General features: G+C 37.2%; 2 protein-coding genes across 2 annotated transcripts; both read left to right on the top strand.

Moving 5' to 3' along the window:
• The first annotated feature begins 46096 nt into the window (after positions 1–46096).
• Positions 46097–48412, top strand: LOC110876390 (protein FAR1-RELATED SEQUENCE 5). The gene is made up of 4 exons (XM_022124563.2): positions 46097–46683; positions 46855–46935; positions 47451–48252; positions 48328–48412. The coding sequence occupies exons 1-4, from the start codon at positions 46485–46487 to the stop codon at positions 48410–48412; spliced, it is 1167 nt and encodes a 388-aa protein (XP_021980255.1). The 5' UTR covers positions 46097–46484.
• Positions 48413–48417: 5 nt separating this feature from the next.
• On the top strand, positions 48418–49812 carry LOC110876389 (protein FAR1-RELATED SEQUENCE 5). The gene is made up of 3 exons (XM_022124562.2): positions 48418–48587; positions 48672–49241; positions 49339–49812. The coding sequence occupies exons 1-3, from the start codon at positions 48504–48506 to the stop codon at positions 49810–49812; spliced, it is 1128 nt and encodes a 375-aa protein (XP_021980254.1). The 5' UTR covers positions 48418–48503.
• Positions 49813–72089: the final 22277 nt, after the last annotated feature.

Raw genomic sequence — 72089 nt, 5'->3', positions numbered from 1 at the left:
TACCGACAGTTGCCGGGAAGGCAACGAGGTTATTAGTTGATAGCGCTATTAGGTTTGGCACCCTCACACCGTCTCAGGGAGGTCGGGCGTGAACTAATTTCCTTAAAGCATGACCAATGTTTTGATAGAGACATTGGGGTTGGGCAAATACATCTTGTAGCCATTTCGGTAATCGAGTTAATAACAACATCAAATCAAATTGTTAAACTGTTTTATACATGTATCTGGTAAACTGAACTCAGTAACAAAACTTTGAACTCACCAGCGTTGTCTGACACACTTGTTTGCATGCTTGTAGGTCGTTTGATATTTTGCATTGGGGCTTGCTGTCTGGAGTAGCTGGAGTGGTCATGGGTCGACTGGATGGATTTATGTTATTGATTTCTTGATACAATACTTGGGTTTTGAAAGTGTTTAATTTTGCTTCCGCTGAATACTTTGGTTTTCACTTAGACTTGTTGATGGTATTTTACTAATAATCAAGGATTTTATTTTGAAACTTGTGCGCGTTCAATGTAATTAGTGGCTCGTTATTGGTATGTCGCATGCCTAACAGGGACATTCCCTAGGTGGTATTTTGGGGGTGTGACAGTTTGGTATCAGAGCCACTGGTTATAGTGAACTTGGTTTTAAAAACGTTTTTATAAAACCAGACTATAACCGAACAGATCCGAAATCGACCATGACACTCAGCTCCAGACTGCAAGGTTCGTCTCTCGTATACTCATTGTACTGCATAACTAGTGAACACTTACAGATGATATTGCATATGATTGCATGTTTAGCACCATAGTATGAGTTCATGTATTACTTGCCTGTGTTATTTCCCTAAACATTCATGACTCACGTTTCGTGATGCTCTTTGTTTGCTACTCGAGTTGGAGGAACCATTTGACATGAGTTAAGAGGAACTGAGATGAGCATGCAAATCGCAGTATTATTGTGGGTGCACACACAATAATAATGTGGGGTGCATGTCAGTCCCAGTGAGACTTAACAAGTGAAAAAGGGGTTCCGTCCCGTTAATTGATTAATGTGAAACATAACAATCTATAGGAGTCATAGCAGTGATTGTCTCCTACTCGAACGTGATCTTTTCACTCCTCTCAGAATCCTTACGAACCTCGATGTTATCGAGTATCACCTGAACACCCATCTGAATGCCTAGCAAACTGGATAGAATGTTAGGTGCTTGTACGGACATCCCTGAGTTGGATGTCGCAGCGTCGAATGTTTGGTCGATACCCTTCTCACTCGTCTTCTTTGGTTGGAACTCAGTATATTGGCTCCTTAGATTCCGAAGTGCGATCACTTCTGTAACACTCTAGCAACATACCGTGTATTACCCCAGTCGACTTGCAAGAACAATGGACAAGATGATAAGCGTAGTATCTCACTGACCCCAGTATTAGAACGACCCTGGTTACCAGCAACGAACACCAGCAAATTGACTTCAATCGAATCCTTAACCCTAGCCAGCGACTCATGGGAGTCAACTCCTACGAATTAATCAGGACATAAGCGATAACAAATGACTATAGAGTGGAATGTGCAACTTCCCACGTAGTGAGTAGTGCCTTAGTACGTGACACGGAATGTGAAAGATATACCCTGTTGGTGAAATGTCACAGGACCCCATTACAAGCAGCGACATTAAGGGCAACAATCATGGTGACATTGAGGCGCTCGTAATCGTAGCTTACATTATGAAAACGAAGGTGCCTACGACATGGATTGGCCGTTCTTAAATCAAGACGACACACAACCAAGGGAACGACGACAGTACTGGAAATTCTCGTAACGAAAACAACAAACACTGGCAACGATGCTCATGGAAGGGCATTTAGGAATGGCGTGGGCGATGCCAGGATAATAGCAACATGGTAGCTAGTATGGGTAGCAAACCGCTTCGTCTCTGTTCTGTTTAACCCTGACGCTTCTTGAAGCCGAACCTGTTGTGGAATAGACTGAGGGCAAGACAATCGAAACCACATAGGTTTTTTTGGGATGCAAACTCGACCTTGTGGGACAAGTGTTCAACATCGGCCTTCCTTCTACTACCCCTGATGGTTACAATGCAATAGTTAGTATGGATTGGTAATTCAGAAATCGCACAGACATACCTTGTGAGGAGAAAATTTTGTGTGGAGAATCGTTATTCGTTCTAAAGCAACAGAGTGGTGCAAAGGTTAGCGACATTTCAACTATGAAGGACCAAAAGTGTCTACGGAGGGATCACCCCACTACGTTAGCAACCGTTACTGATGCTGAGGCTAAGGAAAAGAGGATCGAGGATCCACCAATTGTTCGTGATTCCTCTCAGTGTGCTACCCGAGGAGCTTTCAGACTTACTTCCACCACAGTTAGGCAGAATCTCAGTTTAATCTCGCGACAGGGGCAACCCTAATTACTTGTGCTACATACCGTCTTGCACCAGGAGGGTTGCAAGGACTATCTACAGGAACTGTTGGACAGGAGTTTTATTGGACATAGTTTTTGTTCGCTTTAGGGAGCCCCAGCTGTATTCGGGAAGATAAAGCCTTTTCGTATGTGTACTGATTATCCAGAACTCAGCAAGGTGACAATCAAGAACTGTTTGCCTCGACCATGTATTGACGGAAGACCAAGAAGAGAATGTTCCTGAAACGGCATATCGAACGCAATACTGCCATTGCGACTTTGTACACCATGACCATTGAGTTAATCAACACAGCAGCAGCTTTATGGACCACATGAATCGACCGTATTTTGGATAACGTTCTGGATCATTTCCAAGAGGAAGGAACATCATGGGCGGTATTTGTATCTTATTTTAGAGCTCCTGAGGGAGGAGCCACTCCGCGTGAAGTCTTGTTAAAGGTAACTTCTGGATTCGAGAGATACCTTTTTGGTCATATGATCAACGAAGTGGGAATACACGTGGATCTCGCTAAAGACCTATTTCATTAGATATTGTTCGGCACCAAAGATCCCTTCGAGGATGCAGCAATTTCTTGGTCACAGTAGACTCTATCGCAGGTTCACCATAGGATTTTCGAAGATCGCGTAGCTTAAATCTCTTTAGCACAGTAGGGTGCTGTGTTCGTGAAAGACAAAACAGGAGGACGTCTTTGCAACTTTCGAATCCCAACTCTGCAATGTTTACACACCGATGCAACACAAGAAAGTGATAACTTACGTAATGGACTTACAGGAAGAACTGCACGAGTCACGACCTGCGGTGGAAGCCGTAGTCTTTGGATTTAAATGGGAGGCATTACTTGGACGGTACCAAATGCACCACTTAGACCGATCACAAGGGCCTCCCGTGTACCCTTGTTTCAAAGGAGCTAAGCATGTGTTGGTAACACTGGGTGGAACTTTTGAATGAATACGACCGTGAAACCTAGACGTGCACGAGCTTTGCAGCTCGCTATCGACTTTAACATACCTAATCAGACTCACCTTGTTCAAATTGAAGAACTGAAGGAAGAGAGTTCTCAAGATTGACCCATGCGGGGCATGGGGAAGCAACCTTTGGCAGGTCGGACGATATTTGCTACTTCATGGGACGAATATGGACTTCACTATACAGCAACCATAGGGAACTGGTGCAGGCGAATCACACGGGCCTCGATATCCTACTCACCTGAGTTTTGATAGGATGTATTAAAACCTGAAGACCATGTACGGGTGACCGGGCCTGAAGGCCCACATAGCCACGCATGGGAACGATGTTTGACATGTGGGAAAGTCAAGGTGGGATATTAGCAACCAGAAACACATGTATGGAAATGAGAACAGACTGCCATGGATTTTGTCACTAGTCTACTTACAACTTGAAACAGAAACATTATCACCTGGGTGATCATTGTTGGACTCAAGTTACCAGCACACTTTCTTGCAATCAAGAAAACAACTGACGAGTCTTCACAACTTGCGAATGTTCCTCTAAGAGAGGCGGCTTATAGGCACGAGGTGCCAACTCCTATTACCTCCAATTTTGAGCTATACCTGATTTATGACAAGCGATACACAACACCCTTGGCTCACGTCTAGACATGAGCATTACTTATCATTATAGGACGAACGGTTTGAGTAAACAACCCCCCCCCCCCCGACGCTCGAAGACATGCTGCGAGCATGTGTGAGATTAACTTGGTGAAAATTTATAGTATTCAGACAGCTCTGTTTGGGGCATTGCTTGGATGATAATGCCAATCTCTTCATGGATTGAGGTGGATGACCACCTAAACGCGGGTCCAGGACTTTTACTCGAAACTCTTGGGAAGATTGCTTGGATCGGAAGTTGTTTGGCGGCATCGAGTGACCATCAGGAAAGCTGATAAACTTGGGAAACGCTGGAAGATCGCTGTAGGCGATCGTATCGTGTTGAAAGTCTCACCCTGGGAGGGTGTGGAATGCTTTGGAAGCATGGCGAGCTTAACTGACGTCACGATGGACCATTCAACAGTCTGGGAAGAATCGGTAGCGTATCCTACAAACTAGAGTTACCCGACGAATCGGGTAACGTACATGATGTCATTTATGTTTCGGATCTAGGGCAGTGGTTGTCTGATGAAACACGTGTGATACCTTTACTAGAGGAATTTATCGAACACATGGACCAGGAAGTCAAGGTTCGTTAACATAGTCGTATCACGATTGTGAGAATTCGTTGGAACTCAAGACGTGGACCGGAGTTCACGTGGGAACGCAAAGATCAGATGAAGCTTTAGTACCCTCAATTGTTCAGGCAGTTGGATCAGCTTTTGCTGTCATTGGCGAATTTCGGGACGAAATTCCCTTTCAAGCTGGGGATGATGTGGTACCCGAGGAAAATCCACAGTCATCCTAAATTAACACCTTGCCGTTTTGGATTGCTTATCAAATTTCGGGACGAAATTTCTTTCAAGTTGGGGATGATGTGACAACCTGAGATTTCAACTCCTTCTTCAACATCGATATCTTGTTTTTCTTGATATCGTTCCCACCTTCAGCTTTCAACTTTAATGCTTCCCAAATTGACTTAGACGTTTCACCATGCTGAAGTAGTGAAAATATATCCTCTCTGACATATTGTTGAAGTAAAGTTATCATTCTTAATTCACTTGTGTCACACCCTGTCTTTTGCGGAAGCGTATGATGTGTGACTAGCTTGTTATCATTGCATTCGATCATAATAAACAACTACATGATTTAAAACGATGTTCATCCATTCGGAAAATTTTGAGGATCACAAACACTTGTCATTTAAGTTTTAAAACACAACCTTCATCTAGGTTACAATTCAACAAAAGTGGATGACATCTAAACTTGTAGTCTACTTCTAGTTACAACACTTGCGCCCAAGATCCATCCTGTCACCTGAAATACATGTAATTTTGGAAAACATCAACATAAAGTTGAGCGACTCGACTGTGTCGATTAACCTCGACTGTGTCAATGCCCCTTCGCAGCGTCAAGAGAAGTTTAGGATAAACCACGTGCCAAGAGCAGCACCAGTGTCGAATAATGTCTTACCGACTAACTTCGTCCGTAAAGCATGAGCTCCGGACGTAACTGCAAGAGCTACCAGACAGAGGAAGTTAAGGACATGACGCCTTTAGTTAGGGATATGAGGAGAAAGTTGGCAGTTCCATTTTGCGTAAATTCCTGAGAATTGAGAATCAGAATCCTTTGCCAACGACTGGCAACATAAACAGACAAAATCATAAGATCCTAGTTGCCACCCAAGGATCAACTTGAGGACAGGATGTCCATGACTGTGTATACCAGAAGGAAGTGTCCCTGAAATGACCTTTAGGACTCGCTTTGGAAGTTACGAGTTCCTTGTCGTACCATTTGGCCTAACACATGCATCGACAATATTCATGGACCTCATGAAATCGAACGTGTAAGCCATACCTAGATAAGCCATATACTTATTGACTACATTCTCATATGGCCAATGACCAAGGAAGGTCGTGAGCAACAACTGCAATTTACCTTGCAACTCTTAGAGAAAGAACAGTTAAGCGCTATGATGATGAAAAGCGGATTTCGAATTCGCGAAGTGAGAACTTTCAGATCCATGATGGATAAGAACGAGATTCATGCCAACCCTGCAACCAAGAGCTAAGGAGCTAGAGTTGCAATTATGTGACGCCTCTCGACAAAGTCTCGATTGTACAACGATGCAACAAGACCACGACATTACATACGTGGCACATTGATTAAGGAATCATGAGAAGAACCCTTGAGATAGGTACAGTCATTGCGCGCAGCAAACTGGGCGTTATTACCTGAAAGAAAACGTTGCACGATCTTTACTGATCGCAAGGGATTGCAGCACACCGATGATCGTAAGAACTCGAATATGAACTGAGCTGTTGAACGATGCAGACTGTATGAACAAGATGCGTGCTTGTGTGATAAACTTTGATAAAAAGTTGGAACACTCACTTACCCTTAGTAGAGTCTTCCTACAACAGTATTTATCACGCCGCCGTCTAAACCGCTTTGTGTAAAGCTTTAGATGGAACGTAATGAGTCAATTCCCGTTGTGTTGAACGGAGACCGGGAATAATGGATCAACTGGCCGAGATGGTCCAGGAAAAATCTAGAGGCAAGGTCGTTCATATATGCGATTATATCAAGACAGCCCGCAGAACACAGAAAGATTACGCCGATGAGAGGCAGAAATCGTAAGAATTTGAGACAAGAAGCACGACTAAATTGAGAGCCGCGCCTAGAAAGGGCGTAGTGTGAATTGGAAAACGAAAAGATTGAATCCCCGGTGTAGGGATCAGAACCATTGTTCACAAGATGAAGCTTCCAGAAAAAGATCAGTAGTGATCGCGACACATTCATGTGTCTAGTCTTTAGAGGAGTCTGACGCAAGGAACAGTCATAGTTCCCACAAATAAGATTCACGTCAATGATATACTATACAACCTGTTGAGGTTTCGGACCAAGAGTCCACAAAATGCAGAAAAGACATGATTGATTTACTTGAGCATGATAAAATACATGACATGAGAACACAAAGACGTGTTTCAAATATAAGTGACCATATTGGTTTCACAACTCCCCTGCGACCGATGGCATCGCTTGAATTTCGGGACGAAATTCTTTTAACGTGGGGAGACTGTGACAACCGTCACTTTTCCGTACATTCCGTACACTAAATGAACAGTGATCTGTGCCTTAATGAACATACATGATCTAGTTTACAAGAGAAATAAGTTTCTGAATTCCATACAAGTGAATTCATGTACGTTTTATACTACAAAATATTGCTTTATGCAAAAACGAGAGCGTTGCGTCAAAAATATTAGTAAACTCACCGGTAAGACACACTGTGTCAACGGAACTGCAGAAAGCAGTCAGACAATAAAATTGGAGCCTAGGTGTAGGTCCAATAACAAGAATACATTAAAACCCAAGAGTACATACAAGGGTTTAATATATATGCTATATGAAAGCAAAAATAAGCACTAAAAAGCACCCGAAACACACTTTAAGAGCAGAACTAATTGCGACAAAACTGCGAAACGAACGTTGATGGCTGCCCGGATAATATTTAATCCCACAAATATTCTGTTATGATTAAAATTTTATTTTAATCAGGTTCGTGTTGAAAAATAAATTAAAACGCTTAAAAACGTTATTTTTCAAGTTTAAGCACGTACCGTGTGTTCCTACGCGACACAGTGCTTACACTGCAAAACGCAGACAACGCAGAAAACCTAAGAATATTCCAGGAATATGCTAGGAATATGCTAAGAATATTCCAGGAATATGCTAGGAATATGCTAGGAATATTCCAAGAATATGCTAGGAATGTGCTAAGAATATTCCAGGAATATGCTAGGAATATGCTAGGAATATTCCAAGAATATGCTAGGAATATGCTAAGAATATTCCAAAGAATATGCTAGGAATATGCTAGGAATATTCCAGGAATATGCCAGGAATATGCCAGGAATATGCTAGGAATATTCCAGGAATATACCAGGAATATGCTAGGAATATTCTAGGAATATGCCAGGAATATGCTAGGAATATGCCATATGGAATGTCTATAAATACCTTGAGATGGCACACTAGACAATTCACCACCCAACACCGCAAAACTACTCTCTCCTCTCCCTCAAAAACTTTCGTCCGAACACCCCTTGATCATCCATCATATTTTTCGATTTTGTTCTTCACATTCCAACATCATACAAGTGTCAAGTGTCACGCATAAGAAGGCTTGGTGCACTCGGAGCTCGAAGGACCTCTTTCTCTAGCTTTTATCCACCACATTCGCGTCTAGATACTTCCCTAGCCTCGAGCTAGTGGTATGTTGCTTAAAACACATTCTTGAGCTATTTTGAAGTGGTTAATGTGATGTGTAATGATTAAAACTCGAAATCTTACAAAATGGTGCATTAAAGTCTACTAAAAACATGAAAAATGATGGTTAAAAGCTCACTAGTTGTGTAAATGTTGTAGTAATTGAAATTTGTGATTATTTAGGCCCGATCTACGTTGTGGTAGCTCGGATCATCATTTAACCCTGTTTGGTTAAGATCATGGATCTTGACATAAGCTTGTTTGAAATGGTGCAAGGGTTAAAAGGTGAAACTCTACCACACAAGAAACATGAACTTGTGTAAAAGTATTTTTACTTATGAAATAGTGTCTAAAACTAGCCGATCTATGTGTCCACAAGTGGTATTTTCAAAAGACCAAGCGTCAAAAGAAATCACATGTTCTAATCCGGATCTTACACAAACAAAAGTGATTTTTTGTGATCAAACAAGTGTGCGAACACTAGTGTAACAAAAGTTTTAACAAAGAAATAATTTTCGTAAAAACCGACTAGAAGTTGTGGAACTTCATATTCTTTAAAAATAAAGTTTTTTTTTTTTAAGAAATTAAACTTATTTTTAAAGATAACAAGACTTACTAAATGTGCTAGTAAATTACTACACATTTTTGTAAATATGCAAGTTCATGAAATGGGGAAAATTAGTGATTGTTGTTGATGATTATTGTTGATAATTGTTGTTGATGATTATTGTTGATAATTGTTGTTGATGATTATTGTTGATAATTGTTGTTGATGATTGTTGACGATTTAAAAGAAAATAAACACATGTTTTGAAAACATGGGAAACCTCCATTTTTAGGGGAAACTCTGTCAAAATTTTTATAAATTTTGACACTTAGAAAAATATAAGTTTTTGAAGAACTTATTCCCTAAAAATGTATTTAAAGGTATTACCAAGGTTTCCCTAATTTTTGGTGATAAGAAATGAGGATTTCTTCAAAAATAAAAGTGGATATAAATATGTATATTTTGAGAGAAAAATATATATTATTTTATCACCAACTTTTGTGCTAAGTGTATATAGTATGTGTTATACGTGCTAGCGTATTGAGACGTAAAGATACACTAAATACTCATGAGGAGTATAAACATGAAAATACACATACAACATGTTTAGACACATACAAGAGGATATATTTATGAAAATATATTACTTGGACAAAATACATAATTCGGGTGCAAAATACAAGATACGTATATTTATTTTTGAGAAAATGATATAAAACAAATAGTTAAAAATTAAATATTTTTAACACAAGAACACAAATACAAAAGATAGTGACTTGCACTTGTGCGATACAAGTCTAGTGACTAACGTTAATAAAACGCGTTTAGGTCACGACGCTAGATAAGCAACTCCGGTGAAGTTTACGACGCAGGAACGCAAAGTTGTGAGTTCATGCTCCCCCTTTTCTTTAACTGTTTTTGGTTTTATAACTCTCGGGGGTGAAATACATGTTACAAATATTATAATTTTTTTACAAGTAGTAAAAATACAAGAAGCACTCTTGGTGAGAACGAGTACCGAGTGCAATACGAATCGAGAATACAAAAATACGAGAAGCACACTTGGTGAGAACGAGAACCAAGTATGATGTGCTTTAAGAAATGCCTAGAAATTACTAGATCATGTGAGCATAGACTTAATACTAAAAATGCCATAAAGTCTTGGTGAAAACTAGTACCAAGCCATTAAAAACATTCAGTAATTAGGGACGAGGGTTAGATCTAACGGGTACGGCCGAGCCCCACTCATGGTCCTTATGTGACCTCTTGAGTGCTTCGGTGTCCCAGTCGAGGTAAATCGACACAGTCGAGGTAAATCGACACAGTCGAGTGTAATCGACACAGTCAAGGGAAATTGACACAGTCGAGGTTAATCGACACAGTCGAGGGTAATCGACATAGTTAAAGGAGCCAACACTAATGCTCCATAAGTCCTCACATGCCTTAAAGGAGCCAACACTAATGCTCCATATGTCCTCACATGCCGAAATGTCTTTGTACAAACATTCAATTAGTACGTGGTGTACACAAGAAAACTTGATTTTTGCAAGAATACTTTATTTATACAAGATACATACCATGTTTTCATACTCGGTATGCAAAACGCATGAACTCGCTCAACTTTGCGTTCCTGCGTCGTAAACTTCACCGGAGTTGCTTATCTAGCGTCGTGACCTAAACGCGTTTTATTAACGTTAGTCACTAGACTTGTATCGCACAAGTGCAAGTCACTATCTTTTGTATTTGTGTTCTTGTGTTAAAAATATTTAATTTTTAACTATTTGTTTTATATCATTTTCTCAAAAATAAATATACGTATCTTGTATTTTGCACCCGAATTATGTATTTTGTCCAAGTAATATATTTTCATAAATATATCCTCTTGTATGTGTCTAAGCATGTTGTATGTGTATTTTCATGTTTATACTCCTCATGAGTATTTAGTGTATCTTTACGTCTCAATACGCTAGCACGTATAACACATACTATATACACTTAGCACAAAAGTTGGTGATAAAATAATATATATTTTTCTCTCAAAATATACATATTTATATCCACTTTTATTTTTGAAGAAATCCTCATTTCTTATCACCAAAAATTAGGGAAACCTTGGTAATACCTTTAAATACATTTTTAGGGAATAAGTTCTTCAAAAACTTATATTTTTCTAAGTGTCAAAATTTATAAAAATTTTGACAGAGTTTCCCCTAAAAATGGAGGTTTCCCATGTTTTCAAAACATGTGTTTATTTTCTTTTAAATCGTCAACAATCATCAACAACAATTATCAACAATAATCATCAACAACAATTATCAACAATAATCATCAACAACAATTATCAACAATAATCATCAACAACAATCACTAATTTTCCCCATTTCATGAACTTGCATATTTACAAAAATGTGTAGTAATTTACTAGCACATTTAGTAAGTCTTGTTATCTTTAAAAATAAGTTTAATTTCTTAAAAAAAAAACTTTATTTTTAAAGAATATGAAGTTCCACAACTTCTAGTCGGTTTTTACGAAAATTATTTCTTTGTTAAAACTTTTGTTACACTAGTGTTCGCACACTTGTTTGATCACAAAAAATCACTTTTGTTTGTGTAAGATCCGGATTAGAACATGTGATTTCTTTTGACGCTTGGTCTTTTGAAAATACCACTTGTGGACACATAGATCGGCTAGTTTTAGACACTATTTCATAAGTAAAAATACTTTTACACAAGTTCATGTTTCTTGTGTGGTAGAGTTTCACCTTTTAACCCTTGCACCATTTCAAACAAGCTTATGTCAAGATCCATGATCTTAACCAAACAGGGTTAAATGATGATCCGAGCTACCACAACGTAGATCGGGCCTAAATAATCACAAATTTCAATTACTACAACATTTACACAACTAGTGAGCTTTTAACCATCATTTTTCATGTTTTTAGTAGACTTTAATGCACCATTTTGTAAGATTTCGAGTTTTAATCATTACACATCACATTAACCACTTCAAAATAGCTCAAGAATGTGTTTTAAGAAACATACCACTAGCTCGAGGCTAGGGAAGTATCTAGACGCGAATGTGGTGGATAAAAGCTAGAGAAAGAGGTCCTTCGAGCTCCGAGTGCACCAAGCCTTCTTATGCGTGACACTTGACACTTGTATGATGTTGGAATGTGAAGAACAAAATCGAAAAATATGATGGATGATCAAGGGGTGTTCGGACGAAAGTTTTTGAGGGAGAGGAGAGAGTAGTTTTGCGGTGTTGGGTGGTGAATTGTCTAGTGTGCCATCTCAAGGTATTTATAGACATTCCATATGGCATATTCCTAGCATATTCCTGGCATATTCCTAGAATATTCCTAGCATATTCCTGGTATATTCCTGGAATATTCCTAGCATATTCCTGGCATATTCCTGGCATATTCCTGGAATATTCCTAGCATATTCCTAGCATATTCTTTGGAATATTCTTAGCATATTCCTAGCATATTCTTGGAATATTCCTAGCATATTCCTAGCATATTCCTGGAATATTCTTAGCACATTCCTAGCATATTCTTGGAATATTCCTAGCATATTCCTAGCATATTCCTGGAATATTCTTAGCATATTCCTAGCATATTCCTGGAATATTCTTAGGTTTTCTGCGTTGTCTGCGTTTTGCAGTGTAAGCACTGTGTCGCGTAGGAACACACGGTACGTGCTTAAACTTGAAAAATAACGTTTTTAAGCGTTTTAATTTATTTTTCAACACGAACCTGATTAAAATAAAATTTTAATCATAACAGAATATTTGTGGGATTAAATATTATCCGGGCAGCCATCAACGTTCGTTTCGCAGTTTTGTCGCAATTAGTTCTGCTCTTAAAGTGTGTTTCGGGTGCTTTTTAGTGCTTATTTTTGCTTTCATATAGCATATATATTAAACCCTTGTATGTACTCTTGGGTTTTAATGTATTCTTGTTATTGGACCTACACCTAGGCTCCAATTTTATTGTCTGACTGCTTTCTGCAGTTCCGTTGACACAGTGTGTCTTACCGGTGAGTTTACTAATATTTTTGACGCAACGCTCTCGTTTTTGCATAAAGCAATATTTTGTAGTATAAAACGTACATGAATTCACTTGTATGGAATTCAGAAACTTATTTCTCTTGTAAACTAGATCATGTATGTTCATTAAGGCACAGATCACTGTTCATTTAGTGTACGGAATGTACGGAAAAGTGACGGTTGTCACAACTTGAATGTTCCTTTTTATCAGCAGCTGTGAATTGTTTAAGTGTGTGACGGTGTAATTGTTCTAGAACTCGTGTCGAAGATTTGGGGACTCGTTCCAATGTTTTAATGAATACACGACCAAATGATGTCAACTTGTCAATGAATTTTAACTGAGCCGAATCACTTAAATAGACTGCTCAAAAGATTACATATGAATCGACAACAATTATTGCTTAACTGGACTTGAATGGGCCGATATACCAAATAATAGGCTTTGATTTTTAATGAACTCAATTGAACCTCAACAACACTGACCAACTATTAAATTAAAATGTTTAAAATCAATCACGTGATGACAGACTAGAGAAAAAAAATATTGTCAAAACATTAAACCTTTTGTCTACATATGAAATTGTTTTAACTTTTCATTAATTGCTATTGAATTCAATTGGACCTTAAAATCTCAATTCACGTGAGTTACTGATCATCCACTCTATGCATTAACTCTTCTTGAATACTTCACACTTTATTAGACCATATATGATTATCTTAAAGACCATAAAAAAAAACAATAAATGTTCTTATTAACTATTGGACCGATAACTCTTAAATGATTATTATATTGTGTGCACACTTATTTCTTTGTTTGGGTTTTAAAGCCCAGCACTCCCCAAGCTCTAAACCGAGCCCAATCCCGCATGAGGTATTTCACGCACATAATCTTGTGCACGACACCCATATTCTCGACACACACACACACAAGGCAACAACCCTAATTCCCTCTCGCGATCTATGGCAGCCCATCTCCCCTTTCTCGAAGTCTTTTCCCCTCGTTACAACGATCCAGCCATCATTCTATATTTTGGTTAGTTCCCTAACATATGTTTATGTTGTGTTTCCTTGTTGGATTAATGGCATAGGTTATGGTTTAAGTCTTGATGTGATATTACGTGTATTTTTGTGATGGTGATCATGGATAATACTAGTAATCGGTTGATCAGAGGATGAGTTAGAATAGTTGAGGTATTAATTATGATATATAATTGAAACATGATTCTTGGGCCGAGTAGGAGTGGGCCACACCCAAGAAGAGGATGTGTGGCACAAAACCAACATATTTGAGTCATGATCTGAGAAATTGTGTGTGTAGTAGAAATTGATGAATATGATTTGATAATGCATGATAGTGTGGCTTTAGATGATTCATTATGAAAATTGATGCAACAGTACATATGATGTGGTGTCCGTGAATTTTGTTAATATTGATAGTATTGGTTAGTTCATGTTAAGGATTTGATTAGTGTGGTAAGAATAAAAGCATGATAAATACTTGTTGCAATTAGCATAGTATTTACTGTTGATGATGATGATGATACATGTTAGAGTATGATGTGGTGTGCTCCTAAACTATATGAATTAGTAGTATTAGGGGTGGTGATTTGGGCATTACAGGTTAATCGGGCCACTCTAGCCAACAGATCATGCCTGCACTTAATATTGGGCCGCTCTCTAGTGGGCCACACATGTAATGAACTGTTTCATCTTTGTGAACTTGCATATTACTTGAACTAGAATGGAACTATTGATATGAGTTATTGTGAAACCCGAGCATGTGATGTGAACTTTACACGAGACCTGAATGATTGTACCTACTGTCAAGTATCAATGTGATACGTGACCTCTTGTTACAACTTGTATAATGATGTGTGGTTACGTATCCACTGCTTGTGTAATGTGAATGCGGAATACATGAATTCATGTGCATATAATCTAATTACCATTGGTAACTATGTTAGGAATTGCTTGACCAACTGTAAACGTAAACAAGTAACTAATCTTACCGAGCAAACCAAGGTGAGTTCACTGCTCTTTTCCAAGCATGCATCCCGGGAAGGGATATTGGGTAACGTTCCAGGGGGAATGCAGGTTATTGGGATGTTGGTTATTACTCAGTTTCTATCATATAAGACCTCTTACATCTACCGACAGTTGCCGGGAAGGCAACGAGGTTATTAGTTGATAGCGCTATTAGGTTTGGTACCCTCACACCGTCTCAGGGAGGTCGGGCGTGAACTAATTTCCTTAAAGCATGACCAGTGTTTTGATAGAGACATTGGGGTTGGGCAAATACATCTTGTAGCCATTTCGGTAATCGAGTTAATAACAACATCAAATCAAATTGTTAAACTGTTTTATACATGTATCTGGTAAACTGAACTCAGTAACAAAACTTTGAACTCACCAACGTTGTCTGACACACTTGTTTGCATGCTTGTAGGTCGTTTGATATTTTGCATTGGGGCTTGCTGTCTGGAGTAGCTGGAGTGGTCATGGGTCGACTGGATGGATTTATGTTATTGATTTCTTGATACAATACTTGGGTTTTGAAAGTGTTTAATTTTGCTTCCGCTGAATACTTTGGTTTTCACTTAGACTTGTTGATGGTATTTTACTAATAATCAAGGATTTTATTTTGAAACTTGTGCGCGTTCAATGTAATTAGTGGCTCGTTATTGGTATGTCGCATGCCTAACAGGGACATTCCCTAGGTGGTATTTTGGGGGTGTGACAGCGGCCTCCTATGTAGCACAGAAACGGGAACGAGACTGGGGTATGGGGACGAAACGGGTACGGAGAATGGCAAAACATAAAAATCCTAGATACGGGTACCACAAGGGTACACCAAAATAAAATATAAAAAAATAAAAATATATTACACAAAGTCCAAAATCATAAATCATCATTTGTCATTTTAACATATCTATTCAAAAGACAAACTTGCATTCACCAAAGCACTTTCAACTTACTAATTTTGAACATACTTATTTTTTTATTTTGTTTATCCTTCTACACTTCCATGCAAACCACAATACAAGTGTGTAACCCCATAAATTTTATACAACCACCACTTCTTTTTGTTGTAACACAAACCTGCAACTTCACCCTTTTCAATTAGAATTCACAACTCAACAGGAATTCACTTTTCCGATTTGCTAATCACAATAATAACAACTTTAAAATCAAACGTAACCAAACAATTCATTAGCCCTCAAACCATCAACCCGCAAAACTAAATCAATATCTTCGATTTCCTTTTCTTTCCTACACATCATCGAACAACATCATAATCAAACCACCACATGATAATTCAATCGTCGTTCAAAAATACGTTGCCGGTCAGTCAAAGTGGAAATCTCGTTCAAGTTTACATCGCAGGTCCATAACACATCTGTAATGCCCCTAAATTTAAAATCGTTAACCACTAAGAAAACCCTAATTAAGACACCCAAGTAATTCTGCACTAACCCTAAAATTTTCAGAATCATCAGAATCAGGATCAGGGCCCCTAAAACTCAGGGGGGGGGGGCAAAACCCTAGTTACGATTATCCTCATAACTGATGTGTGTAAAATGCAACATATAAATCACATCAATTAAGGCATAAAACTAACCCTTTTTAAGTACTAATGTTGGAAAAAGAGTGTTTTTGTCTTCCTTTTGCATTTTCAGGATTAAATGAGCTCAAAATCACAAAAGAAGCAAAAAGACAACTAATTCTAGCATGAATACAAGAAAAGGAACAAAAGTAGACTGCCCGGACCCTCAACGGCACCTCCCAAAGCAAAGGAGAAGAAACAGAGTCTGAACACGCCCCGTGTCCAGCGAACACGGGGGCGTGCCCAGGAAGCAGCAGAAAAGACAAACCAGTTGAAGCTTCCATCGCCCACCACGGGGCCGTGTCCAGCGGGCACGGGGGCGTGGTGAAAGTACAGCAGGCGCATTAATTGTAATTCGCAATTACAATTAATGAGGAGAGAGAGTGTCAGACGGGCACGGGGCCGTGTCCAGCGGACACGGGGCCGTGTCCAGCCTTCTGTCCAGCCTATAAATAGAGGAGCTTGGCTTCATTCTCTCTCATCCCTTGGCACACCACCTCTCTCACACTTCATCCACCACCCACCACCACCATAACACTATCATCCACCACCATCATCCATTGTCCATCATAGAGTGTGTGAGTCGTCTCGGGATCCAAGATTGATCGTAAGAGTTCTTGACAATCAAGGCCATGTTTGCCTAAGTCTCTTACATCACTTGGTGAAGACAAGTGTTGTCACACCCCAATTTTCCATGTGTCACCGGTGGGCCCGGTGGGGAGTATAGTGACGTAGTTGGCATCATCATAGACAAACAACACAATATATAAATGCACAGCGGAAGCAAAAGATAAATATATTACATTCCGAATATAAGTAATGTCAAAGTATTACAACGGAAGGTAAAGGATCCACAGGCGGATCAATAAAAGAAAACTGTTCAATAGGCTTTAGGCATCTAGAACTTGCAAGATTCCCTAGTGACGCCCCGAGCTCCCAGCCAATTACGCATAGTACCTGCCACTCAACCTTTTGGAAAATACGTCAGTTTACACTTGTAAATACAATTAACTGACTCATTTTGGAAAAAGAGTTTGAAAAGTGATACGTGTGCAAACGGCACAAAACATCTTGACACATTGATTAAAATGCACAGAGGCAAATTAATCTTTATACTTGGGACAATTTTATTAATAAAAATCTTGTATCCGATTTACATGGTTGTCCAACATTTAGGGCCGGTGATTATACAATACAAGCCGGACAAGATTAATCGACACACCACAAATATAATCTCACAAGAAGATACTCTCACGAGTGAGTATACGTTATACATATGCAACGGGAGGTGTTTTGCCTACACCTTGTGCTTACGTCGTGGCCATTCACTTTTTAAAATGAGCCAAGGATATCCAGGACACGGTCATTAACCCCCAATGTTATTTGTTATCAATCAACACAGATTAAAACGGGATTATGCAATTTAATCATCTCCGATTAAACAGTTTCTACACCCGACCAAGCGGTATTTTTATAATACCGTATCCCAAGCCCGTATAAGGGAAAATAAGTTAAAAGTATTTACCTGAGCTAGCTCCTGTCTTAAATAGCAAGAATAATAACTCAGCCGTATTCCTAAGTAAGCGTAGGTACAATTTACCAGAAAGCTCTAGTCTGGAACGATGGTATAAATAACCAATTAGACTGCTAACGGGTCTTTAATTAAGCCTAAGCTTAGACCGGTTAGTCTTAAAGAAATATACGGTTAAGACGCATGATTAAGCGAAAGACCGGATAGAATGTGATTTAGACCCGACAAGTTTGAATACTTGTATAATGTGGGTATACTAAATACATTCTAGATTTTGAGATAAAAATGATAACGTTTGACCCGTTTCGGTCAATTTACGCAAACTAGTTACGTAAACCGAACCGAACGCAAAAAGGGCGTTACGGGTAACCAAAAGAGTCATATGCAAGTTCCCTGAGATAATATGCTTTAAATATGATATAATATCTGCAAGTTATGTCCTATTATGCCCCGAATGTATTTAAACTCAATTTACGCCTCATAAGGGCATTTTGGTCATTTAAAAGATTATGAAAGAGTCAATTTGGTAATCTGAGTTACAGGTCTGATTTATACAGTAAATATACTTAATTTTCCATATTATAACAGTAGGGTATGACCCGTAGACAAAACTTATCATTTAAAATCAAACTATGCACCGTAGGGGTATTTTAGTAATTTCACAAGGGCTAAAAACGACAAAACTGGAAATCTGAGTTCAAAATCTTATACTTACTGTTATTATATGAAAATATGCTAAATACATCAGTAGGTATGAGTCTTATATGTTTAATATGAGTATAACGCTTACAATGCGCTAAAAACGCTAAAAATGCGATTTAGAGCCGTTTCCGGGTTTTTAAAAGAAAGCTGAGATTTTTATATTTCCAGAATGCCCAAAATAATTTATTTAACAAATAAAATCAGTAGAAAAAGGTTTGGGGTCAAAAGAATGTATAAAACTCATTTTATGGCTTAAACGGTCAAAACCGGCATTAACCGAATCGACTTAGCGACGTATGATCCGATCAGCCAAAAATTAAATAAAAATCTTCAAAAATCCCAGAATATTATATAACATCAGTGGGTAAAAAGTTTTATATCGAAAAGTGGCCTGAAATAGGTTATACGCTAAATGCACCGTTTATTTAACATAAAGATATAGTTTTACGCTATCGGCCATAACTCAAAATCTGGACCACCAACTGATCTCAAATTTTCGGTGCAAGTTTATAAATTAATAATAAAGATTTCTACTCTTTTACTTTTCCAAAAATCACGTTTTATATCAAAAAGGGCAAAATAGTCAACTTTTAAGCATAATCGGAAACACGCATATGAATCGGTTAAGCATAGACTCAAGATGTAAAAATTCCAGAAAGTTATACATAAATAAAAATGGTCAAAAATACACTCTAATACAGATCTCAAACATGCATGCACGGATCCGAATCGATAGTCTACGAAAAAGTCGTTTTATAAGACTTTCGGTTCCGATCCGAGTTTATACTAAAGATTGTCGAGTTGATTATGATAAAACACATTCTTATATTCATTATAAGTTATTTTTGATGATCAAACTGATTGCATGTCATCTACATTACCATTTATGCTATATTTCGCAAAAACGATTTCTGTTGACTTTTTAAGAACATCTTTGACTCGACAAATAGCATGCTTAGAGTGGGAATCAGAGAATACCCTTTTGAGGGTTTGTTCCCCACATAAATACCAACTTATAAGTGGTTTCAATTTGGGAAATGACAGAGCCAATTTCGTTTAATCGAAAAGTCAAACTTTATGAACAACGGTTTGACTCTTAACTAATAATCTATGCTAGAACGGATTTGAGGATGATATGAATGCTTACAAAGGTCCTAATGAAGCCTAGAAAACACTTGGAGGCTGCCTTGTCGATTAGATTGCTCCTGGAAAGCCTTGAGAGTTCTTGCAAGTTGTGGGTGTTCTTGTTACTATCACAAGTGCCTCAAAAAAATGGAGAAATGAGCTGATTTATAAAGGAAATCAGATGTTGTAAGGAGTCTACAGGTGCCTATACTTGCATGTCCATCCATTGGTGCATTTAGGAGGTGATCCCAGCTGTTTCCCACAAAAAAAATGGACTAAACAGCCCCTGATTCGCAAAAAGCTGCACCTGGGCTGCCAAACTTGGATTAAAAATGGCAGCTTTGGTCCCTGTCTTTGCACGCGAGGTTTCGGCTATTTATTTTGACTCGTAAACCCTCAAATCTGGTTTTTAAGTACCTTGGGACATTTACCAACATGGTAATGTCCTCGGATAACTTTGCGCTCACCCGAAAAGCCATGAAATTCGACGTTGACGCTTTTAACCCCTCAAGTACGGTTTTGGCCATAACTTTCTCATACGATAACGAAACTTCATGAAATTTTTACCACATATTCTAGTGAGTATATTTTAGCATCACAAAGCTTCGGGTCTGCCAAAAGTTCACTCAGAGGTATAAATTCAACATGTTGACACTTTTAGCCCCTATAGTTTGTAATTCCTCACTTTTGTGCAATTTCCGCTTCGTATGATCCATGATCCATCCGTTTAAGGTTATAAACATTATGTAGGGTTATTATAGAGTCTTATTATCCATTGTTGACACTTTGGACCCTTACGTTCCATAGTTTCCACCGTTTGTCAACTTTAGTCCCTCTAAAGTTTGTTTTTGCATATGCAAAGTCTATGACACATGTCAATACATCATTGGACGTAAATTTTCGAGGTGTTACAAGTGTTTAGTATAATACTTTTTATTTTTAATCTTTTGCACTTTTTATTTGGTTTTGTATTAATGACTTTAATAACTAGTTACTTATGTTGAAGGTGATCTTTCCTTATCGTTTGTCCGTGGTGTCTTGGCATTATTTTACTGTCTATATAAAATAAAAGATTTTCACCATTCATATCTCCACGGTCTATATGGAGGTATGTTGGCTACCTGGTCGGGGGTTAAGGGAACGGTTTGGTAAGGGTCTTGCCCTTGTTCAGCGTTTAGAGGTCCTGCTTGGGACCTGGGTCAAATTTAGTAGGATCTCCTTCAATGCCCATAGGTATTGGATGGCGGGGATCCAAACTCTTTGACCCCCCTCATAAGTTAACTACTATTAATACTATAACCCGGCTATTTAGGACTGTATCCCTGCTGACTCAGACTACTTAGCCGAGGGTAACGTCACCGCCAAAAGCGGGGCCTACCACAATTTGCATTAATAACTTAATTCATTATCTTTCAATAATCCGACCCTTTAGGATTGTATCCTTGCTGACTCAAACTACTGGGTTGAGGGTAACGTCGCCTTCAAAAGAGGGGCCTACTACAATAACTAAGATAATCTCTTAAACAAGTGCAAAAGTGCGAAAATAATCAAAGGTTATACTAATACACATGTCGGATCCAAGTGATTCATCTTGTCTATCTGTTCTTATTTTATTTTTATTTTCAGCATTTAGTTAGTTTTTATTTTTCTTAGTTTAAAACATTTTTCTAACCTTTTTGATTTGATTAGACGTTGAGGATAAACCGCTACTAAAAGCTCTTGTGTCCTTGGACGACCTCGGTATCTTACCAACACTATACTACGTCCACGATGGGTGCACTTTCCCATATGTGTGTTTAGTGTTAGTGAATATCGTGTTTTATAAATTTAAAACTTGGCTAAAAGTGTAAAAAGGGCTTAAATATATATAAAAAATATAACACACTTCACGCACATCAAGTTTTTGGCGCCGTTGCCGGGGACACAAGGATTTTAAGAAAGCTTAAAATCGACGGCCTAATCAGTTTTTCAAAACCTCTTTAAAAACGCGCGCATTTTTTCTGCATTTTAGTTTAGTTTGCATTTACAGTAGCCTGAACACGGGGCCGTGCTCACTGAACACGCCCCCGTGCTGCATATTTTTAGTTAGATACCCAGATACAGAGTCTGAACACGGGGCCGTGCTCACTGAACACGCCCCCGTGCTCAACGTGACCAGTAAATTTAATTAAAACGCCCAGATACAGACCCTGAACACGGGGCCGTGTTCACCCAACACGGGGCCGTGTCCAGCTTCTGTTTCAGTCTTATTTTTGTTTTCTGGTCCCGAGACTCAGTTGTGGTCTGTTGAGTGATTCTTATGGATCAATACTCAAGAGGTTACAACTACACCTATGATGAGGATGATTATAGGGGTAATTATTGCACTAATTGTCGTAACGCACGCTCGGTTCAATATAATAACTCATATCAACCATCCAATTCATACAACCATTATGAGGAGCCCAGGTACGAGCTATCAACTTCATACACATCCTATGAAGACCAAAGGTATGAACCTACTTCCTCATACTCATATTTTGATGAACCTAGGTATGAGCCTTCATACTCATACTTTGAAGATTCAAGATATGAGCCACCACCTTCATACTCTTATTATGAGGAACCATGGCGTGAACAACCCACCTCATATGAGTACTATGAAGAACAAAGTTTCGACCCTTATCCATCATAAACTTATAATGAAGAACAATGGTGTGAACCATCTACTTCATATGAGAATTATGAGGAACCAAGGATCAAACAACCGGATTCAAGCTTTGAGGATCCAAATTCTTTTTCTCTCACCGAAGTAACTAATAGGATATTGGAAAAACTTAAAACTATCGAACGTTATATAAAAGAATCTCGCGCAAGGGAAGAGGAATCCCGCGCAAGAGAAGAGCTAAAAAATGATAATAACGTAGAGATAGTTGAAAGTATAAAAATGGAAGAACAAGAAAGTGAAAAACCGACACGTGAGTTAAACAACGAAAATTGTGAGTCCGATAATGTTAAAATTCAAGAAGAGTCTAATTTTGAAGAAATTAACCTCTTGTCACCTACTTTCGAAAATCATTGTTTAATAACCCCTCATGCTAAGTTTTTAAAAGAGTTAAACACTAGTGCTAAAATCAAAGACTTAGTAAGTGTTAAGTTAACTAATGATCAAACCTCGCTAATAAAAGAAGATCCTTTTGAAATTAACATTACACCGGTTCCATGTTTCTTTCAAAATTCATTTATTAGCAATATCACCATCGATAAAGATCTTTGTGTTAACATAATGCCTAACTACATTTTTGAAAAATTGAGTGTTAGTGATTTTACTCCACTTCAAATACCCATTTTTCTATCCGATCGGAAAGTAATGAAATCAATCGGTGTAGTTGAAGATGTTTTGGTTCAAACAAATCAAATGGTAATCCCAACCGACTTCGTCATCCTAGATGACGCCCCCTTAGCCTTGGGAAAACCTTTTGTACAAACTCATAAAGCTTTGAAAACCGGAAATTCAACAATCTACCTCTTCAATTAGGGGCATTCAAAAGGAGCATAGATCTTGAGCGCTCAATGAAATATCCTTTTGGCAACAATGACCCCCTAATTGAAGATGAAGCTGAACCACCCGATACAACCAACGAAGAGGACCACTTTGTCGAGGAAGAGATAGCCATAGAACAAACCTTTAAGGTTCTTGATCTAGATGAGCCACAAAATAAGGTGTCTTCTAAAGACCCACCCATTGAGCTCAAAGAACTTCCTAAAGGTTTGGAATATGCTTTTCTAGGCAAAGAAGGTAGTTTACCCGTAATTATTTCATCTAAATTAAGTAATATAGAAAAAGAGAAATTAGTTAACCTACTTAAAAAACACAAAAACGCGATCGCTTGGAAGCTTGTAGATATTAAAGGAATAAGCCCTTCCATGTGCACGCACAAAATTTTAATGAATGATGACTACAAAACGGTAATTCAACCACAACGAAGAGTGAACCCCAATGTTCAAGAAGTGGTTAAGAATGAAGTCATCAAACTACTTGACGCCGGACTAATCTACCCTATCTCCGATAGCCCGTGGGTAAGTCCCGTTCAAGTAGTCCCAAAGAAAGGAGGTATGACGGTAATAACTAACGAGAAAAATGAATTAATACCAACGAGAACCGTCACAGGATGGAGAGTCTGTATAGATTATAGGCGATTAAATGAAGCGACTAGGAAAGACCACTTTCCTTTGCCCTTCATTGATCAAATGTTAGAAAGATTATCCGGACATAAATTTTATTGTTTCTTAGATGGTTTTTCAGGTTACTTTCAGATACCGATAGCACCAGAAGACCAAGAGAAAACAACTTTCACATGTCCCTACGGAACTTTTGCATATCGACGCATGCCATTCGGTCTATGTAATGCGCCTGCAACATTCCAACGTTGTATGGTCGCCATTTTCCATGATATGATCGAAAAGACAATGGAAGTCTTCATGGATGACTTTTCCATCTTTGGAGACTCATATGACCAATGCCTCGATAATCTTGAACGAATGCTATCCCGATGTGAGGAAACTAACCTCGCCCTTAACTGGGAAAAATGCCATTTCATGGTAACAGAGGGAATAGTACTCGGTCACAAAATCTCAAGCGAAGGAATGGAAGTTGATCGAGCAAAAATAGAGACTATTTCTCGATTACCTCCTCCATCCTCCGTGCGAGCAATCAGAAGTTTCCTAGGACATGCCGGATTTTATAGAAGGTTTATCAAAGACTTTTCAAAAATTTCAAGGCCTCTAACAAAATTACTTGAAAAAGATGCACCTTTCATCTTTGACAAGGAATGCAATCAAGCATTTCTAACCCTCAAGGAAATGCTAGTCAATGCACCTATCATGATAGCGCCAGATTGGAAATTTCCTTTCGAAATCATGTGCGATGCAAGTGACTTTGCTGTTGGAGCAGTCTTGGGACAAAGAAAAGAAAAACATTTCCACCCAATTTATTATGCTAGTAAAACTCTTAATGATGCACAAGAAAATTATACAAATACAGAAAAAGAATTACTAGCGGTGGTATTTGCTTTTGATAAATTTCGTTCTTATCTTGTTCTTTCTAAAACAGTAGTCTATACAGACCATGCAGCCATCAGGTACCTCTTCAAGAAGCAAGACGCAAAACCCCGTTTGATCAGATGGATTCTACTCCTCCAAGAATTCGACATCGAAATCAAGGACAAAAGAGGAGCATAAAACACTGCTGCAGATCATCTCTCGCGCTTAGAAGACCCAGCTTTGGAGACAACCAGAGACGAGCAAATCAACGAGAAATTTCCCACGGAATCCATGGAAATGATGGAAAGTAGACAAGAACCATGGTATGCCGACTACGCTAATTTCTTAGCTAGCGGCATAGTCACCAAAGGATGGCCACATCATCAAAGAAAGAAATTCTTTGCTGATGTAAAGCATTACTTTTGGGAAGACCCCTATCTTTTCAAAATGTGTGCCGACCAGCTCATCCGAAGGTGTGTCCATGGTAATGAAGCACGAAGAATTCTCCGTTATTGTCATGAAGGTCCATACGGAGGACATCATGGTGCCACAAGTACCGCACGAAAGGTATTTGATTCGGGATTTTACTGGCCGACCATTTACAAGGATGCACAAAACCTTGTAAAGACATGTGATGCCTGCCAGAGATCAGGTAATATTTCTTCCAAAAACGAAATGCCTCAAAATGGCATTCTCGTCTGTGAAATCTTTGATGTGTGGGGACTCGATTTCATGGGACCTTTCCCACCTTCAAAGGGAAACAAATATATACTTGTGGCAGTCGATTACTTGTCTAAATGGGCGGAGGCCGAGGCTCTTCCAACAAATGATGGAAGAGTAGTGGTAAAATTTTTGAAAAAACTGTTTTCTCGCTTCGGGACACCAAAGGCTTTAATAAGTGATAGAGGTACCCATTTTTGCAATCATCAACTCGAAAAAATATTAACAAGGTATGGGGTCTATCACCGGGTCTCAACAGCATATCACCCTCAAACAAATGGGCAAGCCGAAGTGACTAATCGAGGTTTAAAACGAATACTTGAAAAAACTGTAGGAATAAATAAAAAAGAATGGGCCGACAAATTAGACGACGCTTTATGGGCTTTTCGAACTGCTTATAAAACCACTATAGGCACAACCCCATATAAACTCGTCTATGGAAAAAGTTGTCACTTGCCAGTAGAAATAGCTCACAAAGCCTACTGGGCAATAAAAAACGTAAACTTAGATTTGGAAAATGCCGGTAAAAATCGATTTTGTCAATTAAACGAATTAGACGAACTTAGGAATTATGCATATTCTAACTCCGAAATTTATAAAGAAAGAATGAAAAATTTGCATGATAAATATATTAAATCTAATGAATTTCGGGTTGGAGACCAAGTTCTATTGTTTAATTCACGACTTCGATTATTTCCTGGTAAGTTAAAATCTAGGTGGTCAGGACCTTTTTCCGTCACACATGTTTTTCCACACGGTGCAGTAGAAATTAAAACTCGAAATGGGACACCATTTAAAGCCAATGGCCAACGGCTGAAACTCTACCGAGGATCCATTGAGGATGAGGAAGAGGAGATCTCACTTCAGACGGTTAACGAATAAACTCGTACCCGACATGTTACAGGTAAGTGTACGTTTAAAAACCGGTAAATCGTCTAACCATTTTTCGGAAATAAGGGGCATGCACACGAGCACATTAAAAAAAAAAAAACTTTGCTCGGCACGGGGCCGTGTCGAGGCGACTGTCGGGATAAAACCCTCTTTTTCTATCAGTTACACCATTCCACACGCCCCGTTTAGCCGAAAACTCTCTGGTTTGAGGCGATTTTCTGCAGTTTTTCAACGTCACCACCGAATCTAACAATGTCAAGGTATGATTCTATCTTCATTAGTAGTTAGATTAGTTACTTGCATGTAGTTAAAATATCAAAAATTGGGGAAAAATCTAGGGTTCTTCATGTTCATCCGGATCGAACTCAAAATTTTTGATGAAATTTGTTAGTAGTAGTTTAGATTAGAGTAGTAGAAAGTAAATAAGCATGTATTGTTGATAGATTTGTCCGATTTCCAACTAAAACCCCAAACCCTTGTTCTTGAACCGAAAAACACGAAATTGAAAGGGTAAACGGTTTGTTTTGGGAAAAATGACACTTAGGGTTTCATTTTCGGGGGAAACCGCTACTATTGGGCTAAAAATTTTCAGGTTTTCGAAACCGGGACGAAAAATGGAATTTTTGGGTTACAGACGCCTGGACACGGGGCCGTGTCCGCTGAACACGGGGCCGTGTCCAGCCCACTGTTTGCAGTTTCACTCTGATTTTCCTTGTTTCATACTAACTTTTTATGTATTCTTTTCAGATGTCGAAATTCACAAGGTTTAACGCAAATGAACTGGACGCTAGGGCACGGTATGAGGTTCTACAAACAAGACCGGAAGAGTACCCAAGGCGGGCGTGTACTGATTTGCTAACCATGGTGAATCAACTTGACCGCTTCAACAACATTGTGAGGGGTCCACTGCATGTCGCATTGACCACCCGACTACGGTCGGTACATCAATGCACGATGGAGTTCTACAGCACCTTCATTTTCAACTCGAGGCGCGAACCGTTTGACCATGAGGCGGTCGAATTTCGATGTGGAGGGACCACGTTTAGAACCTCCATGGCACAGTTTGGAGCCATCATTGGGCTATATAGTGAAGAGGAAGCGGGGAATGAAGAGAATACTGGGGGATTACGAGACTTGGATGCAACTGAACGCCAAGCCGCATGGGCTCAAATAGGTGAAGGAATCTACAACCCGAGCAGCACCAAAAGTACCAAACTGAGGGACCCGCTACACCGATACATCCACAGGCTCCTATCGTACTCGCTGAACCAACGCCACGACAGTGGTGGCGTTGTTGGGTTGAAAGATTTGGTCGTCCTTCACTGCATCCACAACCAGAAGCCTCTCGATGTTCCGTACCTCCTACTGCGAAACATGCACCTAAACCGCCTTGCTCATGCTCCTACACCGATCTTCTTCGGAGGATGGGTGTACCGTCTTTTCAAGCACTTCACGAATATCCCAAGGTCCTTCGAAAGGAGTCCATGGTCGGGACGGGTCGATTATCACATTTGCCGATCCATGAACTTGCTTTATGAAGCGGAGGATGGGACGGTGAGCTTTCAGAGGACGCAAGGCTATGCATGGAACCCGCAGGAGGCTCTAGTTCTTCATGCACCACCTCCCCATTTTCAGTACCCACCCCAAGGCGATCCGGGTCAATCCTCCTCTCAAGGAGGCGGTTTTCCTAACTTTCAAAGTTTACATGATCTTTTGCAGGAAAACCTTATGTGCACCAGGAACACCTACAATCTCGCCAACAACACCTACCACCGGGTTGGAGCTATCGAGCGCAACGTTAACGATATACAAGATGATATCGGTAGCATCCGGGAGTACATGGCGAGGCATGGGGGTGGAGGTGATGGTAGTGATGAAGACATGGAGTAGGAGGCTTGAAGGAACAAGGGGCTAGTTGGTGATGAGCCCACAGGTTTAAGTGCCCTTCTATCTATCAAACAATTCATGGCCTGCGTGCCATTTGTCGAACAATTTACTTTCTCTAACTACTTTTTATCTTTGTTTTATTTTTACTTTATGTTTGGATGATGCTTGACGATGGTAATTTAGGATGGTTTGTGCTTGTTTGGTTGGTATTTAGTGTTTAAACAGGTGCAATGCGAGGGTTAGAGTGCTAAACATTAGCACTTGCAGCCCTATGATGGAGAAACCGGGAGACAAAACCTATTTTTCAGGCTAACAGACTGTCCACACGGGGACGTGTCCAGCCGACACGCCCCCGTGTTCATCTCCCAGATCTGCTGTTTGGCTACTGACCTGCAATTTTTTGCCAGACACGAGGCCGTGTCCAGCAGACACGGCCCCGTATTCACCTTCTGTAAGTTTTCGTTACTGGAAGTTCACCACGGGGCCGTGTCCAATGGACACGGGGCCGTGTCCAGACTGCCAGTGACATAAACCTTTGTTTTTAAACGCACTTTTACACGTTCTAATCAACCAAAAACTTTATTTTTGGAAACATTGAGGACAATGTGTAATTTAAGTGTGGGGGGGATGTTAAAATCTTGAAATTTTGCAAAATCCTAAACACAAGCCTTACACAAAACTCTATTGGAACCGCTAAACACCCCAAATTTTTTCAAAAACTTTTTCAATTTTTTTTATTTACTTGTCTTAGTTTAAGTTGGGAATAACAAGTTCTAAAAAGGTTATATTTTTACAAGTTTACAACCGATAGCGTCGTGATAAAAAGAACCAACACAAGAAAATTATGAAACGGCATGACAAGCTTAGTTAAAAATTCGATTATATATACTTGATCACATTAAAAACCCATTCCCACAAAAGTGAGTTTTGAGCCTTTATTGAGCATAAAAATACACATATTTAGATTAAATGCTCATTTTTCGTTTCTTGTGTGAATAGCCGCTCGGTTCTTACAAATCTAGAACTTGCCACGACGATACATTCCCGGTCCTTACCAACTTAAACCCAAGTAAGTAAATGATGGAGGCATTAGGACTAACCATTTGTCTTTCAAAACCATTATTTTTCATTTTTTTTACCTACCCAAAATCCCCCTAGATAGCCCCTTTGAGCCTAAACCTTTCATTTCATTACCCCAAAACCCTTTTTACCCACCAAAAACCTTTTTATTTTTTTTCACCCTTTATTTTAGTAACAAGCTCGCTTTTTCGTAAACTCACCTTTTTATGTGACGAAAAAAAAAATGATGATGAAGTCAAAAACAAACAAAAGCTATAAAAGCTTGTTTGGAGAAATACTTCAAAATAAAAAGTCACTAAAAACAAGGTACTTCACGAAAACCGACGCTTGTTACGATTTTCGCCCTTTTTACTAACCACTAACCAACCACCCACCTTTAACCCAAGCCTAACCCTTCACCCCCCAAAAAAAAAAAAAAAGTCCTCCTGATATTTACAAAGGTAAAAAGTTAAAAAGGAGGAGGATTGATTGCTTGGCAAGCCTATGGAAAGCGTAAGTTCCATGCCGCTCTCGAGTGATTCACTAAAAATATACACCTTCGGCCGAGTGTTGAGTGATCTCCCGGGAGGTATGTGAACTTGTATATAAATGGAATTTTAATAAGGCATGCTATGCCCAAATAAGTAATTTATCTTATGAAACGTTCAAAATAAATCATAACGAATAGGATTGTAAATAAATAAAAATAAAACTTATAAAGACCTTGGATTCCCGACACTCTAGGACAAGCTAAAACATTCTCTTCTACCTATTCCATTTGGGAGTGTAAGCCACATTTAAAGAGTTTTGCTTGAGGACAAGCAAAAGTTCAAGTGTGGGGGTATTTGATGTGTGTAAAATGCAACATATAAATCACATCAATTAAGGCATAAAATTAACCCTTTTTAAGTACTAATGTTGGAAAAAGAGTGTTTTTGTCTTCCTTTTGCATTTTCAGGATTAAATGAGCTCAAAATCACAAAAGAAGCAAAAAGACAACTAATTCTAGCATAAATACAAGAAAAGGAACAAAAGTAGACTGCCCGGACCCTCAACGGCACCTCCCAAAGCAAAGGAGAAGAAACAGAGTCTGAACACGCCCCGTGTCCAGCGAACACGGGGGCGTGCCCAGGAAGCAGCAGAAAAGACAAACCAGTAGAAGCTTCCATCGCCCACCACGGGGCCGTGTCCAGCGGGCACGGGGGCGTGGTGAAAGTACAGCAGGCGCATTAATTGTAATTCGCAATTACAATTAATGAGGAGAGAGAGTGTCAGACGGGCACGGGGCCGTGTCCAGCGGACACAGGGCCGTGTCCAGCCTTCTGTTCAGCCTATAAATAGAGGAGCTTGGCTTCATTCTCTCTCATCCCTTGGCACACCACCTCTCTCACACTTCATCCACCACCCACCACCACCATAACACCATCATCCACCACCATCATCCATTGTCCATCATAGAGTGTGTGAGTCGTCTCGGGATCCAAGATTGATCGTAAGAGTTCTTGACAATCAAGGCCATGTCTGCCTAAGTCTCTTACATCACTTGGTGAAGACAAGTGTTTAGTATAATACTTTTTATTTTTAATCTTTTGCACTTTTTATTTGGTTTTGTATTAATGACTTTAATAACTAGTTACTTATGTTGAAGGTGATCTTTCCTTATCGTTTGTTCGTGGTGTCTTGGCATTATTTTACTGTCTATATAAAATAAAAGATTTTCACCATTCATATCTCCACGGTCTATATGGAGGTATGTTGGCTACCTGGTCGGGGGTTAATGGAACGGTTTGGTAAGGGTCTTGCCCTTGTTCAGCGTTTAGAGGTCCTGCTTGGGACCTGGGTCAAATTTAGTAGGATCTCCTTCAATGCCCATAGGTATTGGATGGCGGGGATCCAAACTCTTTGACCCCCTCATAAGTTAACTACTATTAATACTATAACCCGGCTATTTAGGACTGTATCCCTGCTGACTCAGACTACTTAGCCGAGGGTAACGTCACCGCCAAAAGCGGGGCCTACCACAATTTGCATTAATAACTTAATTCATTATCTTTCAATAATCCGACCCTTTAGGATTGTATCCTTGCTGACTCAAACTACTGGGTTGAGGGTAACGTCGCCTTCAAAAGAGGGGCCTACTACAATAACTAAGATAATCTCTTAAACAAGTGCAAAAGTGCGAAAATAATCAAAGGTTATACTAATACACATGTCGGATCCAAGTGATTCATCTTGTCTATCTGTTTTTATTTTATTTTTATTTTCAGCATTTAGTTAGTTTTTATTTTTCTTAGTTTAAAACATTTTTCTAACCTTTTTGATTTGATTAGACGTTGAGGATAAACCGGTACTAAAAGCTCTTGTGTCCTTGGACGACCTCGGTATCTTACCAACACTATACTACGTCCACGATGGGTGCACTTGCCCATATGTGTGTTTAGTGTTAGTGAATATCGTGTTTTATAAATTTAAAACTTGGCTAAAAGTGTAAAAAGGGCTTAAATATATATAAAAAATATAACACACTTCACGCACATCAATAACTATCTGTCAAATTCGAAATTTAAGTAACTGTCAACACAGCAAGCCTAGTTACACACGTAGCTACCCTATAAACATAGGTTACCCCTCGCGTAGCGCGACGCCCATGGGGGTACTCCTCGCGCTACGCGACAGGGTCAAATTTCGGGTATAAATAGAGGAGTCTGGGACTTGAAATTGGGCACTTGAACGACGAAAAAACTCACAGTATACGCTGAGTTATAGCAGAAATCGTTCACAACACACACAATTCACGAATCGCTGCCGCAATCAGGGTAATAACTCGATCGCTATTACGATTCAACATCCGATCGATTATAACTATCCGACGATTGTCCGAGTGCTGCTCAAAATTGAGCTTATACTTTATTGTTCATCGTGATTTCGACTTGAATATTTGAGTGCTGTTCGAATTCGGACTATGCTCTGTTATTCGTTGTGAATCCGATCAAATTATTAAGTATTATACTTTGTCGTTTGTCGATAATTCGATAAATGAGTTGAAGTATTGCACTTGTTAATTGTTGTGAAGGTTTAATCTCGTGAATTGACGTAAATGCTGTATTAAGTTACTAACCTAGTTTGTGTGCATGTTATTTAAATTAGGTTAAAAGATTAATCAGTAGTCTAAACTCTGCCCGTATAAATCTAAAACATTAGCACAAGGTAGCTTCACTTTGGAGTTATTAAGGTACGGATCCTTACCCCACTCTTTATTGCTTCATATTCAAAAACCACTAAATTACTATATCTGTTAAAAACTCCTCACGTCTTTGATTATCGATTCATTTGACAGTCCGTTCGATTCCTATCATTTGATTTAGCTTTCATGTCATGCGATAGTATTATGTTGTTATACTCATTATCGCATGTTCCAATATATGTTCCGTTTTGTTATGAAAATAAGTTCTATAAGTTATGTGAATAAGACCATTTGTACTCTGATACCCTGAGTATCGCTTCTCGTGGAGTGTCCCACGAGCATGTTGTTGTGGCATCAACATCATGTGCTCCATCCGTGACGGAGAGATCAGTTCACGGCGTCTCTTAAGTACAAGTGTGGTACATAAGGCTATTAGGAGGCGTATGGATCAATCCTAGGATTTAAGTATAAGTATAAGGAGGTGGATAACGGGTATGCCAATTCGCCATCTCATGTGATAATTATGCAGGAGTAGCTACCTGTGTATTGTCACGTTTTAAGTTTGCTCATGGGTACATCCGTAAGATATGATTATGAAATTTTGTTCTTGCATTGTATCATTTTCGCCTAAAGTTCCATCCGGATAAGATTTCATATGAAGCAATATTTGTTATTTGAGCCTAAAATTCCGTACTGAGCATTCGGCTCATTCCGTAAACTTTTTGTATATACAGGTCCACAGGTTACTTTGGGAGGGGAAAAGAGAGAAGAATAAAGCCTAGGAATAAATCTGAGGATGTTAGTTAATTAAGACAACTGTCTCCGCTTGTATAATAATCTTAATTTTTATGGCCGTGTGGTTGTATCCTTAACAAATAAATAGATGGAATTATGACTTTTGTTTATGTTACCGTTATTGTGACACGTCAGCCCTTCCGGGTTGGGGTGTTACAACATCGGAACTTCAAAGTTTGGTGAAAGTTTAAACCCTAAATAAAACAGGATACGTCCCCGAAACCTCGAACTGCCCAGGCGGCCTCATTCGTCAGGACGCAAATTGTAGTTTACTTAAAGCAATATGTTAATGTGGAGAGCGATCGAAGAAAGGATTCTGACTGCTAAAGGCCTCGCTATTCGGGGAGTGGGTTTGTCTTCAATAACATGCAACCTTTGTGGTGTGGCGGATGAAGAGGCCCATTACGTTCTATTGAAGTGTGGATTTGTTGGGGCAGTTTGGAAATCAGTCTTCCGGTGGATGAATAGGCCGTTGGGTAGTAATGTTGGTACACTAAAAATGTTGCTACAAGATGTGAACGATTTACAAGGTTCAAGAATCAAAAGAAAGGCAACCTATGCGATTTGCTTATGCACTTTATGGAGCATCTGGAAAGTTCGGAATGAAAAAAATTAAAAGCAAAACAGGTGAAATAAGAAAGGTAGTCGATGAGATTAAGGAAATAACTTTCTCTTGGCCGAAACAAAGATAAAGGTGCCAGTTTGGGAGGTTTGGAGAAGTATTAGTATCAACGTATTATAACAGTTTGCATGTATGATTGTTTTGTTAAGTTGTTTCTGTGTACATTTCCTTTAGGTAGCGTTCGTTTCATGGAATGGAATGGAATGGAATTAGGAAGTTTTTCTTTGTAAAATTGATCTTAGTTGGGGGAGGGAGGAATTTGAAATCCTTCACTCTAATGAAATTTGTGACTATTTCAACATTCCTTAGAAATCCTTCACTCTAATGAAGGAATGGAATGGAATGTTGAAATAGTCACAAATTTCATTGATTAAATAAATTCATTAGATTTCAAATTCCTCCCCCCCCCCCCCCCCCCCCGCTCAACCAAGATCAATTTTACAAAAAAAAGCTTCCCAAATTCCATCCCATTCCATTTCATGAAACGAACGCTACCTTAGTGTCTTGTTGGGGGATGTTTTCTCTTGTTGAAAATTGATAATAAGATCCGTTATGCCATTAAAAAAAATTAAGATTCGAGGACAAAGTGTACAACAGTTTTGATTACACTTAAAAAACGGTAAACTAGAAGGACCCATAAATATAATTCTTGAAAGGGCCCCAATTTTAGTGTTCAGTTTGGGACCCCAAAACACAGAACTGGACAAATCGCTAACAGGAGGTAAGACACTAGATAGCATAGACGTTGTTCATCACTTCATTGTCTCTACTTTTTTTTCGAATATTTGTATTACACCATTTTGGTACAAATTATTTATGAGTTCCCATGTTTGAATTACCTTATTTCAAGTTTCCTAATATTTGTTTGTTTAATGCATGTGACTGTTGTTGCTCGTATTGGGAGTCTGTTACACGCATCAAATTTTGTTTAATATTTTAATTTAATAGTTATCTTATTATTTTCCCAAACACAAAGTTCAGGTTTCCTTTACCGTGAGTAGACACTTGATGTGTTTTACAACGGCAATTTTTTTTTACTCTGTGGGACTTGAACCTTAGGCGTTCTACTGGGCCACTAAACCCAGTTGTAAATAGACACCAGATAGCACGGAAGTGGACATGACCCACTAATAACAGACATGTGCTAGATGACATGGAAGTGGTATTTGGTCATGAAAGTTTTGCTTCAAGTTCAACCCGAAACCTCCTATTGGATATTTATTAACCATTTAAATTAGAGTTTTAAACAAGCAGGTGACATTTTTAAGTAACAATTTAGAATTCTTAAATCTTTCAAAAAAATGGACCACTGTAACAAACATCATCATCATATTCATACTCAGTAAATCTCACCAATAGCAAAGGTAAGTTAGGGAGCGGAAACTTTATAATAAAACTGGAAACTCTAGTAAAAAAAGTAAATCGAATAGTTTCTAATTAAGTAATGTATCAATGATCAATGAAAGCAAGTGAAGAAAAAACTTAAAAGTCTTCTTTTTCTTTTTATCTTAAATTCTTTTCTTTTTGCTTTTTAATGTATCAAGAGATCATCAAATCCGCCATCCACACTTGTTTATCTTTTCTTTATTCTTTTTCCAAACAATGGGCGTTTAACCTATTCGATCTTGCTTACCTTCTTTTTTTTTTTTTTTTTTTTTTTTGCTCATCTCATATGAAGTTGTGTATAAGGGGCTGTTTGGCAACATCAGAATGATTAAGTGCTGAATCAGTAAGAGGTGTGAACCATTAAGAGTCTGTATAATGCTTAACCGTTCAGAGGCAAATGTCTGACCAATTCAGATTAGAGGTCTTAACCATTCAGACTCTGTATAATGCTTAACCATTCAGAGACAAATGTCTGAACCATTTAGATATATGCTCGTGAAACAAACAGTCTGAACCATTAAATGCTGAACCAGTAAGAGGTCTGAACCATTAAAAGCATTATTAAGAGGTAAACAAACAGCCCCTAACATTTCTTTTTAATTTGACAAAAAATGTTTTCGCTCACGTCTTATAATCTATCTATTATACTAAAGCAAAATAATGGTTGACTATTTGACCATGATGTGGCAGCTCTCTTTGGCCAGAGAATTGTGAAAATGGGCGCCATTCTCCTTTTCTCTCTATTTTCCTTCAATTTCCTTCGATTCCTTCAATTCTTTATATGGAAACCCACTCAATTCTCAATCAATCAATTACAAATCTTCTCCAATACGTAGTCTCTTCAATCAATCCTTAAAACCCTAATTTCATTCTCATTTATCTTGCCTGTTCCATCGCTCCACAATTGAAGTCGCCTGTTTTGTTTTGCGAAGGATGTTCTCTGAATCCACAATTTGTACAGGTTTTTACTCTGATTCCGTATGATTTCATATGTACTTTTGATTTTACAATGATACATTGGTTAATGGCCGATTTGATTTTTTCTTTTTATTTGATGTTTAGAAACCCTAACTTTATATGTCGATGTCTATATATATTTGTTTATCTGAAACCCTACAGCAAGAATTCCTTTATATGTTTTTTGTTAATTAGATACCCTAAACTTTCAATTTAGTGTAGATATTCGTATGTGTGTATGTTGAATAGTGACGTAAATCTGTGCAAATTTTGGGAGATGGGAGCGTAAGATGTTTAGCAAGTGCCAGTATGCAAAGAGGTTAAATCGTTATAAGGAAGTTGGATAATAAAGATAAAAAAGAGGATTTTTGAAAGATGTTTGATGTTAATGTCATAAATTCTTTTACATTAAGCAAAAAAAGAGGATTTTTGAAAGATGTTTGATGTTAATGTCAAGAAGGCATTTGATAACTTTATCTGTTCTTACATAGCTTTATTTTAGGTTCTTTTTGTCAACTTTATATGTTCTTACGTTTCATTTTGCTATAATATAGTGGATGTTTATTGTTGTTACAGGTAACTTTCATCTAATCTTATTTGGTAAGGTACCAAATAAGACCATTTAAGACAATATTTACCCATTTGGAGATCGATTCATATGCGCATCGTAAGGATGTTAACAATTTCAACCGTCGTAGCTTCACTCTGTTGTTACAATTTCAACCATCGTACCATTTATGTCAAGTGTCCCCATAATTTATTTTTGGAAACTTAAAATATAATGTCTAGCATCTAATGTTCTTCAAACAACTGACCTGAACAATAAAGCAACTTATCATTGTTGGTCCAAAACAACTGATGATTGATTGATGCAAAAAACTACCAATGGTGACAAGAAAAATAAACAGATGATTCACTTACTAACAACTGATTTGATCTACATCTGTGGTGATTGGGCTGTGTTTCTGATGGTAATCTTTGCTCTTTTTTTCATCCTTAAAGGTTTTTTGGATTTACTTGAACTGAAAAATGTTTTAAAAGAAAGGTTTTGCTTTACAAAACTATTTACTATTAAATTCTATAACTAATTTGCGGTGGGTATAGGCATCGGCGTGGGAACTCTTAGCCATTGTACATCAACTCTTAGCCATTGTACATCAACAGATAATTTGCGGTGGGTATAGGCATCCTGTTGGGGCATATATATGGAAGTTTGTCAGTATGTTGTAATGGATCAGATTGCATATGGTATGGTAACGGCTTAGATTGCAGGTTGCGTTTGCAGCCACATTTTGTAACGGGTCAGATTGCAACTTGGAATTTGTTGGTAACTTAGTACAGTTTAAGTTTGTGCCTAAACAGAACTTTAAAGCCTCTTAATAGGACGTGGTTATAGTTTATGTAACTTAGATTTACTTTTCTTTCAGCGTTTTCATGTTTCGAGACTTTGTCCATCACTTTGATATGACATGACAACCCTAGATTTTGTGTCTTTCATACTTATAGTGTTATTATTAAATTTAATTGTTTTAGAAAGTAGTAGTGGATAATGGTGTGGGTCATCCCTACTTTGAATCTTGAAGGGATCTGGAACCTAGCTGGAGCGAGCCACGGCCAACCATCAAAGCCGCACCAGAATTCTTTTCTACTATGTGTACATGAGAACTACATAATAGTGGTGACACGTTTGTTATAGGCTGAGAATTATATGCTGAAAATGGGAAAACAAGGAGGTACTTATTGATGCTTAAACCATTTGTTTTGGTGATTTTTGTTTTTAACGTGTTTCTTTCACCCCATTTAACGAATGCAGTGTCTTTCAATCGTAGGTTTGGTTGCATGCAACATAGCTACCGGTATTGGGTTAGGGATGTTATACAATATGGTTGATACGACATATAAATTCAATCAAAGTTTTGAAATATGGACGCTTATCTACACAAGGGTTATCTACACAAGTTAAAGCCCCTGCCCAGACACGACAAAGTGGTATGACCTTTTTTTCTGTTTAACTTCGTCAACTCCAGCACTATATGTGTAGTTTGTCCACTCCACATTGCTGTTGAGATTTGAATGTCAAAGCATTGCACAAGACACTTCAGTTCATCATTTTCGGATGTCTTTTGCCTTTATTTTTGTTCATCTTCGCAGGAAAGAACTTAATTGTCAGTTTACTATTGTTATTTGTGCATATTCGCAGCCCTATTTCAAATGTTATTGTTGTATATTGATGTTTCATGTATAAATCTATGTTTGGTAATTGTGTGATGAATTTGTTATTTATCTATTTTGGGGTATTTTTAGGTTAAAATTGATTTCCGAGGTGATTACATTGGTGTAGGTACGCTGGTTATGTTCTCTGGATCTCATATTTGGTTGGATTTGAAAGAGCCGAGGAAGGAAAGAGTTGGAAGAATGGGTAAAGTGTCACCTAAAGAGAAGGTGTCAAAGAATTCAACGTAGAATAGGCATGTGCATGCTTCGAACAAGTATTTGAAGCTAGGTCCTCTTGCTCAGCTCCACAATAGCAAGGTATCTGCATCTAAGTCATGTGCAGATATTGGGAAAAAAAGGTTGATGTTATGGATGCAGAGAATAGGCAGGGTGTTGCTTTGTTTTAGAATGAATGTGCCTGTGACAGCCCTAGATTTTTATCACCGGAAAAGTTCGATATAATAATGTGGCTGGACCACTTGATGTGCACAAGGAGAATAATTTACTGAGAACACCTAAGACACCACGTGATCCGTGTCATTAAGGGGACAGACCTGATTACGAATCCATGCTTCAATCTTTCCCAGTGGAGTTGTTGGTAATCCACATTTCATCTCTATTTTAGTTAAATTTATTGATGATTAATGAATGATTGATATAGTATGTTTTTCTAGCTGATGGGCATCCACTGGACCGGTTTTCTTTAGCAGTCATCTCTTACATTTTGCATATATGGTTTAACATGTCCAAATGTGTTCTGAAATACAAAATTAGGGCGACCATCGAAAAGTTGTGCTATAAATTTGATTTTACATATTAAGCTGACATTATAAATAAGGTGACCATGTGGGTTCACCCTTTTTTTCTACCATTATATTTGAGGTGAGACTTTGTTTGAGTGGCCAAACTGATGTTCAACCAATATCACAAACTACTCAAATTATTTTTTGTGCCCATATAATCAAACCAATGTAAAGTATATCAAGTGGTTCAGGTTCTCCGTAAGGATACGGGTAAGGGTCGTAATCGTCTCGAGTTATACTAAGTGCAGTATTTAGATAGGCTGGATGTTTGTTGTTGCTCTAGGAGAACCTACAGTAAAAACGCTATTACTTTTGCTTTTTCTTTTGACTATTAGTCAACTATAAAGTATCCAGTTCTATGTTTTCTTTTTGGTGGTGAAATTAAGTTTATCGCTGTGAAGTATTATACTATTAATCATTAATCGAACCTTAAGTTCCGACAACCTTTGAGCTTTAAGTTGTCCATGTTTGCAATTTTGCAGACAAGTAATTGACTTGCAAAGTGTATGACAAAGTGATACATGTTGGGAATTCTATCCGTGCTTGTGGAGTTGAAGCTGCAAGTGTCCTGAAGTAATTATGAGTTAACTTTTTAAAAAGGTACCCGATTTTGGTCCAATTTCTATTTCAAGCGAACGTTATTTCACATAATACCATCATAGCTTTTTTTAAAAGACCAAGGTTTGGCTTACAACTTAATGTATTTTGACCCGTTTAAAAAGTTTTGGCATAGAAGCTGAGTTGTCAATAACATTTTGACTATGTTCGCATTGGGAGTGAATTGATGTGATCCTGAAAAAGGGTTGTTTTAGCTAATTGCCTTAACTCCTGCACTCGGATATTCTAAATAAGATTGGTGATTTTAGGGAAGAAAGTAAGGTATTACATATATTATCATTTTTAAAATTGGGTTCTAATGCTCATAAATTGATGGAACAATAAGTGTTAAGTGCAAACTTGAACCATCATATCTTGAATACTCAATTTGACCTGTTATATGACTAGAGCATATTGCGACCTCTATCTAAACTTCTATGTATATAGCTTTCTCATAGATGATATTTGATACAATAGCTTCTTTTTATCGTGCATTAGCTGGCCATTTTCTTTGTTTTTTAATCGTCTTCGTAGTCTATATTTATACAGACTCTTAAGGGCTAAGGAAACAATCAGTGCTCGACCCTTTTTACTTTCCTTCCCATCTAATGAAGCCTTTGTACCTGAGGTGCGACTAATCTACATAGAAGAATCTCTCCTCATGGCGCCATGCAGAAAATTACCAGGTTAAAATCTTGAATATTACGACAGCTTTGGTGGTTACTTGGTGACCATATATATTTACTGGTTAATCTTCATTTATTCTGGATATTAATCAGTAGTGACAACTCTGCAGGTTAGTAGAGAAAGCTTTAATGAACCAGAAAGTAGTCTTGGAAATTAGAGGTGTGGAGATCTGTGTGCAGGGTTGGGTTCAATTTTTTTGATGTTATTAACTAGCAAGATTGGGGTTGAGTTACCTGAACCCGACGTAAACTGTTGCAACCGACGAGGATACAAGAGTTACTGATATAAAATTGGTTTTCTGATTGCATCTATCTTTTCAGATTTTAACCTGGTAATCTTGTGCATGGCGCCATGAGGAGAGCTTCATCTCTGTAGATTAGTTGCACCTCAGGTACAAAGGCTCCATTATTTACCAAGAACATATTTAATAGGATGGTTGCGGTGGCATCTATTCAAACGGAAATCAATATTGCTGGAAAACATAATGATGACATGGCATCTGTCTTTTTCCCTGGTGACAGGGGCGATGCTTTGAAGGGGCTGGGAGGGGCGTCCAACCCCCCTAAATTTTCGGCCAATAGTGTTATATATGTAGTTTTCGTATAGAAATTTTTGGGCATATATGTTTTCGACCCCCCGGTTCTATAGAAATTTTTGGGTATATAAGTTTTCGACCCCTCCGTAAAAAATTTCAAGCTTCGCCACTGCCTGTTGATATTTTTATGTAGATAAAGAAGCATATATACGGAAGTTCGCCAGTTCATTGATACTTTCTGTGTGGTTTTCTTTATGCAGATTTGATAGATACCAAATGGTGGAAAGGTTCCTAGACATAGAGGCAACGAGTGTGGAATGATATGGTCAGCCTATAGGGGTGAGTGCTTGAGGTTGGTAGGCTTGTATTTTGCTACACGGGTGTGATCATCTAGCGCGAACTCTATATGCTGACAAGATGGTTAAGCGGACGTTTAGGACTTGAAAATTCTCAGTTGCTCTTTGCTAATGGCTGCCCTAAGCTTGGTGTTCCGTAGCGTTATAGTAGGATGTTCATGCAGGTAACACAAAACATACATAAAATAGTTGATGGCGACATGGGTTTCTACAAACTTAGTATAGTTGGCTGTTTATAGATCGCTAAATTGTTAGAACCGCTAAATTGTTGAACAGTACAAAGAAAAAAAAAAGCAGTTAATTTGATAGTTTAACGTTTAACAGGCACTTTGAAACTTGAAGTCGGCCGCGTAAACTAAACGGCCGGTTTGACTTTTTCATTTTTTTATTTTTTAAATATGTTGTTTATGTATATGTATTCTGTTGATCGTTTTTCTTATCTTAATAAACAAAAAAGTGTTCACATCGTCAACCTACCAAAATTCTTATTTGGTTTGCCAGTTTGCCCTGCCTAGCTAGGCCATCCAACCTGACAAGTTTGCCTGAATCCGAAATTTTCATCAAAACAAAAACAAGATTGTTAGCATTCTAAACTTAGGTTTACATTAAGGTATAAGGTGCAAAAAAACTAGATCAGGGACAATGTATAGCTTTCGCTGTATAATCTACAAGTTTAATGATGTTGACTAGATTGGTTGAAAATAAGTGGTAGATGAAATAGTGTGCTTAATGAAGCTTTTACAACCAGCTCCATTTAGTAACCCATTAACACTTTTTGATTATGAAGATAGTTATTGTATTATGATTAAGAAATGTTATATTTATAATAATAATAGAATTACTTTAATAAATAGTCATTCAGAAATGTAAGCATTTGAATACATGTTAGCCTTTTTTGACACACCCGTTTAACCTCCTTGTCGCATTTGCTTAGGTCTTTACAAACAAGTTTTACAATATAAATTACCCTTTTCGCCAATGGGTCAATATGGAAATCACGTGGAAATACAAAGGTATTAGTGTATTTTGCCAACGATTTTAGGTGAGACAGAGTTTATGTGAACACTATTAAATAATATGATTTACTTTGAATAACCCGTGTAACACACGGGTACTTTGAATCAACTAAAATTCTCAAACTTTATGGTTCGGTCATGTCTCTGATCCTTGGTTTAACAAGGTGCGCCTAATGTACATTTGGGTAAATTATCATAAAATTGAGATCTGTAGGAGTGTGATATATTTGTAAACAACCAAAAGGCATGAAAATATCACGAAGGGTTTGGTTGACCAAAAGATAATATGTAAAAGAGATGTAGCTTTTGGCGGTATATAGAGCAATGACTCGCATACGTGAAGCTCTATGAGTTCTGGGCTAAAGCCTCGCATCTTCTTGCGCTTTTTTGAACCTCATTTTTTTTGGTTTATTGTCATTTGATCAACCCTGTTAAATTTAGGATATCTAGGGGTATTATATATGTGTCCCTTTGCTGATAATATTTAAGATTGGAATTGTGATTAAACCAATGTAGTACACTGGTCAATGCCATATGTTATGTATTAGACTTAAACTATAATTGTTTATAAATCTATGAATTACATCATTTTCTGTTATAACGTATTAATATTAACCTTTCAATAGTTAGTATTTGTTTACTTTATAAATATTATTATTTTCCCCACATTGTACATTCTAATTAAATTATTACATTCGTTATTTACAACCCGTGATTAAAATCGACAACTCATAACACACTATAATCCTAACAAATTATTCATATTTCTTAAAATCTATTAAGAAATGTAATCGTTAATTAATTTTATAAGATATTATTTATCGTAATATTCGAACGAACCTATAATAAAGTATTTATGTGTTAAAGTATAAATTTTTTGTTGTTTAGCCACCCGTGTATTACACGGGTACTTAGACTAGTGTACATATATAGGGGAACGTTTAATACGCAATGTTGATCATATATACTGTGAGAGAAAAGGTGAGTTAATATGTACAAGTTTTTATACGATTGTTAGGATTCTTTACTTAACGTTTGCGGTAAAAAAAGGAGACAAATTGAATAGTTCATTTGTGATATGACCTTTGATCGTTTGAGGCCTGGGATTTTGTCATTTTGCTTTCATTGATGTTGTCATTTTTGCTTTAACTTGAAAAACAAAGTGAGAATTGATGCTTTTCAAAAGAAAAGATTCATTAATGCATACCATCGACTAAGCAAACTTTTAGAGCCATGCATACACACATACGAATTACTTTGTCTATGCATTAAGTTAGGAATACTATCTATTACAATCTTCCAAATTGATTGATTTTCAACTTTGAAATAGCTAATTTGGGAGATTAATGAGAGACTCAATTCATATTCTTCATTTATATTCATTCCCACAACACAAGGTCTTTTTGTAGACTTACAAGTAAGTGTCGGACCCAAAAATTATTTGTTGGGAGTGTGGATGAGACGTTCAACCATATTTTCAAGGGGTGCAGTCGGGTTTTTTGCCTAAAATATACACTAAATTTTTTTTCAAGGGATGCGGCCGCCCACCCACGACTGTGGGTAGGTCCGCCACTGCAAGTAAGTAGGAAATTGAAGGCCACTAAGGCTTTCGCCCGCCCGGTGATAGAGGGAAAACCCCTAGGTGTCTAGATAGGGGTGTTAGGGTTCGTTCAACTCCTGGAGTGCAATATTTAGCCGTTCAAAAAAAGTAGGATATTAAAGACGACTAAGACCAAATCCCTACCATTACTTAACCGATAGCAGACAAGAATTAAAGAAAATGAAATGCAGTAATTAAAGGAAAGAAGCACACACAGGGGCGGACCTAGAGGTTACCGGGGGGTAACCTCCGCTACGGCTTGGCTCGGAAAAATTTGACGTTTTTAGTGTAAATTTTGGAAAAATTTGATGTTTTTTCGATTTCGTTACGGCTTATTTATAAAACGTTACGGCTTGGCGTGAATCCTAGATCCGCCACTGAGCACACATGAAGTATGGGAACATCGGATGTATTAGTGAACTAACGGGGTTGGTTCCGGTACAAACCATATTTATTCTACAAATCGTAAGAACAGATTCTAGCACTTAAAAAAGTTAAACTAACACATACTAAAACAATATATACATAAAAGTAGCACTTTTAAATTATATTAGCACATGAAAGTTAATCAAGATAATTGATTTTAGCATATATGTGAAATGATATCAGCACATTGAAAACAAAAGGAAGATACAAATAAAAAATTAATTGCTTGTTAGCATAATTATAAAGAATTCAAGATAATTGATATTACATAGGTTATCATTTTACCATTTCTCTATAATTGGTTGGATGCTACATGTCAATTTTTAAATAGTTGTTACAGTTTGTATACGAAATATAGTTTGTATTTGATCCTACTCCGTGAACTATATACAATCCATATTTTCAATTCAACTTCCTTCAAAACATTTTATGTAGTTCTTAAAAAATTAGTTAATGTATTTCTCCTGTTAATGAAATAATGTTTCGCAAGGATAATCCTTGGTGTTATTGGGAAGATGTACCGGTGGAAAACTGTTGGATCAACTTTGAGCGATTTACGGTTAGTACACTTAAGTATTTGGCTTTTATACAATTAATATCGACCAATTAAGTGTAGCACATTACCGATGAGATCCTGCACAAGATGATGCGATAGTATAAAGGTGTGGAACACCGAACAATGGAAAGAGAAGGTGAGGAAGGCCCAAGCAAACCGGAATAATAAGTATGGAGATACGACTTCCCAATGCACAACATCGGACAAGAATGGTAAGTAATTATTTTTTTACTGTTTAGTCATGTCGTATTTTTGTTTGTTTAATGACCAATAATGATTAACATATTTTCCTTTAAAAAAAAATGACTAACATATTCTTGTAGCGAAATGAGGCGGGACAAGAACCCTTAATGGCCGAGGTAATTGTGAGGACCCACACCAAGAAAGATCCGGTGACATGGGAGCGGATGTGGCCTTATCCAAAGGTGTGTGAAGCTTATGTAGGATTTTCTACTGGAAAACATTTTTTATATGCATGCTTACATGGTTTTTTCTTATAAATTAACACTTCTAGTTTGTTTCATTAAACTGCATGAAAACTTTGAAAACGGAAGACTGAGGCCGGGTCTCCGAGTCAACATGTGGGTGGAGTGTTCCAGAAAGCTGGAAGAAGGGTTGTATATTTGGGCCTGGGACCACCATCGCCCATTGGGGTCGGGATTAGACTGTAAACAAGCTGAGCTACTCGAGTTTAGCTAAACGAGTTCGAGATAAAGCGCGAGTCTAAAAATAAGCCTGTTGACCAAGCTTTATTTATTGAGTTCAAGCTAGCTCTAGATATGAGGCTATTGTTTATATAATTTCTTTATTTAATGTATTGAATTTATATATATACATTAACATTTATTATCTATAAAATTATGATAAAATATGTTTATATATATATATATATATATATATATATATATATATATAGGCTAATATAATGAGAAAACTTACTCCAGTTGACTAAACCCTGAAAACTCTAACATGTGGCTAGGATTGATCCACGATTAAATTTAGATTAAAAGGAGTAAGGGCATGATCGTCTTTTTCTATCTTACATTTTTGACACCAACTTGGTGATGGGTTGGTGATGTGTCTGCACACGCAGACTTCTCATACTTGCTTCTTCTTGTCACCATTTAATTAATTAAAGTTGTACTTGTGGAACTAAAGAAAGTTTGCCTTTTCTCTCACATCTTCCTCTCACAACCTTCCTTTTCTCTCATTAATACATATCCCTCATCATCTCACATCATTTATTCGAACCAGAGAGAAGAGTGAAAGAAAGAATCCTTACTAACCATTGAAGAGTATTTGCATTTAACATGGCTGATTCGAACAGCCAACAACATCGAACTGTCGCCGGTGGTACGGGGACACCCAACCTCAATGATGATACTGGTTCACCCTTAAATGTTGTCCCACATAATCTTTCACTTCATTTTGCATTTAATGAAGATGAAGATGCATTGGTTGAGAGTAGAGTTACACAAGATCCTGAACCTATTTCTTCAGAGCTTCCAGGTGAGTGATTTTTTTTCTGTTTTATTAAATGTACAGCTTTAAAAGCTTGTTTAGATTTTCGTTGGATTCTTCTTGGTTCATTTTTTTTTCTGTTGTGTAAATTAAGGATTTCTTGTTTAGATGTTCATTGGATTCTTCTTGCTTAATTTTTTTTGTTTTTTTTATGTGTAGCCTCACTTCTGAATCAAAATGGCCCTAATGATGATGAAGATGGTGTTCAGGATTGTACTTTTACACAGTTGCTATCCACAGGTCATTGTTTTATGTGAAACCATGAATTTTTATCTATAGGGTTATTGTAACACCCCTATTTTTAATGTTTGTAGTTTATTATTATTGTTATTATTATTATTATTATTATTATTATTATTATTATTATTATAATAACCAGATGATTTTTTGGTTAGTTTGGTTGAAAATGTGGTAATCTTTTTCAAGGTAAAAACAAGTGTAACCATTTTTTTTTATGAAACAAGCTTTTATAAAACATGTCGTTACACTTGTATTAAGTTTTTATATTTTTTGAAAGGTGAAAACATTCGAGATTACATTTTTTGTTTACATAAAAAAAATGTACCAGCATCTACACTTTTTGGCGACATCAAAAAAATGTACCTCCACGTTTTATTTGCATTTTTTGGAAAACGTGTCAAAGTTGTATTTGGGAATACAGTAATATGCATCAGTTTGTTAGGTTTCATGTTACAAGTAAATTTGTTCTTTAACCTATACGTGTTATAATTTATTAAACAATACATTTTTTGTAGGTGTTCATGCGGACGAGGAATTTTATGTTCACCACACACCGAATGGCACTAGAATATGGTGTCCTAATGTTCCTATTGTTTTAAAGCCTGTTGTTGGTTCTGTATATGAAACGTGGAAGGATGTGTTCACTATGTACAAGGACTATGCTGTGTATTCTGGGTTTTCTATTCGTAAGGGGCAAACCAAGAGATGGAAGGGGTTTGTCACTCACCAGTACATAAGGTGTACTAAATATTCAAAACCACAGATTAAGCGTAAAACTGATACTTTGGAGCAGTCAACCTTGAGTATCAGGCAAAGTAACTTCACAGTGACAGATTGCAAGGCTAGTATACTGGTTAAGTTTTGCGAGGGCAGCTCTACGTGCACAGTGGTACGGTTCCATGAGCACCATAACCATCCATTTGTTGAGCGTTTTAATCGTGACCTAAGTAGGATTTCAAGGAAACTACCCTTTGCATCCAAACAGTTTATCCATAACATGAGTTTGAACAGAATTGGTCCAATTGTTTCTCACAGAGTTTTAGTGTCCCTGATGGGTGGACATCACAATGTACGTGGCACGCCAACTGATTTTAAGAACTGGAGCCAGTCGGTTAGGCTTTATATTGGTGATCGTGATGCGCAACTTGTTATAGATCGTCTCAAAGAAAGATCTGAGAGCTTACCAGACTTTTACCATGAGTTTGTTGTTGAGAAAGGGCAATTGAGATCGATTTTTTGGGCAGACGAAATTTCCAAGATAAACTATGAGGTGTTTGGGGATGTGTTAGCTTTTGATGCGACTTATCACACTAACAAGTAAAGTTTTTCAAAGTGGCACCTTTTTTCCCTTTAACATATTGGTAACTTTTGTTTATTTTCTTTGTCGCACAGGTACAGCATGATTTTTGTTCCTTTCACTGGTGTTGATAATCATAAAAAATGTGTGACATTCGGTGCTGGCTTGCTATTTCAATGAAACCACTGAGTCTTACAAGTGGTTACTTGAATCATTTCTGAAGGCACACAAGAAGCAACCAAAGTTAGTTCTGACGGACCAGGACCCTTCAATGAAAGCTGCCATTTCAGAGGTTTTCACAGACTCTCGGCACCGCCTTTGCATGTGGCATATTATGAAGAAACTTCCCACCAAGGTTTTATTAATTTATGAATCTCTTTTGAGAAGTTTTTTTTTTTTGTTACATTTTATTAACAGTTTTGTGTTTTCATATGTATAGATTGCTGGAGACCTGTTACAAAACTCTGAGCTAAGAGCATTGATACATCGTTTGGTGTGGAGTATTCACATGAAGCCATCTACATTTGAGACGCGTTGGCAACTTTTGATGGAGGAATATGGGTTACAAGATCACGACTGGTTGAATGACATGTACTCAATTAGGGACCAATGGGTACCTGCCTACTTCCGTGATATCCCAATGTGTTGTCTGATGAAGACTACATCAAGATGTGAAAGCTCTAACTCAAGCTTCAAGGTCAACTCTTCTAGTGCTAACACATTAGTTCAGTTCATGCTATGTTACGAAACTAGGATAGACAATCAGCGTTACAGGCAACGTGTTGCAGAGTTTAAAACTTCATCTAGTGTATTCATGGACAGTACTGACTTAGCTATTGAGAAGCATGCTTTTGAGTTGTATACATATGCAATTTTCACAGAAGTAAGAAAAGAGATATACAAGGGGAAGCTGTTTTGTTACATTGTAAACACGGAGGATTGTGATGATGTTTGTGTTTACTATGTGAATCAGTTGGACAAACGTAACAATGCAACCAACACATTCACGGTAACTTGCTGTATCCTTATAGTGGCATCTTTTTGTTTAAGCTTTCATTATGCTTTTTTTCACAGAAGCTTAATTATGTGTTTTGGGGTTTTTGTAGGTTAAACTTGAGTTGAGAAATCAGTCGGTCTCTTGTTCATGCAACAACTTCATCCGTATTGGATATCTGTGTAGGCACATTTTTTGTGTTTACCGGGTAAACAAAATTGAAAAAATCCCGGCCCAGTTTGTTGTTAAGCGTTGGTCTAGGGACGTGCTTCCTAAAAGTTTATTTTCTATTGAGAGTCGATATGGCGTTGACACTCGTCCACAAGCTGCTGCGAGAAGTCAGATTCTTGAGATCGTAACTGAATGTGTAGACGCATTAAGAAGTGATGTTGGAGGACTTTCTTCTTTCGTTGAGCAGATAAAGGAACTGAAATGCAAATTACTAAATGGAGGACCAGTTGATGACGAAGCCAACAATGATAACTATGTTGCTGTTGAATTATTGCTTGGTGTTTCTTTAGATGGGGATGTAACTCTCAACAATCCAGACGGGATCAGGAACAAAGGACGCGGCAAACGCCGATGATTGTCTAGAGCATCACATGATGGAACGAGCAACTCTGCTGTCAAACCTCCCAAAACACCCAGGCTTTGCCGAACCTGTATGAAGGACGTGACTGGGCATGATTCAAGAAATTGCAAGAAAAAGAAGAACAAGAATAAATCGGGTAACGAGGATGAGGACTCAAGCTCTGCGAGTCAGGAGTCCACTTGATTTGGTATTTTATGTTGATGTGTGTGCTGTGCGTGTTTTGAAAACTTTTATGACGCCAGCTTTTTGGTCTCCATTTTAGTGGAGCGCAACTAAACTTTGATCATCCCTTTTGTATTTTTTTTTGGGCTGCCTTTTGTACATGCACATGTTTGCATGTGTAGATTATCTGAAAATCGATGCACATGCATATGTTTGCATGTTAGGATGTATGTGGGTTTGGTATGTAGTATGGTTTTCAGTTTAATGACTATGGTTTAATTGATTAGTTTCATTATGAAATGATATCCCCAATGTTTGTGTGAGAAGTAAACGTTGCATTGTTTGTTGAGATTAAGAAATAGGTGGTACTTAGTTGGATTATCCTTGTTAGTATGCTAATGACATTTTCGTTAGTATGTACTTTTTGATGTTTGGTTGAAGCTGAGATTTTTTTATGCTATGGATTTTTTGGGTTTGTTTTTTCCATGTTACATTTTTTTCCCTGAGATTTTTGTAGATTTTTGTTGTGTTGAATCTGAGATTTTTCTATCTTATGGATTTTTTGGTTTTGTTTATACCATGTTACATATTTTGGACGTTACATCCATCCTACGTATATAATTAGTTAGAAAATGACCCATTTCGTTACAAAAACCAGTAAAAAAAAATCTAAGCACATATAGTAGTTTTTTTTTTCTTTTTTTGTATGTTTTTTTTTACAAAACACAAGCCGTCTTTTTCTTAAAGAGATAACATATTTGGATAAAGTAACAACTTTTTACATGGTGAAGTTGTAGTTACATTATTATAGAATACATACAACAAGATGTATCTTTTTGTTACTTTCTCCTTTTTATCTGGTGATGCATTTAATTTGTCATTTACTTTCATATCTAATCACCACCATCCACCCCCAAAGTTTATTTTTTCATTATAAATAGTTTCAGCATACACAATGTGTATATCCCCAAAGCATTGTTAACTACTCATCACACACAAAGCATAACAATGCACAAGAGGCCATGCTTGGTTTCCAAAGTTCCGGATGTTGAGGCGATCGATCTCATGCCTGCAAAAAATGAGTTCATTAATGTCGGGAAGAGACTTCGAAAGTATGCATCGACTCCAGTCAGCGTTGGCGATATTCCTGAAACAAGCCCTCTACCCGCTATGCCCATACATACGCTTAGGAAGATTTTTACAAGTGATGGGCACCCCCGCGGGAAGAGAAGTAGTTGTTGTTCGACCCCAAAGGTGGAACCCGATGTGAAGCCTATGGCGCGAGCAATACCAAAAAACGAGCCTAGTGTTAACCCTACAGTCAAGATGGAGCCAAGAGTAGTGCCCAAGGGTGCACCCTTTGGGTTTGATAGATACACTACCGGTAATGTGATGCCTAACGATGAGCCTACAATATACCCAACAAAGAGACATGTTGATGATCCGACAAAGGTGGAACCCAATGTGAAGCCTATGGCACGAGCAATACCGAAAAACGAGCCTAGTGTTAACCCTACAGTCAAGATGGAGCCAAGAGTAATGCCCAAGGGTGCACCCTTTGGGTTTGATAGATACACTACCGGTAATGTGATGCCTAACGATGAGCCTACAATATACTCAACAAAAAGATATGTCGATGATCCGACAACCAGCGATTGGGTTGATGATGTCTCGTGGATGAGTGAAATTGAGTGGGATTCATATTTTCCAAAAAACATATCAGTTTCCCCTGTGCCACCAAACCCATGCAAGTGCAAAAAGTGGTTCACATGAAGAAGTTCAAGTAGAAATCATGTGTTGCTGTTGTGTTTTACTAATTATGTTGTTTTTTAAGATGTATGTTTTTAGGTTAATTAGAAATTAGGTGTAGTATCAGGTTATCAACATTATCTAAGGAGTATTTTATGTGTCAAATTATTTTGTAATTTTTTGTGGTGTAATATCTAATGGAAAAAAAAAAAAACTATCTAGTTTGTGTGTTGTTACTTCTTTCTTGGGATGTATTTTTTTTTTGTGTTTTTGGTTATACAAGTAGATATGTGGTAGTAAAACTTTCCCCAGGGGTAGGCCCCATGTTAAAAAAAGTAATAAAAAGTAAAAAAAAAGTAAGAAGTGCATGGATGTGGGTAATGACAAAAGGTTTATATTTATACTGGGACCCACAAATGGTTGGTACATATCTTTATTTTAGATTCATCATTCCAACTACAGGCTTCCAACTATCTCCATCTCCAACAACCCAAACTATATTCAAATATATGATTTTCTTATCTCTCTTTTTTCTACACAATTCATCTACCCCTCAAAAAAGATGAAAAGGTGTTCATGTGGGAGGATTGCTACCATCCGGACATCATGGACAGATGATAACCCAGGAAGAAGGTTCTATTCATGTCCATTTAAGGTAAAAAATTCGAACCCTGATTTTAATAACTAAATGTATGTTCTAATCGTGTTTTATCCCCATTATTTTAATGTAGCCTAGCAACTGCCCTTTCATTGGTTAAGTCGACCCACCGATGTGCTTACGGTCAACTAGGAGCATACCAGGTCTTTTGAGGAACATCAACAACCTGCAAGCTGAACTGTTTACCCGTGAGCAAGAAATTCAAAAGAAGAAGTGGGTTATATGGTTACTGATATTAGCGTTAGTGATTGGCAGCTTACTTGTTAGTATTGTTTGTTGTGATTAAGAAATAGGTGGTACTTAGTTGGATTATCCTTCTTAGTATGTTAATGACATTTCTAGTATGTACTTGTTTGATGTTTGGTTGAATCTGAGAATTTTCTATGTTATGGGTTTTTTGGTTTTGTTTTTACCATGTTACATTTTTTCCCCACCTCAGATTTATGTACACTTTTGCTGTGTTGAATCTGAAAATTTTACATGTTTTTGATTTTTTGGTTTTGTTTTTAACATGTTACATTTTTTTGCCTCTGATTTTTGTACATTTTTGCTGTATCCGAGTTACATTTTTTTTTCACTGACATTTTTGTACATTTTTGCTCTATCTTTGTTTGATCATGTGCTTTTGTTGAAGGTTGCTTGAATATCTTTTTTCCCTGACAACGTTGTATGTTTTTTTAGATTTGATCACGTGACTCTTTTTTATTTATTATTTTTTCCTAAAGTGTGTAACTTATGTAAGCTTTTTTTTAAGATATCATCTTTTTTTAAATCATATAATAATGACACGATCTTTTCAATAACATAGATTGGAAAAACATAGATTTAACTCAATAGTTGACTACATAATAACTTTAACACTAGATATTGTAAACAATATAGCATAAGGAAACTAGCCCCTATATTGCATGAGAGAGGGAAAATTGGGTCACTTTTTTTTTTCACACACATACTAGCAACTTGACGTAAACACCACTTTTTAGTCAAGAAATGATCTTGGAGTGCCATATTCAATTTCAGTGCTGAATGGTTCTGGGCTAAGCTCACTCTCCCACGGGTTGTGGTTGGCCCACGAGACAAGAGTGTTTGGAGAGTAACAAGAGTAATCATCATCTATAGGATCATCTTCGGGATCATTGGTAGTCTTTGGATCAACTGCCGGGGGGTTCTCTTGGGTGGCATTGACTGGTTTAGCTTGGTCAGCGAGCACCACAGATGAAGAGTTTTTGACATGGGTAACTTGTGTAGTTAAGTAAAATGATTCCCAGTCAACATCAAAAAGTGCCTCCTCTAACCACATCTCATCATGTGTTGTTACTTCAGGTTTAGTGTTAGTAAGGAGGTCACTTATAAGCTTAGCATCCATAGCAAGATTTTCTTCAACAGTTTGTGGCGTTGTCGGAAGAGAAGGGGTGTTTGTGATTTGAGAACACTCTGGGTTGCCATCCGATTTTGGAGTTTGGAGTTCAAATGAAAGAGTTCTCCGCAATCGTTTGGTAACCCGTTTTGAGTCAGATGGTGATGCTGGACTAGACATAATAAGGTTGTTTTTTTTTTTCACTTCTTTTTATGGTGAACAAGTGATGAAACAAATGTTTACATTTCACCTTAATTTATAGAGAAACAAATGATGTTAGGTGGATAAATTAATTAGATTGTTTACATCAACATTAAATGTAATACACTAACCAACATAGAAGTTAAGTATTTTTTTTGCTGTTTTTTTTTGTTTTAAAGCAATTAACTGGGAAATGTAACATAAGGGCCTGTAACATAATTACATTATAGATATAAGGGTCATGGGCTTAGGCTCATACATATAAGGCTGCCTATACATATAATTATTTCAACCAGTACCTTTTACATTTGATGTAACAACTTTCTTTAAAGTTTGTCATTTAATATTAAAGTTTTGTATTTTTCATTCTTCCATCCTTTTGTTCACCCAACGTGATAGGTGTATATATATTTTATTTTATTGTTATTACACCACAAAGAGACAATTGGGATTCATTAAATGCTTGTACTATAGTTATCAAATCATGAGAGAGCTACTGATGCATGTGCATAAGATAGAGATAAAAGCTGATTTTTTTTTCTTTTTCATTATTTTATGCTTTTTGCTTGCTTCGTGTAAACATCATTGACATTTGTACTTTATGCTTGCTTTTTTGTCCAATTTAGATTCCCTATAATGGGTGATTTATATCACATTGTACTTTCTTTTTGTTTATATATAATATTATAATTTTATCGGTACTATGATATATTTCTTGAATATGGTGTTGGTATGTGTGTATTTTTGGTGCAGAATAGATTAGACACTTTCAAGTTGGTAGCATTAATTTGTAAGACTCTACTTTTTTTCTTTATAAAAATGCCCATAAAAATATTTTAACTAGGAGTAATATATGTTGTGTCTGCCCTATATGTTGTTACATTTTTTTTGTACTAGTTTTTGTAACGAAACAGGTATTTTTTGTATTGCTTTCTTTTTTTGTAACAAATTAGCTTGTAATGATAATTACGACTGTTTAACTAACGTTAATTATTACAACAAATAATAGACATTTTTACACATTGTCAAAGTGATTAAAAAAGTTATCAAACCAAAATATCGCATTTTTACACATTTACTACATCTTATTGTATGCTATTCAAATGAAATTATCTTAGTCATACTTTCCATTAGTGTACTTATGGTTCGCCAAAAGTTAACATTAAACATACATAGTTCATATAAAGACATTTGTTCCAGATAAACGACATAGATTAATAGTGAAATACATAGACAGGCAACTGGCAAAGTACGAGTTATACTGTTTAAGGTGTCCACAAAAAACATAATACTAGCAGCAGCTTACACTGATAATGCAGCCTCGCGAACATTTGCCTTCATTAAATTCACATCAGAGAGTAGCATGCGTGTAGCGAATTTTTTTCGGAGGGCAAGAATCTGTTTTTTGCTTTTTCTTCCAGTGGCTGCTAAAACCACATTCAAAAGGTTCATTGATGCCGTTAAATTTCTGCATGTGCTATATAAGGAATACCGCACTATCCATTGGATGTGCAGGGGTCGCCCATTTGATATCACACCTCTCAATCTTGGCTGCTGCGATTTCATCTTTTGCTGGATGTTCGGAACGCTCCAAATAAGCGTCCATCATATGCTTCTGTTAAAAAACAATATAGTAATCAGTTTTGGTATGAGTTATTGTTTTTCATCTTGAAGTTTACAAGAAAAGAGAATGACTAACCACTTTGTATGGTGTATCTTTAATGTAGTAATCTTGATGATCCCTAATGCCAACTAAGGGTGTGCGATCAGGCCTGTGGTCTATGACGGTTATTGCGCCTTTTTTCAGATCGAAAACAATCAAGTAATATTGATCATTCTCTAGGATTGGAAAGAAAACCATTGTTATCCCAATGAACTCATATGCGTCGGCATCCGTCATCCTTATGCTGAACGTTTTCATACGTTCATCATCATGACAAGCAGAATCTGTCAATGACCAGCTGTCCTGTATTTTTTTTTTCAAACAAGATGTGTCAATAAGCTGGTGTAAGACCCGAATTCCAATAATTAAAAAAAAGTCTTTTAAATAGGCAAGCTGGTTGAAGAGCCAAAAGACTTAATAAATTCAAAATCATAGACAAAGATCAAACAATATAGTATGAATACTTACTATCACAGTTGTTCTAAAATAAATACGCGTATAGGAGCCATCAGTTCTTTCTAGTTCTTCATAATTCATTAAATCTACCCAAGCATCAACCACATCAGAGAACACCTTCACTTCCTCTCTCTCAATGTGCGCATCAGCGTCTTTGTGATTTCGGTGCCGTAAATACTCTTGAATATAATATCTCTACGTAAGACAATGTTAAATTTATAAATTAAATTCTGGATATAAAAAATCTACGAATACTATGTTTTACTTATATTTTATATAACTGAAATTACTCAGCAGATTGACCGAATTTTCTTGTTACCCCGCTAGACAAAGAGATGACCATTTTCCATGGCCTGTATGTTGTTTATGAAAAAACATATGCTGTTATACATTTAAAAGAAAATAGGGTAGTCGAAAAAAAAACATTCTATTTGGAGCAAAAGATTCCCTAATCTATCTGGAGCAAAGCTTTGCTTAATGTAACAACTAGTATTTTATAATTTAAACGGAATCTTACATTGAGTATTTGACATCGAATAGAAAATCCCATATATGCTGTTCTTCCGATGTAATTTCAATTTCCATTTCGTCATCATGGTCATCACATGATCGGTTGAACCTACCAATTAGTTTTATTCGTTTTGATTCAAGTTCCTTTACCCAAGCGTTGCTTCTGATATCATTTTCAGCCACTCCCTTGCCTGCTTATTTTTTTTTGTTTGTTAGTATTAATAAAAAAATCCTAAGTTTATTATAATTTTTGAATGAAGTTAAAAACATGTAGAACTTACCATTGATTTTATTCTTGGTCTCTGATTCTCTTGATTTTTTATCTTCTTGATTCATGGCATCACTTGTTTCATCGACATCAGCACCTGCACATTTTTTGTTTGTTTTTTATAACTCTGATTATCTGTTATACAGAAATAACACATGTTACGGTTTTTTATTTTTTTATTTTTGGAATCATGACTTACCTAGTTCAATTTCTTGTGTGAGTAGGTGAAAGGTAGGGCCATCAAGCAATTCTTGCATGTTTTGTGTTTCGTTGCTGCTGTCCAATTCTATTCATTATATGTACACATACATGTATGTGTTAGTTTTTTCTGTATTATCGGTTCTTCTTAATTTTTGTACACATTTAACAGGTTATACGTGAGTTTATATAATGGTTGAATGAAACAAAAAAACATGAAGAACTTACTTGTCGATGTAGCTTTCTTCTCTTGATCTTTTGCCTGACTTTCTTCTTCGCGTGTCACTGCACATGTGCCATTTTTTTGTGTACTAGCTGGTGAACCTGGTATCTTCTCTTGGGTTTTGTCACCCTCACCCCCATCTACATATATTTTACGTTTAGTTTGCATTTTAGGAGATACATAAGGTGGTTAACTTTACTTTTGGCTGATTACTTTGTATTACTTTTTTACGTTATTTTTAATTAAATTATGCTACATTTTTTTTATTTGCAGAAAAATGTAACATTATGCGGGGCTTTTTAACGGTAGTGTTATGTTTGTAAGATTAAATTGATTGAATCTAAGTAGGTATGTATAAAAGTTCATACCATCAATGTTTGCCACTTCAGCTGCAGTTGCGGCATTATCTTGATCTTCTGCATTTGGCAAAAAAAAAAAAAAAAAACTAATTAGTTACCGTTTGTAGTAAAAGTTAATACATATTTAAGGTAGTGATTTATCCGTCATTCGTATTACCTTCTGTGTAATCATTTTCGGGGTTTTGCACTGTCTTCTTGAGAGACATGAGGACCCCGGCAATTTTTTTCTGTGGGGTATCAGGCACCAGCCATACCCTTGTTTTCCTAGAGTGAACAATTTTCATACCGTTGTATCAATTTCTTAACTTGCACATTGTGTGGATGAGCATTAAACAACACATCCAATTTTGTTTGGACCGTTATCTTTTTGGCTTCCATGACATCCAAATGTTTTTTAATAGATTCAATCCCATTCTACAAAGAAAGTTTTAAAATACGGTTTGTAAGTAATGTTGAAAGAAGATAATATTTTGAAACTGGTTATGATTAGTAATCTTACATTAAGAACTTCATCATTAACTCGCAACTCAGTTTTTCTTGAATCCCATTTAACCACAGCAACTTCATGCAACTTGCCTCTTCCAAAACCACCTGTTTTTATCTCTAATCTTTCTCTCTTTTTCAGTTCGTTTTTATTCCAGAATACGATTGGGTTGATTGACCGGTCCACTTCAAGTCCGGTGCATTTAACTCGGTCGACGTACAGCAGCTGTGTAATGAAAAAAAAAACAATTGAAAGTGGTAAGATAACTAAACAAATGTTGTATAGCTATATTTTTAGTAAGTTTTCTTACAGAAAACACTTACAGCCAAAAGCGTCAGTGGCCCGGAAAATGGAGAATCAGGATAACACCTCTTCCATCCATCTTTACACGATTTAATTTGCTGAATGACATAGGCACACCAATTAATTTTACTGAAATCTGTATGTCCAGTAAAAGTTTTCAAAATCCACTCTTTCATTCGCCCATTTCTATTACACTCAACCATGACGGTTAAGAATAACATTAGAAAGTCTAGTCGGAAATTGAAACTATTGTCTTCATCACTTGTGACTATAGATTGTGCCAGTTTTGTCGGTGCCACAAATCGTGCACAGTATCGTTTTCTCCATGCCATAACAGCAATATCAAGCTTTTTAGATGGTCTTACATTTTGCATGTCTATCCCTTTGTTAGGAATTCCAAAAAGGTCATGCACAGACTCAACATCAACATTTATTGACCCACATGACATCTCGATCGCCATTTCTTCCGTGTTGAAACGATCCACAACATAGTGTGCAAGTTTTGCAGGTATGCTACTGATGTTGAATGATAGCATCTTACCAAATCCCATCCTCTTCATGTCCTCTTGTTGATTACTGGTTAGAGACTTGATGCATTTGTACAATTGCATAGGCGCTGAACGTGTTTTTATTTTTGACCACTTATTGCTTTTTGGTTGTTTCCCATTTCGCCTTAGCACCCGTTCATGTTTTCCTTTTTTTTGTTTCCCTCACCACAGTTACATGCTTTTCTGGCTCAACCGCATCGCCTTTGTGACCCAAGGTGAAACCTCCAGTCATCTCTGAGTCGCCGTCGACTGAAACTAAGACACCAACTTTCAGATATGATTTACATAATTTATAAAGAAGGAAACAACTTGTGTGTACATACCTATTAATTTCCTTTTCACAATTTTCTTTGTTTTGCTATCCGCCCGTGATTGTTGACCTGTAAATATAGATTTTATTAACAATTACCATTAAAGTATTGAAACATATATTTATTTAGATTCCTAAAGATCACGTCTAAAAGAGTTATGTACCTGCTCTAGTACGTGTTGCTGGACCACCCGCATCGCCATCAGCTTAGAATGTTTTTACGAAGTTCATGTACATAAATATTAGATATATAAAAAAATGTAACAAAGAAACGTCTACAGAATAAAAAAAAACATACCTTTTTTTTTATTTTATTCATGTTTTCCCCGGGGGTGTCCAAATCACTGTCTGGTGAAACTGAGACACCAACTTTGTTTTATTATTTATATAAAACATAATTATAAGACAAGCTAAAGACAAAAAAAAATGCTTGTACGTACTTATTAGCTTTCTTTTTTGCAACTTGTTATCCTGATGCGCTTGCTTACCTACATTACGAGTTTTATATAAATCGCAAAGTACTAACAACCTTTACAAAATATATGTCTTAACAACAAAAAGAAAAAAGACTAATTTTAAAACTTTTTTACCTCCTCTTGTTCGCGTTGCTGGCCCACCCGTGTTAGCATCCGGTGTCACTATTTAGAAAGCTTAATAATTAGCATAAAGATCACATCTAAAACAGTTTTGTATATTCTGTATGTTTTTTTCCGGTTGGGCCCACCCGCATCGCCATCAGCTTAGAATGTTTTTTACAAAGTTCATGTACATAAATATTAGATATAAAAAAAATATAACTAAGAAAGGTCTATAGAGTAAAAAAAACATACCTTTTTTTTATTTTCTTCATGTTTTCCCCGGGGGTGTCCAAATCACTGTCTGGTGAAACTGAGACACCAACTTTGTTTTATTATTTATATAAAACTTAATTATAAGACAAGCTAAAGAAAAAAAACGCTTGTACGTACTTATTAGCTTTCTTTTTTGCAACTTCTTAACCCGATCCGCTTCCTTACCTACATTTGTACGAGTTTTATATAAATCGGAAACTATTAACAAGAGAAAAATGCCCGGATAGTCCCTGTGGTTTCGCCTTTTTTCACCTATAGTCCCTATCTTTCTAAAACTACTTGAATAGTCCCCAAGTTTTCGATTTTTGTTCTCGGATAGTCCCTGGGTCTAACTTCAGTTACTTTTCTCTGTTAAGGAGGGTGTGAAATGACAAAAATACCCTTTCCTCTGCATCTTCTTGAAAAAACCCTAGAACTCTCATTTTTGTTCAAATACTCACACACATCTCTTGGTCTGCTCTCTCCCACTCGATTCCTATGAGGTAACCACAACCAGATTCACACAACAATCATCTTCCCCACACACCTAAAATCTCTCCTCCTCTCTCTCCCTGCTCGATGAAGACCGGCCAGCCACCATCACCGGTGGTGGCTCACGGCGATGTAGCAGAACCCCACAACCAGTGGCGTTGTGGCGGTGGCGTTGTGGCGGTGGCGTCAGGTGGCAGCGACGCTGTGACGGTGGTGGTACACCGACGGCGGCGGTGTTGGAGGTCCATGGTACTGATGACCGACGAGGGAGCCAATGATGATATTGATGATGATGGTGATGATATTGATATCGCTGATTTATGTTGACGAGGATGCCGACGGTAGCTGCCGACGACGGCGGTGGCCGGTGACCCTCTGACTTATTTTTCCGGCAGAGGGGTTCGATTAGGGATGAGGGGTTAGAAGAGGGGGCTATTATTATGTCTTCAATTCTTGATTGATTTAAGAAACAGAGGAGATCGGAGGTGGTGGTTATGGAGGTGGTTGAACGGTGAGCAGGATGGTTGTTGAAGGAGATTGAAGGCGACGGTGGTGATGATGAACGATGATGGCGGAGGTGATTCGTTGGTCGTCGGAGAAGAAACGGTGGTGTGCCGCTTATCGCCCCGCCCACCCATTACAATCTGAAATGACGACTATCAGCGATGATGATGACGACGTAAGCTGCCCTATACAAATCCCCTTTCATTACTGTGTTCAATTTTTAATTTTGAACTTGGTTTTTGGTACTTCAGGGAACTGTTATTGTTTATTAATTTTGAGAGCCTTGAATTTGTTATGATGGGACGTGGTTGTTACTGGTTTGCCTTCGATGTGATTTCCCCTGATATTGAAGGGTGAATATGGTAGAGAAGGAAGATAGAGAAGTAGTGTGAAGTGGTGGTTGTGGCAGGGGTGGTTGTGATGATGGTGGTAGTGGTCAGTGATGATGGCGGCGGTGGAGGTGGAGGTGGAGGTGACGGTGGTGGTGGTACCAGAGAGAGAGCAAGGATGAAGAGAAAGGGATAATATGGGGTTTTATAAAAAAAATTATGAAGAAGTTGCTCGGATAGTCCCTATGGTTTGGCCTTTTAAGGAAAGGGTATTTTTGTCATTTCACACCCTCCTTAACAGAGAAAAGTAACTGAAGTTAGACCCAGGGACTATCCGAGAACAAAAATCGAAAACTTGGGGACTATTCAAGTAGTTTTAGAAAGATAGGGACTATAGGTGAAAAAAGGCGAAACCACAGGGACTATCCGGGCATTTTTCTCTATTAACAACCTTTACAAAATATATGTCTTAACAATAAAAAGAAAAAAGACTAACTTTAAAACTTTTTTACCTCCTCTTGTTCGCGTTGCTGGTCCGCCCGTGTTAGCATCCGGTGTCACTATTTAGAAAGCTTAATAATTAGCATTAAGGTATTGAAACATATATTTATTTAGATTCATAAAGGGCTCATTCATAAATATTAGATTTAAAAAAATGTAACAAAGTGCATGTACATAAATATTAGATTTTAAAAAAATGTAACAAAGAAACTTTTATACATAAGAAAAAACATACCTTTTTTTTATATTCTCCATGTTTTTTTCCGGGTGTGTCCAAATCACTGTCTGTTGAAACTGAGACAACAAGTTTGTTTTATTATTTATTCAAAACATAATTGTAAGACAAGTGAAAGAAAAAAAAATGCTTGTACGTACTTATTAGCTTCCTTTTTTGCAACTTCTTATCATGATGCGCTTGCTTACCTTTATCGACAACCGGCGTACGACGACTCTTTTTAGCTGCATTTTGTTAATTGTAAACAACATTAATAAACTAACATCTAATTTAATGCGTAAGCATAATTTATCACAGGTTTTGTAATTATAAACACCTGGGCTCATTTTTCCTCCGATCTTTGGTTGTAACAGCGGATGACTGCAAATTATCACGTAATCCAACAAAGCATCAGTTTAAGAGGCTAACTATCTTTAGTTGAATTTTTGTTTTATTATTGAAGTCAAATGCTATTTGGGTATACAAGTTTTGTTGAATCAAGCTTTCCCTGTATTTTCATGTTGATAGATTAACTAAAGAATTAGATTTTGGTAGGATTATACGAATGGATAGAGTGTTGTTCTAACTTTCAAGACTATACCCATAAGATTCAAATAAACAGACTACTCCCTTAAAAAACTTATATAGTCTATTTTTCTAAATCAAAATTAACACACAAATCAGACCCCCCCCCCCACTGCAATTTATCATGTGACATCCCTAAAACCACTAATGCTACCCTTTCATTAACAAAAAAGCCAGATGTATGAAAAACCGAGCACTTTGAAAACTGTTTAAAAGTTTATAGTCTCTATTTTTACACATCCCACATGAACTTTCTTTTTAACATTTGAGATTATTTAAAACAAACAAAACCCCTAACGGTACCTCTCATTAAGAAAACCCAAATGGGTATAAAGGAATCGAGCATTTTGAAAAGTCTTTAAAAACCCTATAATCTCTATTTTAAAACTCCCTAAAACAAAGTTGATAATGGGTTTTCCGGCGGTGACCATTGAAACAAAGCATCGGTTTTTGTTCTAGTTTTTTTTTCTTTATCACATTATTGCCAAACATCAGTTTTAGATAATCAGTTTAAAATAAACAGATGAGGGTGAAGAGCAAATACCAGGAACAGATTGCCGTACAAAATTCTCCGGCGATGTATTAATATAAACTGAAATCCCCTCGTTTTTAGCCTGATTATTTCCGGCATTCACCGTTGAAATTCTCCGGTGATTGTTGAATATATCCGGCGATCGTTGATATTCTACTACGATTTTGAAGATCTTAAGTCATTTTTGGCCGGTGATTGTGGGTATAGTTGCACATCTTCGGTGATTTTAGGTATAGATGAAGAGTGTTTGATGAAGATTTTTCCGAAGAGAGAGAACTTGTTTTGATTTTTGATGTTTTGAAATGATGAAGACTAATGGCGCCGATTTGAGAGGTTTGTGCATATGCAGACTTTTGTTTTTCTTGTAACAGATGAAAATATGTTTCCAATATTACCCTTAATGTACAATCAATTTATTAAAAAATACTGAAAAGTGGAACTAAAGAAAGACATGGGCTAAACTTAATCTCAGCCATTCATTTAGTATGATCAATGGTGGTTATTGGGTTTCTAGGGTTTAGTCAACTCAACCGGGTTTTCGATTTATCCTTGCCCTATATATATATATATATATATATATATATATATATATATATATATATATATATATAGAGAGAGAGAGAGAGAGAGAGAGAGAGAGTAAGGTTAACATACAAAAAACCTTATCATACATCACGTAGGAGACAATGGTAACCGTTGGATCAGGGGTATAATCACGCATGGGACCACATAATCACGCATGGGACCACATAATCACGCATGGGACTTTAATCACGCACGTTCTATGATAATAACGCACGTTATATTTTTTGTCATGTATGTTAATGTAGGTTAAGCCTTGAAGTACATTATACTTTCTCTCTCTCTCTCTCACTCTCTCTCTCTCTATATATATATATATATATATAGGGGGCCGCTAAAATGAAAACCACCTCCAGTTGTAAGAACCACGAGAACCACTTTCTAGCCATTAGATCAAGAAGATGGATGGACAAGATTAAAAGTTGTTAAAATTAATATTAAATAGATTTTGTCTTATTATGTCTTTAATATTTTAATCCAAAAGGGTATATAAGTAAAATTGTTTTTTTTTGTCTTTTTATATATATTATTTTTAATTATCTTTTTTTGTCCTATTCATTAATTACCTTTTGTCTTACTTTATTTTTTATTAAGAAAACATATTTTTTTTGTTAAATAATTTTTTGAAATCAGATTTTTATGATAATTTTTTTTAAGATTTGTTTAAAAAAAATGTTTTGAAGAGCCTTTTTTTTACGCCCGGTTTTTACGTTAACGTTATTTATGTTAACATTATTTACGTTTTACGCGCCGTTTTTTTACGTTAACGTTTTTTTACGTCTTTACGCGCCGCTTTTTTACGTTAACGTTTTTTTACGTTTTACGCGCCGTTTTTTAAGCGCCTGGTTTTTTTACGTAACGCTTTTTTTACGTTAACGTTTTTTTACGTTTTACGCGCCCGGTTTTTTTACGTTTTACGCGCCTGATTTTTACGTTAACTTTTTTAACGCCGTTTTTACTTAACGTTATTTACGTTTTACGCGCCGGTTTTTTACGTTAACGTTTTTTTTACGTTTTACGCGACGGTTTTTTACGTTTTACGCGCCGGTTTTTTACGTTAATGTTTTTTACGTTTTACGCGCCCGTTTTTTACGTTAACATTTTTTACGTTTTTACGTTTTACGCGCCGGTTTTTTACGTTTTACTAAAAAAAATTTACGATTTACGTTTTACCTAAAACTTTTTACGTTTTACGAAAAACTTTTTACGTTTTACGTAAAACTTTTTACGTTTTACGTTATTACGTTTTACATTAAAAAGTTTACGGTTTAACTTTTATTTTTATAAAAACGTTTTTACGCAAAATCGAACGCACCCAGAAAATCGCACACTCAGGAGGTGTCTCAGATAGTTTGCTATCATCATCATCGACGCCTCAAAAAAAAACCAACAAACAAAAATTAAAAGAACGAGTGGATTCTTGAAAAAAAAAAACGAAGTTTTGGCTCAGATTTTTCGATAATCAGAGGCTGCAAAGTGGGGTTGCAGGTTCAAAAACCTACCCTCCACCATCCTTGCCGCGCCATTGTCGGTTTTTTTTTTTTTTTTTTTTTGCATCATCACCGCCGATTCAATAAGGCACCTGATTCAACCGATTTAAACATTCAAAAGGAACAAGAACATCATTCAAACAGATTCAAACCTGTATCCAGATCCAAACCGATCAAAACCCACATACTCAGAAGAATACAAATGGATCATTCAAGGGACCTGTATCCAGATCCAAAAAACATTCAAAACATCAAACAACCCACCAAAAACAGAGACACCCCTCCTCACCCCACCCCACCCCACCCCTCCACCCATCATTCACCTCTGCCCGTCGCCGCCGACACACCGCCCCCCTAACCCACCACAACAATCCCCCTTCACCGGCCACCGCCGCCAAAAAACGTCAAGATCAGAACCAAAAAAACATCAAACAACATCAACAATACAGAACCGAAAAACATCAAACAAAACCCCCAAAACAGAGACACAAAGAAAATATCGCTACCTTTGTCTCACTTTTCGTGTTCCACCACCACTGAAGAACTGAACCACCGGCATCACACGTCGCCACGACAGTTGGGTGGCCGGAAATTACTGTGGAGACGGAGGGGGGTGGGTGGGTTGCAGTTCACTATCGCCGGAGAACCCACCGCCATAAACAGGATGAAAGAGATGAGAGGGGGGTGTTTTGGCTGGTGGTTGTTGCCGGAAACAGGTTGGATGAAAGAAGTGGATGAGAGGTTTTGAGAGGATTGCATCTTTTGGGTTCTTCTCAAATGAAGACAGATGAAAATGTGGAGAAAGCTATGGACTTTAGGGTGTAAGGAGTGGTTAAACACTTTGAAGTGGCAAACCAAAAAACCGACCAATCAGAGCGCGTCATGTCAATCAGTCAAAAGTGTTTAAACTTTGCTGAAAATTGTTGGCAGTGGTTTAAACACTTGCTGAGTGGCAAACTTTTTTTTTATTTTATGTTTTTTTATATTTAAGATAAAATGGAAAAAACATAAACTTTTTAAAAATAAAAATAAAGCATTACATCTTAATTAAAAATAAACATTACATCTTAAATAAAAATAAAACATTACATTTTAAATAAAATATAACTTAAAAAAAAACTAAAAATCACAAGGCCATCCATATTTTTTTGCGATCTCACGTTTTCTAGCGAGTGGATTTCCAACATCTTCAGGTGAACATTGTCGGTAGGCCGATTATACGTCTCCAAGTCCTTGTCGAACATTGTTTGTCGCAACGCCTCTCGTTGCTCATCCGCCAAGGTCAAATATTTTTCCTCTCGTACACGTTTAATTTCCATTATCTCTTTTTTCATGGCCTTGTACTCTTCGAATTTGTGTGTTATATCTCTTGGATCTTCGTTTTTTGAAGACGACCCTTTGTCCTTTTTCTCCTTTCTCGTTTGTCGTCTTGGTGGTGGTGGTAAAGAATCCTCGTTTATGTCGGGAATATCGAATCCGCTCGAGATTTCGACATTCGGTGATCCTCGTGTATAATTTCCCGAATCCGAAGACTTTCTTTTTAGACCCGAACCGGAGCTTTCTTCATTCAACAAAGGTACCGGCGACCACTTTTGATTTGTTCTAAGCCGCAACATGAGCGAACTCAATTTTTTCTTTGCTTTTATAATCCTTTAACGCTTGTTTCATTACATAAGCATCGTCACTCCCGCTAGGACGTAAACGATCCTATAATAATATATTATCAACAACTAAATCCAAATTTTTCGTTAAAAAATAAACCGTATAAAAAAATTACCGCTTGATGATATAGACCATTGAATGTGTTAATTTTTGTTTTCATCGTCATCCATTTTGAGCGAACTTGGTGGTGGGTTCGGTTACTTCCTCCGACCGTTTCGTTGAAGTGGTTTAGAACTTTCTTCCAAAAGCCATCCTTCTTTTGTTGATTGCCTTTCTTTTTATTCAAAGTGCAATGAACAAAAGCCTTTGCCAACGCCTCTTCTTGTCTAGGCGACCAACTTTCCCGTTTGGCTTTTCCTTTTCTTTCTGGTTCATCCGCAACATCTTCATCATCATCATCATCATCATCATCATCATCATCATCATCATCATCATCTAACTCTTGTTCTTGGGTTTCCGGCACGAACTCCTCATCGGCGTCATGTTGTACGTCTCTCGGTGATTGTGACATTGGGTTTGAAAAGCAAACGGGTCAAAAGCATTTTGCACTTCTGGGGAGTAATCATAATAACCGACTTGAGTCATCCTCGGACCGTATTGCATCCAATTTTGGGTGGGGTTGGGTATCATAACCGAAAGGTTGATGCATGGGTTGGTTAAAATAAAATGGAGGTTGGGTTTGATTCGCAAACCCAAGTTGCGGATTAAACGGGACACTAGTACCACCCGAACCACGTTTATCTTGAGGCCTCGACTTTGAACCGGACCCTACCATTTTCTTCTTGCCTTCACCCTTCTTTGAGCCTTCCATATTTTTCAAATTAATTGACAGTGTAGATTGAAAGAGTATGGTGTAATTTTTCAAAATATTTGGGTAGTATTTATGGGGTAATTTTTCAAAACAATTTTTTTTACTTTTAACGGTATTATTACCGTTGGAGGGGTGAACAACGGTCAAAAAATCATGCTTCCCGAATCGGCATCATGTCCCCGATTTGTTTCCTTTGCCACGTCCCAAAAACTTCGGCGGCGGTGTTTGCCGATCGGCAAACACGTTTGCCGACCATTGCCGCTTGCCACACCGTACACCCTTATAAAGCTGCTACAATTAATGAAAGAGAAGATTGAAAGAGAGAGGAGAGATAAACCTGCTACAATTAATGAAGAGAGATAGAGAGATTAGACGTACGGGGTAAATGACCGTAATACCCTTTGGGTTGTCAAATTCTGATTAGTTGAGAGTGGTTCTCACGGTTCTTACAGCTGGATGTGGTTTCTATTTTAGCGGCTCCCTATATATACATATACATATATATATACATATATATATATATACACACATGTCGTAACTCTAAATATTCGCAGAACTTTCAGAACTGCTAATAAACAACCATTTTATTTATAGTTAACATTATTTAAGGATCCTTCTATCATTTATTATATGTATTTTTATGATTACATATATAAAAAACTAAATTATGTATGTGTAATACTAATTTACATATGTGTAAAGGAACTAATTTACATATGTGTAAATGAACTAATTTACATGTATGTAATTCTAAAATTACATTTGAAAAAATTATAAAAATACTCTTAACACACATGGAATCATAAGATATTTTAAAAAATACCTGTTGGTGCAGTCATCTGTCAACTTCGTCTTAATATCGAGTCTCGGGTTCGTTGCGGTTATGAGTCTAACATGATGTCATCATCTTGGATGATGACATCATATGATGACATCATCATTACATAAGCAAATGAGATAAAACGACAAAACTCATTGAATTTGAAAGTGTTAAAATGGTCGTTGGTTTTGATTGGACCATATGAGGGTCCAATGAGCATCCACCATTTTAAGGACCAATGAGGTGCATCTTGTTGAAGGTCCAATGGCATGAGAGGTCAAATTTGAGATAAAGAGCTGCCATTCAAAGTTCACAAAAAGACAAACATTTATGAGGACCAATGAAGAGGATCGCTTATTCGGCAACATGTCAGTCCGCTTTTAGGGAAGCATGTGGACCGCTTATTGAACAGGGTGAACCGCGTTTGTGGATCGCTTATATGGTTTGATCTGGACCGCTTTTATGAACTGTCTTTGGAGCGATCCAGATTTAGTATATATAGGTTCATTTGCATTTCATTTGTAACAGTTCAGAATCTTGTACCGAGGTATTGCCGGTTTTCCTTGTAAACGTAAATAGTGTAAAATCAATATACAAGAGATTTAGAGTATGAATCAAGCTGTGTACGTATCCGTTTCTTTGTTTCCGCCTCTGAAACGGAGTTGAGCTCTTCCGAACGACTCGGTTAGGTCGAAATCCGATCCTACAATTGGTATCAGAGAATATCTCGAGAAGATTTTGTCCTCGGGTTCACGGGACAAACAGATTAATAGTTCTGATGAATCTACTCCTTCATCTGCAAAGTCGAGCAAAAAGAATTCATCAGATACAAATCTGAGGACAAAAGAGGAGAAGAAGAAGGAAAAGGTCGGCGATGAATCTGACAGATCAAAGTCGGACAAGCCACCTGCAGGCAATGATTCTGGTATGGTAAAACCAGAGGAGCCATTGGTTGAGGTAAAAGTTGAGAATTCTAGTTTAGCAATGGATGATGCAAATTTTCCACCATTGTTGAGCAAGAATTCAAAATCACCCAAGGTCAGTCAGGCTTGGGTGAAATTGTTTAAATAGAAAAACCTGACTTGCCGGAGATCCCAAGAGGGTATCGTGGATCATGAATCGGCACATTTCTTGAGAAATTTCACTTTGGTGATTTTTCGATTTACATGTGGTAAATCAGGGACATTAATTTGTACTTGATTTTCTACTGATGGTTTATGATCAAACTGGAAATGATAAATCTTTAAAATGTTTGAAGAAAACAAGATGAAGAGATAACCCCGAATCTACAAATGGTTTGAACACAAACTAATTTTTCCGGAAAAACCATTTTGATTGAAACAAACTTAAGTGTTTTGAAATCATTATGGGAAAATAGTTTGTTGTGAGGGGGAGTTCTGATTGTTTTTTGCACGAGAATGGTGAATTGAGGTAATTCATATAATGTTGTCAAGTTTCTTGTATAGTTTGTTTTTCAATTTTTCCTCAGAAAATCAAAATTGAAACATATTTTGATTTTAGGGGGAGTAAGAAAATTTTGAAAAATTTAAAAAAATTGGAAAAAAATGAAAATGAGTTCTGTTGCAAAAAGAGGAGATGATAGTACATCGGTGGACTTTCACAGCATGCTAGAGATTTGTAAAGACAAAATTGTTTTTAAACAAGTCTTACTAATGATGTGTCAGTAGGCTTCACACAGTTAGTAAATTGTATTCGAGATATAAACATAAAATCAAAACTTACTTATTTTGTGGGGAACACTACTTGGATATATAGGTAACCCCTGAAATCTCGTTTGAAAGGTTTCTTATTCTGGAATACTAGGTTCTTGTACTCAATTGATGTCTGGGGTATTATTCCGGGACTTCTGCTGAACGGTAGTTCTGACCTAGTCCCTGGCTAATACTTTCTTCATATGCTTGAAACATAGCATAAAGCCCTCAGCTGATTAGACAATAAAATTGATGATCAGTTGTTGTAGCTGAAAAGATCCTCTAAAGGGGACCCACTGCTAAGTCGAAGCTGATATCTCTCTGCTGAACGGAAGTTCTGACCTGAGATCCCTCAGTTCTCGCATTTTTCCCCTAATTTATATACAGATATCATTTGTAGTTATACTTACCTGTAGATCAGAATATTGGGATCTGGATACGGGAGTATATTCAAGAGGTGGGACACTCAAATAAGTTTAAGTGCTAATACATTAAATACGTATCTTGAATCAATTGAAAATTTGTGTAGAGGTTTAAGTGGACAACAATACTGACAATCAGAAGTAAATTTGTTTTTAACATTTGCTGATTAATCAAGATCAACGGTGTTGGTGATATGTCTCAAAAACCGATATGATCCTCTTGCACAATCTCTCAAAAATAGTGTTCATTTCTGTATTGTTCAAAATTCAAAAATCCAAAAATATTGTATTTTTGTTTGATATTTGAAAACTACAAAAAGATTTTCGACAACAGAGTGTGAAGAACTGATATTTGACATTTCAAGTGCTAAACATGTTGAACTTGTGGTTTGAGAGAGAGTGTTAAATTGTGAAGATTTGAAATGCAAATTTGGTTCATTAACTTGATGAATAAGTTGAATGGTAACCTACAGTTTGATCTTCATAATTTTTCTTATATGATTTGTTGATTCATTAAGTTGAATTGCAAATTGTATTAGTTTGTGATAGTGTATTTGAGTATTGCAGGTTTCTGATCCTGTTGCTACGGATAGCCAGGAGACACATCAGAACCAGAGAAGAGCTTAAACGGAGAAAGCCAGGAGTTGATTTCAATGGTGATAACGATTTCCAGACAGAGATCCCAGCATGATGATAGGGGGAGTCTGATGAAAGTTAGAGCCAGAGAATGATCCAGGCATGTGATTCCAAGAAGAAATTCTTGAAGAAAATTTGATTCCAGGCAGAGTTCCTGAAGAAGACCGAACAAGAGTGAAAAGCTGGAAATGATTGAAGACTCTCACTAAAGATTCCGTCAACATTCAAGGGGGAGTTTGTTAGTGCAGTTGTCTGTCGACTACATCTTAGTTCGAGTCTTAGAGAGAGAGAAAGACAAGTCTTCACTACGAGATTGACTACGGCAATATCCAAGGGGGAGATTGTTGATGCATATTTTGTCTATCGCCTTCGTCAATCCGAGTCGTAGTGAAAAGCCGGAAGGATTCAAGCGTATTATGTCATATCTAGTTAGAAATGGCAAGGTGGCAAACTTGTAATTAGTGAGAACTTTCACTAAGTTGCCTTGACCATATATATAGGAGTTATGTCATATTTTTAGTTAGACTTTTGGGTAGACTTTGAGTTAGAGATTTTAGAGATTTTTGGAAGACTTTTAGAAGAGATTTAGAGAGAAGACTTGGAGAAGACTTTCTAGAGAGAGAAAGTAGAGAGAGAAAGCTGTAAAGTTGTGATTCTTGTATCAATCTTGTCAAAGTTAGCAATGGAATCACATTAGAAG

Source organism: Helianthus annuus, chromosome 1 (assembly GCF_002127325.2).
Source record: "Helianthus annuus cultivar XRQ/B chromosome 1, HanXRQr2.0-SUNRISE, whole genome shotgun sequence".
Lineage (NCBI taxonomy): Eukaryota > Viridiplantae > Streptophyta > Magnoliopsida > Asterales > Asteraceae > Helianthus > Helianthus annuus.
The sequence above is the reverse complement of the archived record's forward strand: the minus strand, read 5'-3'. Positions and strand labels throughout refer to the sequence as shown.

Coding starts and splice junctions, on each gene's coding strand:
- LOC110876389 (XM_022124562.2), top strand. CDS start 48,504: ATGAAAGCTGCCATTTCAGAGGTTTTCACAGACTCTCGGCACCGCCTT. Junction 48,588..48,671: donor TGAAGAAACTTCCCACCAAG/GTTTTATTAATT, acceptor TCATATGTATAG/ATTGCTGGAGACCTGTTACA. Junction 49,242..49,338: donor ATGCAACCAACACATTCACG/GTAACTTGCTGT, acceptor GGGTTTTTGTAG/GTTAAACTTGAGTTGAGAAA.
- LOC110876390 (XM_022124563.2), top strand. CDS start 46,485: ATGGCTGATTCGAACAGCCAACAACATCGAACTGTCGCCGGTGGTACG. Junction 46,684..46,854: donor TATTTCTTCAGAGCTTCCAG/GTGAGTGATTTT, acceptor TTTTATGTGTAG/CCTCACTTCTGAATCAAAAT. Junction 46,936..47,450: donor TACACAGTTGCTATCCACAG/GTCATTGTTTTA, acceptor CATTTTTTGTAG/GTGTTCATGCGGACGAGGAA.